Source organism: Chiloscyllium punctatum, chromosome 27 (genome assembly GCF_047496795.1).
Source record: "Chiloscyllium punctatum isolate Juve2018m chromosome 27, sChiPun1.3, whole genome shotgun sequence".
Taxonomy (NCBI): Eukaryota; Metazoa; Chordata; class Chondrichthyes; order Orectolobiformes; family Hemiscylliidae; genus Chiloscyllium; species Chiloscyllium punctatum.
Window position 1 is genome coordinate 76318912 of NC_092765.1, and position 72089 is coordinate 76391000.

Consider the following 72089-nt stretch of genomic DNA (forward strand, 5'->3'; position numbering starts at 1 on the left):
AATATGCAACATTTGGTTGTAAATTAGAGACCTCAGTCGTTTGACCACAATTTGAATTCAGCCAATCTGTTTAAATTATGCCCCAGTATACTAAAACCCAAAGACAGAGAGAGAGAGAGAGAGAGAGAGATACTGCCATCCAAAACACTCGATCAATGGGACTTTTTTGACCCTTGCAGCAGAAGTCCAAAGATGACCCAGGGAGATCTACAATCAGGTCTCCTCTCTTCCTCCTTCTCTCCAGAGAGAAAAGTCTGAGCTTCGTCAATCTCTCTTCATAAGGCAAGCCCTTCAGTCCAGGCAGCACCCCAGCAAACCTTCTTTGCACCCTCCCCAAAGCCTCTGTATCTTTCCTACTGTCGGGCAACCAGAACTGCACACAATATTTTAAGGGACTTGTAGAGTTGTAGCAAAACCTCTCAGCTCTTAAACTTGATCCCCCTGTTCATGAAAGTCAAAACGCCATATGCTTTCTTAATAACCCTATCCACTGAGGTGGAAAATCTGCGGGAACTATGTACTTGAACACCAAGATCCCTCTGTTCCTCCACATTGCCAACAATCCTGTCTTTAATCCTATATTCAGCATTCGAGTTCGACCTTTCAAATTGCATCATTTTGCATTTATCCAGGTTGAATTCCATCTGCCATTTCACAGCCCAGCTCTGCACCCTGCCTATGTTGCGCTGCAGCCTGCAATAGCCCTCGATACTATCAATGGTACCTCCAACCTTTGTGTCATCTGCAAATTTACTAACTCACCCCTCATCCAAGTCATTTATAAAAACTACAAAGAGCAGAGACCCAAGAACAGAGCCCTGTGGGACACCACTTAAGACAGATCTCCAGGCAGAACTTTCCATCTCGCCTTCTGTCAGCTAACCAATTCTGAATCCGAATAGCCAAATCTCCCTGTAACCCATACCTCCTGACTTTATGGATGAGACCACCTTATCAAATGCCTTGCTGAAGTCCTCATACACCACATCCTCTCGTTCGATCTGCATCGATCTGTTCTGTCACCTCCTCAAAGAACTCAATAAGATTTATGAGGCATGACCTTCCCCTTACAAAGCCTTGCTGACTGCCTTTAATCACACTATGCTTTTCCAAATAGTCATAAATCCTATCCCTCAGAATTCTTTCCAAAACCTTGCTGACCACAAACATAAGACTGACTGGTCTGTAATTGCCAGGGATTTTCCTATTACCCTTCTTGAAAAGGGGAACAACATTGGCCTCCTAGCAATCCTTCTGTCTGACTCCCATGGAGAATGAGGATGCAAAAATCTTCACCAGCGGCTGAGCAACCTCCTTTCTTGCTTCCCGGAGTATCCTAGGATAAATCTGGTCTGGTCCTGGGGACTTATTAATCTTAATGTTTGCCAAAATTTCCAGCACATCAACCTCATCAATCTTGATGTGTTCCAGCCTGTATCCCAGCTCCTCAAAGCTCTCATTCACAACAAGGTTCCTTTCCTTAGTGAAAACCAAAGCAAAAAAAACTCATTTAGGGCTTCCCCTATCTGCTCAGATTCCAAGCACAAGTTTCCTACGCTATCCCTGATTGGCCCTACCTTCTCCCTGATCATTCTCTATTCCTCACGTAGGAGTAAAATACCTTTGGATTCTCCCTAATCCTTCTTGCCAAGCCTTTTTCGTGTCCCCTCCTGGCTCTCCTCAGTCCATGTACTGAGCTCCTTTCTAACAAGGCTGTAATCCTCAAAAGCTGTGCTATATCCTTGCTTCCTCCACCTAACGTAAGCTGCCCTCTACCTTTTGCCGAGACATTCCTCTGGGCTCGTCATCCAAGATTCCTTAATCTTACCCCTTCTTACCTGTCTCACAGGAACAACTTCGTGCATCGCTTCCAACAATTGCTCCTTAAATAGTCTCCACATGTTTGCTGTGCCCTCGCTGTGGAACAATTGCTCTCAGTTTGTACTTCCCAACTCCTGTGATCGCATCATAATTTCATTTTCCCAATTAAAATGTTCATTTAAATGTGCATTTTTGTTTGATGTTTCATATTCACTTTTAGGGCTAGAGAATAAAATTGATAATTTTCTTGAAATAGTGGAATTTGGGAGTCCTATGTCTCTCATACTTTAACATATTACGAGGCAAGGTGAGTTTTTCTGTTTGTTTGGTTTAAATTGCAGAAGGGCTCAAGGATCTTATTCTGTTCTGTAGATCTTTGTAACTATGCTGTCCAGGTCCTGTCTACTCCGAGTGGTGCAAAGCTTTTTCTAGGCTGAGCATCTGGTTGTAACACTTCTGCTTCCAAGTTCAAAGACCGATAGCATTCAGTTCCTGATTAATTGTGTTGTATCAGATTTTGACTTTTTGGTTTGGTTTGAGTTTCCTTTCTCTAGCTCTCTCCTGATGCCCTGTAAAAGAAGTTTATAAAAGTGATCACTGTCAATACAGGAGAGAAGTTCAGACCATTCCAGTATTGGTAAATTATTTGTCCCTGTCTTGTTCCCCCACCCCCAGAGCTGTGAATGCCTGTCCCCCTCCCCCCAGAGCTGTGAATGCCTGTCCCCCCTCCCCCAGAGCTGTGAATGCCTGTCCCCCCCTCCCCAGAGCTGTGAATGCCTGTCCCCCCCCAGAGCTGTGAATGCCTGTTTCCCCCCCAGAGCGGTGAATGCCTGTCCCCCCCAGAGTTGTGAATGCCTGTCCCCCCCCAGAGCTGTGAATGCCTGTTCCCCCCCTCCACCAGAGCTGTGAATGCCTGTCCCCCCTCCCCCAGAGCTGTGAATGCCTGTCCCCCGCCCCCAGAGCTGTGAATGCCTGTTCCCCCCTCCACCAGAGCTGTGAATGCCTGTCCCCCCTACACCAGAGCTGTGAATGCCTGTCCCCCCCTCCCCCAGAGCTGTGAATGCCTGTCCACCCCCCTCACCCCCAGAGCTGTGAATGCCTGTTCCCCCCCCAGAGCTGTGAATGCCTGTCCCCCCCTCCACCAGAGCTGTGAATGCCTGTCCACCCCCCTCACCCCCAGAGCTGTGAATGCCTGCCCCCCCTCACCCCCAGAGCTGTGAATGCCTGCCCCCCTCCCTCCCTCCCTCACCCCCAGAGCTGTGAATGCCTGCCCCCCTCGCTCCCTCCCTCACCCCCAGAGCTATGAATGCCTGTCCCCCCCCTCTCCCAGAGCTGTGAATGCCGGTCCCCCCACCCCACCAGAGCTGTGAATGTTTGTCCCCCCACCCCACCAGAGCTGTGAATGCCGGTCCCCCCACCCCACCAGAGCTGTGAATGCCGGTCCCCCCACCCCACCAGAGCTGTGAATGCCGGTCCCCCCACCCCCCCAGAGCTGTGAATGCCGGTCCCCCCACCCCCCCAGAGCAGTGAATCCCTGTCCCCGCCCCCCCCGAGCAGTGAATCCCTGTCCCCACCCCCCCGAGCAGTGAATCCCTGTCCCCGCCCCCCCAAGAGCAGTGAATCCCTGTCCCTGTCCCCGCCCCCCCAGAGCAGTGAATCCCTGTCCCCGCTCCCCCCCAGAGCAGTGAATCCCTGTCCCCCCCCCCCCCCCCCAGAGCAGTGAATCCCTGTCCCCCCCCACCTTGCTCTCCCTCCTCCCTGGGTCAGTCCCACAGGCCCCTCCCAGTCTCCATTGTCTCCATTGTCTCCGTCACTGAGACCGTAGCCCCGCCCACTTGTTTGCGTCACCAGAATAACCGCGCATGCGCCTCGTACCAAACAAATTGGCGGCCACGGCCCAGGTCCCGGGAATTAAACTTTGGGCTGAAACCGCGGGACCCGCTAATTGTTATTCGGTTCGCGGGACCTTTATTGGGTATTACCAAGACGGATTGCACCACCGCTGGCTCTATTATTCCTCCGGATACCACCCCCTCCCCACCATGATCTGGAGACTGAAAAAGGGGCCTTCAGTCAATCTGCGCATGCTCCAACCGCTCAATTCGGCGCCTGCGCACCGGCGTCCTGTGGGGTAGACATCGCGCGCCCTCTTCAGGAAATTCCTAAAACTTCATCCTGCAGCCAGGTCTCAAGGATGACCATTCAGTCAGATTGTGGTCTTCTCACTCACTTTCCTTCTCTTTTGTTAGCTTCATAGATTATGTGAAGGGGACACTCTGTGGTCAGAAAACAGAACCAGGTATCATATTAGAATTGGAAAGATTGATTTTTATTTTATGATTGGAATATTGTTTAATTTTGAACTTGGAAGGAGAAAACACCAAGTGAGGAGACACTGTGCACCTGTCCTGTGTGTGGATGAAATCATCTGATCTGTCAAATATAATCACAGTCAAGCTGGGGTGAAAGTATGGAAATATGAGGACAGTGAAGGAGGATTCAAAGCCCCACCTCAACTGGAAATTCAGCAATGCACTCACACTGAGGAAAGGCCATTCATCTGCTTCAAGTGTGGGAAGGGATTCACTCAGTCTTCTCAACTGTAGGCAGACCATAGAGTTCACCCAGATAAAAGACCTTTTTAAATCATAAGACTGTGGAAAATGCCATAGAAATTCTGGGCAACTGATGCGCCATTGACGTATTCGAACAGAGGAGAGACCATTCAGGAGTTCTCATTGCGGCATTAAGTTAAGACAATCATTTCAATTTACTACACACCAGCGAGATCACACTGGGTAGAGGCTGAGAATCTGCTCTGACTGCGGCAAAGCGTTCATTCAGTCATCCAGCTGCAGATATATCAGCAAACTCAGACTGTTCCCCTGAGCCGAATGAGAAGGCATTCTGTACCATATCATATGTGCAAAAACACCGGTGAGTTCACACAATCGTGATACCATTTCGTTGCGCTGTGTTTAGGGAGGGATTTCACTCACTCCTCTGCCTGACTGGGAGGCCAGTGAGTTCATACTGAGACTAGGCCTTTTACATGTCCAGACTGTGGGAAGCGCTTTAAAGGTTCCAGGAAACTGATGTTCCATCAACATGTTCACAATTAGGAGAAACCTTTCTGGGGCTCTCACTGTAGGACCAGGTTCAGTCAAACATCTGACATCAAACATCAGTCAGTTCACAGCAGGGAGAGGGCATTCACCTGCTCTGTGTGTAAGAAGGGTTTGCTCGCTCATTCAACCTGCTGAGACACCGACGTGTTCATAAGGAACTGCAGCAATCAGATTGTGCTGTTAACCACATCCAGGCCCAAGCCATGTTCACTGAGTCTTTTTATGTTCCGGTTAATTAACCTGTGGGAGACAGGTTTAATATTTTGGATAAAATTCAAATATATTAGTTTTACATTACATATATTGAGCCATTTTAGCATCTCTGATGCAAGTTAGTTCATTTTTAAAGGGATCACCCCCACTGTGGCATTTCACCATTGGCCCTACTGAAGGTTGAAGGTTCATGGATTAAGAATTCCAGAAATGGACTGGAGGACAGTCAAATTCCAGTATCTTAAGGAAGAGCTGGTGAGAAACAAGAGAAAACCTGACTGAAGTCTGGGCTTTCCTTGTCAGTGTAAATGTGGGGTGAATGAGGCCTGACTCCCTGATCTGTCTGACATTCAACCAGTTTGGCACAAGATGGGCTGAGTTTCTACGAGAATAGGGACAAATATTCCTCACAACTGAAGGCAATAAATATAGCCATTAGAGAAGTGGAAAGGTCTTTAAAAAGAAGATAGTGAATTATTGTTATAGAACTGAACAAAACCAAAATGTTGCTAAAAGAAAAACAAAATTGAACATTTCTGTCCTACACTGGTCAGGATGAGAAGACAAGTAATCAAACTGAAACCGGGAGAACCAATTGATGAGTGATAAGGATTGACATGGAGATGGAGCAAAAGCTATCAGGATTTGGGTAATCCAAGATGGAGGATGGGAAAGGTTTTGGCTGTACGAACTGCTCGCTTTTGGAGTATTTTAGGTGTTGGAAGTGAGTCCCTCGAATTCCACAAGCAGTAATTACTGATTTTAAGCTGTTGCATTGTTTTGGAAGTTTGGGAGAAAAGATCAAAACAATGGCACTTTAAAAAGGAGGAAGTGAACAAAGGTAGTGACCACATGGTCAGGGAGAGAGACAGAGAGGGAGAGAGAGAGACAGGGACAGAGAGAAAGAAACCTAAACTGCTAACTGACACAGCAATGAATCTGCACAGTTACTGCCTTTGCAGTTTGAGTTCTAGTGTTTCCAGATATTGGAGTGCGTTGAAGAAAAATTGACAAACAGCGAAATGCACAGCTGACATTCGAGAAACCTATGTTGGAGAGCACACAGCACAGGAGCAGATAAGTGCATGGTTTTTAAGTGCAATATTCCTGTCATTTTTAACAGTGAGTGTTTTTTTTGAGATCTGTCCTTTGATTAAAATTTAAAAACATGAAACATAGATACTAAGTTAGACTGGATTAATGTTTTTTTAGTGCATAAGACTATGCTATTTTCTGTAGGTTGTTAAGGTACGAAGATGGCCTTGAGTGGAGTGATGTGCTCTTCCTGTCAGCTGTTGGAGATTAGGGAGAGTTTCCTTAATTCTGATGATTATGTCAGCAGTAAGTGTGTTTGGTTCTGAATCCTATCAGAACGCATCGATCAGTTGGAGCGGCAGTTTGAAGCAAGGAGGAATTTACAGGAACGAGGAGCATCTGACGGATGGTAGTATTAAGAAAGTGAGAAAAACCATGAAAAGTAGGAGAGGGAGGCAGGTAGTGCAGGAGTCTCCTGTGGTTAACCACATCTCAAACAAGTATGTTGTTTTGGAAAATGTAGGGGGTGATTGCCTTTCAGGAGAACGCAGCATGAACAGCCAAGTTTCTGGGACCGAGACAGGCTGTAATGTAACGAGGGGTATGTCAGGTACCAAGCGATCGGTTGTGAGAGGGGACTCTCTAGTCAGAGGCACAGACAGATGTTTCTGCGGCCGACAGCGAGAAATCAGAATGGTGTGTTGTCTCCCTGTTTCCAGGATCAAGGCAGAATACTCTCAAAGGGCAGTGGGACCAGCAGCAGGTCACTGTGCAAACTGGAACGAATGACACAGGAAGGAAAAAGGATGAGATGCTGAAGAGAGGAGAGAGAAAGTTAGGCAGGAATTTTAAAAGGAGGACCTCAAGGGTAGTAATATCTGGATTACTCCCGATGCTGTGAGCTAGTGAGGCTTGGAATAGGAGGATCAAGCAGATGAACGTCTAGGAAAAAGTGAAGACTGCAGATGTTGGAGATCAGAGTTGAGAACGTGGTGCTGGAAAAGCACAACAGGTCAGGCAGCATTTGAGCAGCAGGAGAATCGACATTTTAGGAAAAAAGCCCTTCATCAGGAATGAAGCTGTGAGCCAAGGGGGTGGAGAGATAAATGGGAGGGGGTGGGTCTGGGGAAAGGTAGATGAGAGTGCATTAGATGGATGGAGTTGGGGGTAAAGGTGAAAGGTTGGAGGGAGGGTGGAGTGGATAGGTGGGAAGGAAGATTGACAGACAGGACAGGTCATGAGGGTGGTGCTGGGATTGGGGGGGGGGTGATGGTGAGGGGGAGGAGAAATGAGGAAACTGGTGAAATCCACATTGATAGTGTGTCGTTGCAATGTCCCAAGGCAGAATATGAGGTATTCTTTCTCCAGGTGTCGAGTGGTTAGGGTTTAGTGATAGAGGAGGACCAGGAACTGCATGTCCTCAGCGGAGTTTGGGGGGGGGGGGGGGAGTGTGGGGGGTGGGGGTGTTGAGAGGTTTTCAGCCACAGTGGTGGGGTTGGTTGGTGCGTATGTCCCGGAGATGTTCTCTGAAGCGCTCAGCGAGGAGCCGACCTGTAGCCCCAATAGAGAGGAGACTGCATCGGGAGCAATGGATACAGTAAATGATGTGTGGAAGTGCAGCAAAAGCTCTGTTGGATGTGGAAGGCTGCTTTGGGGCATTTGGGAAGTGAGAGGGAGTTTGGGGCACAGGTTTTGCAATTCTTGTGGTGACAGAGGAAGATGCCAGGAGGGGAGGGTTGGTTTGTGGGTTGTGGACTTGACAAGGGCGTGGCGGAGGGAATGGTCTTTACAGAATGCAAATAAGTGTGTGGAGGGAAATATCTCTGTGGTGCTGGGGTCCATTTGTAGGTGGTGGAAATGGCGGAAATGATGAAATGTATCCGGAGGTTGGCTGGGTGGAACGTGAAGATCAGGGGGATTCTGTCCTTGTTCAGCTGTGGGAGCCGGTGGGTTTGTAGAAGATGACAGTGTTGAGTTGGTCATTGTTGATAGAGATGGAGTGGTCCAGGAAGGAGAGGGAAGGTGGTGTCCGAGATTAATGTGTAGCCAAGGAGCTTGTGTATGGGAGAAAGATTCACATTTTAGATCATTGGAAGCTCTTCTAGGGCTGAAGTGACCCATATAAGAGGGATAAATTGCACCTGAATTCGAAAGGGACTAATATTCTGGCAGGGAGATTGCTGCAACTGCTTGGGAGGAATTAAACTAACAAGGTGGGGAAGGGGATGGGACCCAGGGCGATAGTGAGGAAAGAGATCAATCTGACACTGGTACAGTTGGGACAAGGAGCAAGTCAAACAGTCAGGGCAGGCAGGAACAAAGCAGAGAACAACGTAGGACTGATAAATCAAACTGCATTTTCTTTAATGCAAGAGACCTAGCAGGGAAGGGAGATGAACTCAGGCATTGTGGGAACATGGGTCTGGGATATCAGAGCAATTGCAGAAATGTCGCTCAAGGATGGGCAGGACTGGCAGCTTCATGTTCCAAGATACAAATGCTACAGGAAGGATAGAAAGGGAGGCAGGAGAGGAGGAGGAGTGTCATTTTTGATAAGGGATAACTTTATGACTGTAATTAGGAAGGATATTCCTGGGAATACATCCGGGAAGTCATTTAGGTGGAAGTGAGAAATAAGAAAGGGACTATTACCTTTTTCGGATTGTACTATAGAGCTCCACATAATCAGTGGGGAATTGAGTAACAAATTTGTAAGGAGATCTCAGTTATCTATAAGAATAATAGGGTGTTATGGTAGGGAATGTTAACATTCTAAATGTAGACTGGAACTGGCATAGTGCTAAGGGTTTAGATTAGATTAGATAAGGTTAGATTAGATTAGATTAGATTACTTACACTGTGGAATACAGGACATTCAGCTCAACGAGTCCACACTGATCCTCCGAAGAGCAACCTACCCAGACCCATTCCCTTACATTTATCCCTTCACCTAACACTACAGGCAACTTAGCGTTGCCAATTCACCTAACCTGCACATCTTTGGACTGTGGGAGGAAACCAGAGCACCCAAGGAGAGGAATTTGTTAAGTGTGTACAAGAAGATTTTCTGATTCAGTATGTGGATGTACCTTCTAGAGAAGGTGCAAAGCTTGACCTAACCTTGGGAAATAAGGCAGGGTAGGTGTCAGTGGGGGAGCACTTTGGTGCCAGCGACCATAATTCTATTCGTTTTAAAATAGTACTGGCAAAGGATAGACAGGATCTAACTGTTAAAGTTCTAAATTGGATAAAGGACAATTTTGGCAGTATGAGGCAAGAACTTTGAAAATGTGATTATGTGCGGATATTTGCAGGTAAAGGGATGTTTGGAAAATGAGTAGCCTTCAAAAATGAGATAATGAGACAGTATGTTCCTATTGGGGTGAAAGGCAAGGGTGGGAGGTGTGGGGAATGCTGGATGACTCGAGAACTTGAAGGTTTGCTCAAGAAAGAGAAGGAAGCATACGTCAGGTATAGACAGTAGAGTTTGAGTGAATTCTTCAAGTATAAGGGCAGTAGGAGTATACTTAAGAGGGAAATCAGGAGGGCAAAAAGGGGGCATGAGATAGATTTGGCAAATGGGGTTAAGGAGAATCCAAAATGATTCTACAAAAAAAAGCATTACGGACAAAAGGGTAACTAGGGAGAGAATAGGGCCCTTCAAAGATCAGCAAGGCAGCCTATGTGTCAAACTGCAAGAGATGGGAGGGGGATATTAAAGGAGTATTTGCGTCAGTGTTTACTGTGGAGAAGAGCATGAAAGAAATAGAATGTGGGGAAATAAATAGTGACATCTTGAAAAATGTCCACATTACAGAGGAGAAGGTGCTGGATATCTTAAAACACATACATGTGGGTAAATCCCCAGGACCTGATCAGGTGTACGCTTGAACTCTGTGGGAAGCTAGAAGTGATTGCTGGACCCATTGCTGAGATATTTTTATCATCGATAGTCACGATGAGGTGCTGGAAGGCAGCAGGTTGGCTAACATGATGCCACTATTGAGGAAAGGTGGGATGGAAAGCCAGGGAGTTATAGCCCAGTGAGCCTGATATCACTGGGGGTGGGGCGGGGGGTGGGGGGGGGGTGTGCGTTGCAGTAGAAGGGAATCCTGAGGGACAGGATTTACATGAATTTGGAAAGGCAAGGACTGATTAGGGATAGTCAACATGGCTTTGTGCAAGGGAAATCATGTCTCTCAAACTTGATTGAGTTTTTTGAATAAGGAGCAAAGAGATTTGATTAGGGCAGAGCAGTAGGCATGATTTATATGAACCTCAGTAAGGCGTTCGACAAGGTTCCCCATGGGAGACTGGCTAGCAAGGTTAGATCTCATGGAATACAGTGAGAACTAGCTACTTGGACTCAGAACTGGCTTGAAGGTAGAAGACAGAGGATGGTGGTGGATGTTTGATTTTCAGACTGGAGGCCTGGGACCTGTGGTGTGCTACAAGGATCAGTGCTGGATCCACTGCTATAAGATTTGGATGTGAACATAGAAGGTATATGTAGTCTGTTTGCAGATGACACCAACATTGTAGGTGTAATGGACAGCGAAGAAGGTTACCTCAAAGTATAACGGGATCTTGATCAGATGGGCCAATGGGCCAATGGGCCAAAGATTGGTAGATGGAGTTTAATTTAGATAAATGAAAGGTGCTGCATTTTGGAAAGGCAAATCAGGGCCGGGCTTACACACTTCATGGTAATGTCCTGGGAATGTTGTTGATCAAAGAAACCTTGGAGTTCATAGTTCCGTGGAAGTGGAATCCCATGAAGACAGCATAGTGAAGAAGGCATTGAGTATGCTTCCCTTTGTTGGTCCGAGCATTGAGTATAGAAGTTGGGAGGTCATGTTGCGGCTATACAGGGCAATGGTTAGGCCACTATTAGAATATTGTGTACAATTCTAGTTTCCCTCCTAAAGGAAGGAAACTGTGAAACTTGAAAGGGTTCAGAAAGGATTGACAAGGATGTTGTCGGGGTTGGAGGGTTTAAGCGACAAGGAAAGGCTGAAGAAGCTGCAGCTGTTTTCCCTGGAGCATCGGGGGCTGAGGGGTGACCTTAAAGAGGTTTGTACAATCATGACGGGCATAGATAGGGTAAATGAGGTTTTCTTTGTTTAAAAGCAAATGTGACATTGATGTTCCAGGTGTGATGCAGCTGGTTAAACCACTCTGCATTAAGCCAAACGGAATTCACTTAAACACTACGGTTGAAACACAAACAAAAGAAAGTGGCATTAAGAATAACTAAACGATTGGAAAACATAACTGACTACTTGATACAGTAACTTACTCATTTCCTGATCCAATGCTGTAACATCTCATAAACACACCCCTTGGCAAAAAGGTAAATTCAAACTCATATTCTTACAGGCGGAGGGAACAACATCCAGAGAAATGTCCGAGTGCTCAGTGAGGAATCATTTACTGAAGCTTGCAACCTTCTGATACGCAAAACATCTTTGGATTGCTGCAGCTAAACTAAAACTAGAAGAACCTGTACTGGAGAACTGGCCACTCCTTTTCCATTGTTAAACTGTTTTTAAGAAAAACCTTCAGGCACCCTTTAGCACCTCTGCCTTTACAACCTATCTTCAAAAAAACCCAGGCCAAAGTAACTTTTTAAAGTGACAGCATACTCACACCACCACACACCCCACTCCCCTGACCCCCTGACACAGACAGACAGACACACACACACGCATGGTCTTTCTCTCTGTCATGCACAGACATGGACTTTGTCTGTCTGTCTCTCTCGCTCTTTCTCTCTCATACACAGGCATGATTTCTCTTTCTCTCTTTCTGACTCTCTCTCTCTCTCTCTCTCTCTCTCTCTCTCTCTCTCTCACACACACACACACACACACACACACACACACAAACACAGCGTCTTTGTCTGTCTCTCTCTCTCTCACACACACACAGAGGCATTGTCTTTCTCTCTCTTTCTCTCTCACTCGCTCACTCATTCACTCACTTACACTCTCTCGCACACACACTCTCAGTCATAGTGTTTCTCTCATACACACACACACACACACACAGATATGGTCTTTCTCTCTGTCTCTCTCTCTCTCTCGATCTTGATCTCTCTCACACACACACACAATGAACGATTATCATTTATTCATTTTATGGGTTATGGGTGTCACTGGCTGGCCAGCATTTTATGCCTGTCCCTCGTTGTCATTAAGAAGGTGGGGGTGAGCTGCCGCCTTGAACTACTGTGGTCCACCTGCTGTGGGTTAACCCCCAATGCCATGAGGGAGGGAATTCCCGGACTTTGACCCAGTGACAGTGAAGGAACGGTGTTATATTTTCAAGTCAGGATGGAGCTTGACCTGGAAGGGAACTTGAAGGTAGTGGAATTCCCACCTATCTGCTGCCCTTGTTCTTCTAGATTGAAGTGGTTGTGGGGTTGGAAGGTGCTGTCTAAGGATCTTCGGTGAATTTCTGAAGTGCATCATGTAGATAGTAGCAGCAGTGTGTACTGAGCATGTGTGGTGGAGGGAGTGGACACTTGTGGATGTGGTGCCAATCAAGTAGGCTGCTTTTCCTGGATGGTGTCAAACCTCTTGAGTGTTGATGGGGCTGCACCCGTCCAGGCAAGTTGGGGGAATTCCATCACACTTCCAACTTGTACATTGTAGATGGTGGACAGGCTGCAGAATTCCTAGCTTCAGTATTCCTAGCTTCTGACCTGCAGTTGTAGCTACTGTATTTGTGGTAAGTGCATTTGAGTGTCTGGTCAATGATAACTTACAGGATGTTGATACTATGGGATTTCGTGATGGTAAACCATTGAATGCCAAGGGGCAGTGGTTGGATTGTCTTTTATTTTTGATGGCAATGTTACTTGCCACTTGTCAGCCCACGCCTTGATATTGTCCAGATCTTGTAGCATTTGAACATGGACATCAGAATCTGAGGAGTTGTAAATGGTGCTGAACATAGTGTGATCATCGGCGAACATTCCCACTTCGGACCTTGTGATGGAGGGGAAGGTCGTTGACGAAGCAGCTGAAGATGGTCGGGCCAAGGGCACTACCCTGATGGACTCCTGCAGAGACGTCCTGGACCTGAGGTGACTGACCTCCAACAACCACGACCATCTTCCTATGTGTCAGGTATGACTCCACCCATCAGAGACTTTGCACCCATTGATTCCAGTTTTCCTCTGATTCCTTGAAGCCACATTCAATCGAGTGCAGCCTTGATGTCAAGGGCTGTCACTCTCACCTTCCCTCAAGCTTCCAGCTGTTTTGTCCATATTTGAAACAAGGCTGTAATGAAGTCGGGGGCTTACTGACCCTGGCAGGACCCAAACTGGGCATCACTGAGCAGCTTATTGCTGAGCAAGTGCTGCTTTATAGACCTGCTCATGATACTTGCCATTACTTTACTGATGATCGAGAATAGAGTGGTGGGGCATTAATTAGCTGGATGGAATTTGTCCTTTTTTATGCACAGGATATCCCTGGGCAAGTTTCCGCATTGTTGGTTAGGTACCAGGTCTGTAATTGTACTGCAGCATTAATAAGAGTCAAAGATGATTTCAATTTGAAGCCCTTAGTCTAACTCTATTATTACGTGACAATATACACACATTGCATTAACTGTAACCATGCATTCCTGCATCCTGTTTTAGTCCATTTGCTCCTGCAACCAAATCCCTCCATTTTACATTATTCAAGTTGTGACAACACATCAGCAATTACATTTTCTCGTCCTGCCGCGTGTATCATTTTCAAATTGAACAGCTGCAGTAATAAGCTCCATGTAAACCATCTGGAAGTTCAGCCCTTACATTTCTCCAAAAGCTTTAATGGATTATGATCAGGACGTACAATTGTCCAAGACCCATTAGTACCAATATAAATCTTGAAAGGTTGGAACACCAAGCTCTAGGTCTCCTTCTCAATCATGGAATATTTCTGATGAATATTCAATTTACTGAAGAAGTACATAATGGGGCTTCCTATCTTCTCATCGTTGTCTTGTAAGAATACAGCACCAACACCCACATCACTCATATTAATAGCCATCTCAAGTAGCTTTGTATAATTAGGCGTAGCTAACGTTGGGGCAATAGTTAACACAGCTTTCAGGTTGGCAAATGCCTTCTGACATTCTACTGTCCACTAAAATAACTGACACTTCTTCAGTTAGTCAGTCAGTGGAGCAACCACACTATTTCAATTTGGTACAAACTTCTGGTAAACCTGTTCACTGCCAGGAATCATAGTCCTGCTGTCTTTGTCAATGGCATGGTTGGGGCCATCGGCCCATGCCTGGCAACTTGGCCCAGGGACATGACTCGGATTTTGGCGAATTCACACTTAGCCAAGTTTATTACCAGCCTGAGTCCCGAAGTTCAATGGAGTAGTTACAATAAATGCTGGAAATATTCCTTCTGTGTGTGACTAAAAGATCACAAGGTTGTTGATGTACACCACACAATTGGATAACTCAAAAGTGACTTTATTGCTTAGTCTTTGAAATGTGGCTGGCACATTTTCCATACCAACTGGCATGACTTTAAGTTGGTAAAGTCCATTCAGTGTTATCAAAGCCGAAATACTCTTCATTCCTTCAGAAAAATGTACCTGCCGGTACCTTCTCAGCAAGTCCAAATTACAAATATAAGTTGCTTGTTCTACATTTTCAATACAGTCTTCTCAATGTGGAATCGTATGTGAATCAGACTCTGCAACTGCATTCACTTTGCAATAGTCTGCACACAATCATCTGGCTTTGGCACCATTACTTTGACTAAGGTCCAGTTGCTGCAACTCACTTTGATGCTGTTGTTCTTGGAACGTGCATTCAGCCTGTGTTTGAATATACGCCAACTTTCTTTGGCATAAGTCTAAAAGGATATTGCTTAATTGGAGCCAACTCCCCTGCTCAATTTAATCATTCCCTAAACTTTGACACACAGTTCAAATATGTGGTAGCTGAACTCTGACTCAGTAATTTCTCCTTATTTATTTTCGGTGGTTCTCTCAGCTCATGTCCCAACAGTCATTCAAATGGGCTGAATGTGGTAGGTTCATTTAGTTCATCCCCACTGGAAAGATGAACAAATGGAATTCCTTTATCTAGTCGTTTGGATTGTCTTGATGCTAAGCCCTATATATGGTCTTCTCTAAGCCCTCTAATGGTCTTTAAAGTTTAACGTAATCTTTCTCACATTCCCTTTCCATCATTTTTGGTAAGCAGTGGATAAGCTACCCATAACTTCCATGCATATATTCGAAGTAAAGGTTGACCCTTGATCTGATTGTATCTCTGTGGGTGGTCTTTATTGAGTTAAACGTTGGTGTACCTCTTCTACAATCCTTCTAGCAGTGGATTGCACAAATAGAATGGCCTCTGGATATCGAACGGACTCATCTATTACTGTTAACAAATACTGATTCCACTTTTTCTTTGTGTAGTGGTCCTACTCAATCAAGTAAGACCCTTGTGAAAGGTTCCTCAAATGCAGGGATGGGTATTCAAGTTCCTGGTTTTATTATTGCCTGAGGTTTTCCGGTTGCATGACACGTATGACATTTCTAGCAATTTTTAACTCCACCTAAATGCAGTTCAGGCCAGTAAAAATGTTTGTGTATTTTAGCGTGAGTTCTTCTCACTCCCACAATGACCCACAGGTGGCTGATATGCTACCTGCCACACCTCCTTTCTATAAGCTGTTGGTAGGGAATTTCTCCCACTTTCCCATCTGCCTGATTGTCTCACCAAGACATCATTTTAAAGTTAGTAACATTTGGGAATACACTCAGATTCTTCTTCTGTATATACTTTTCAATGCAATTGCTTCAGGTTTTCATCTTTCTGTTGTCGCACAGTCAATTTTTCTGAACTAAAAATATCAATTTGTTCTCCATCTGTTCTTGTTTTGTCTGAGCCATTCAATTAAATATGGTCTCTGATAATTCTGCTTTAACTTGCTTTTCTGTACTCTTTGATTTCTTCTTCTGTTTCAACTGGTGACTTTATGACCTTGTTATCTCTCCGTTAATGTTTTCCAATTCTTTCATGATTCACATAACAATGATATTCATTGTATTTATTTAGAACATGAGATAATCCATCCACATGTATGTCGAATTATTGCGCTCCATAGAATGATGACTAAGTTATTGATTTTTACTGCCCAATTCCAACAGCAGACCTTGTCCCAACAATAGTCTTCACTTCTGACCGAAAGGTCGGTGTTTCGGGCAGGACACGCCATGGAAGGCTTATACCCGAAACGTTGACTCTCCACTCCTTGGATATACTGCCTGACCTGCTGTGCTTTTCCAGCGCCACACTTTGCGACTCTGAGCTGCGGTCCTCACTTTCTCCTTTTCCCTCGGTTGTCTTGTCTGGTCTGAAGTAAGCTGAGAGGTACAGATGCACTTGCAAGGAGTTTTGTGGTCCTGGAACATGCAGAGGGAGGAGTGAAAAGGCTGTTGTATGGAGACTTGCAGGGGTTGTTGGGTTTAATTGAGATGTGGGCGAGGGTACCCCAGTTGGAATGCTCAGATTTGGAGGTGACATGACAAACTCTTGAATTCTGTGTCCTCCCAAATGGAGAATCCTTAAATCATCCAACAAGTGTGTCTTGGACATGTCAACAGAATGGAAGCATGTGACGTGTGAATTTACTTCATGCATGTTGAGATTCCTACAGCCAGGCAGCTAGTGGTGGACCAAAGGGTCCGCTTCAGGAATGCTGAAGAATGGTATGGCAGCCCTGAACATCGACTATACATGGTGGGAGTCCCTATTGGCTGAGAGAAATGAATGGGAAGGTTTCCATTGGTTTGACATGAGCTATCAGGGTGACCAGACATCACCTTAGACGCTAAAACTAAAGACATAAAATGACACTCTGTAAGTGTTAGTGAGAAATCGGTGATAAAAGCTGTCTGTTATGAATTAGACTTCGTCAAGCAGGAAAGTTACATCGCATGGAGGCACGCAATCTGAAATACATTACAGCACCTTCTAGCAACTGGAGCATGCTGGTGGCCTCCGACAAAGAAAGTAGTTTCAAGGAAATATGATGTGCTTCACATGGCCACAGACACAGAAATGTACATCCGCATGCGCGTGACACACACTCACACTCACACACCTACACAGAGACAGACACATAGCCATGGATATGCACAGACATACACACACACACACACGCACAAATACACATGCGCGCGCACACACACACACACACACACACACAGAAATACAGACACACAGAAGCAATCACAGAACAAAATGACATCTTGTGTTAAGGATGAACAACACTGCACCTCAACCATCACACCATGACTCTTGGGAGGAGCTGTGTCATTGAAATTTGAGAGGTTACATCTCCAAATTATTTTTCGGGTCGGGTGATGAGTGATATTTTGAGGTAAATGGGAAAGCACTAATAATGCCAAGGTTTTCTCAGGGCTATATACTCTTAAACATTGAAGGTAGGAGCAGGAGAAGTCCACTCAGCCCTTTGAGCCTGCTCTGCCATTCATCATAATCATGGCTCATCATCCAGCTCAATAGCCTCATCCTGTTTCCTCCCCATTACCTTTGAACCCATTTGCCCTAAATGCTACATGTAGCTGCGTCTTCAATACATTCAATGATTTGGCATTAACAAGTTCCTGTGGTAATGAATTCCACAGGCTCATCACTCTTTAGGTGAAGAAATGTCTCCTCGTCTCCATCCTGCATGATCCACCCCGAATCCTCAGTCTGTGTCCCCTGATTCTGGACACCCCCACCATCAGGAGCATCCTCCCTGTATCTACCCTGTCTCGTCCTGTTCGAATGAGATCCCCTCCCATTCGTTTAAACTCCAGCGAAAACAATCCTAAGCTAGACAACCTGTCCTCATATGTTAGTTCCACCAGCCTCGGAATCAGTCAGGTAAGTGATGCCCTCCAGAGCAAGGGAATCCTTCCTCAGAAAAGCAGACCAAAACTGCACAAAGCGTTTGAGGTGTGGCCTCACCAAGGCCCTGTATAACTGTAACAACACATCCCTGCTCCTGTACTCGAAACATCTCTCAATGAAGGTCAATATAGCATTTGCCTTCTTTACTGCCTGCTGCACCTGCATGCGTACCTTCAGCGACTGGTGCACAAGGACATGTGGGCCCTGCAGCAGACTCCCCTCTCCCAATTTGCAGCCAGTCAGGTAGTAATCCACCACCTTCCTTTTGTTTCCAAAGTGAATAACCTGACATTTATCTAAAATAAACTTCATCTGCTATTGATTGGCCCGCTCACCCAATCTGTCCAGATCATGCCATAGGATCTCTGCATCCTCGTCACAGTTCACCCTCCCACCCAACTTGGTATCATTGCAAACCTTGAGATGTTACATTTTATTCCTTCATCCAAATCATTAATATATATTGTTAATAGCTGGAGTCCCTGTGGCACCCCACTAGATACTGTCTGCCTATTTTACACGGGCCCCTTCAGCCCTCCTCTGTTTCTTCTCTGCCAATCAGCTTTCTATTTATCTCAGTCACTTACTCCAATCCCATGTGCTTTATTCCTGTACAGTGACCTCTTAAATGGGGCATTGTCAAACGCTTTCTGCAAGTACAAATACACCATATTGACCAGTTCCCCTTTATTGACTCTGATAGTTACATCTTCACAGAATTCCAATAGATTTGACAAGCATGATTTCCCTCCAAAAATCCATGCTGACTCTGTTTGATTTTGCCACGGCTTTCTCAATGCTCTGCCATAAAGGATGAAGGATTTGAGAATTTTCCCCACTACTGATCTGAAGCTCACTGGTCTATAATTCCATGGTTTCTCTGTATCTCTCTTTCTGAGTGTTGGAGTGGCAGTAGCTGCCCTCCAATCTGCAGGGACTGTACCAAAATCTAAAGAACCCTGACAACCAAAGCATCCACTATTTCTAGAACCATTTCCTTTAGTACTCTGGGATGCAGATTTATGAGGCCCTGAGGATTTGTCGGGTTCAATCCCCTCAATTTCCCAACACCATTTCTCTACTAATATTGACCTCCCTCAGTTCTCCTCTCTCACTAAATATTGCATTCTCCAGGATTTCAGGGACTTGATTTGTATCTTCAAGTCAGAGAGTCCGAAAGCACAGGGACAGGTTGTTTGGCCCAAACTGATCCATACTGACCAAAATGTCCACCCATGCTAACCCCATTTCCCTGCATTTGGTCCACATCCTTCTAACCCTTTCCTATCCAGATATTTGTCAAAATGCCGTTAAATGCTGTTAACGTACCCACCTCAACCACTTCTGCTGGCAGCTCATTGCATCCGCGTGCCAGCCTCTGTATAATCAAATTGTCCCTCAGTTTCCCTTTTGTACTTTTTCCCTCTAACCTTAAACTAATGCCATCTAATCGTCGATTCCCCAACCCTGGCAAAAAAGACTGAGTGTATGCCTCTCATAATTTTGTACAGTTCTGTAAGATCCCCTCTCAATCTCTTAGACTGCCAAGAAAAGAAGTTCTAGCTTGTTAAGCCTCTCCTTATAACTCAGACCACTGAGTGCGAGCAACATCCGTATAAATTTCTTCTGCACACTTTCCAGTTTAATAACATCCTTCCTCAAGCAAGGTGACCAAAACAGAACATATGCTCCAACTGCAGCCTCACCAACCTCCTGTACAACTGTCGTTTTTTGTGAAGACAGAACTAAAGTATGCATTCAGTTGCTCAGCTGTTCCGTTGTCCTTTGTTATACATTTCCCCATTTCTATCTGTAGGCACCTACATTTGTCTTCACCAATCTCTTTCTCTTCACGTACTGTAGAACCTTGTAGTCTCAGTCTCCATGTTCCCTGTAATCTTACTTCCTTTTGTACTGTGTTTTCCCATCTTCATCAATCCCTTGGTCTTTCTTTGCTGAATTTGAAACTGCTCTCAAACATCAGACCTATTATTTTTCGTGGCCAATCTCTATGCTTCTTCGTTCAAACGGATACTATCTAATTTCCTTTATAAGCTGTGGATTGGTCCTGTTACTCATTTTGCTTTTGTACCAGACAGGAATAAATAGTTGTTTCAGTTCCCCCATGATTTCCTTGAATATTTGCCAATGCATATCTACTGTCACACCTTTAAGCAACTTCCACTAATCTATCAATGCCAACTCATGCCTTATATATCTTCATAGTTTCCTTTATTAAAATTCAGCACCCTAGTCTCCAAATCACCTGGCTCACTTTCCATCTTGATAAAAAAGTTGTATCATGTCATGGTTACACTTCCCCAAGGAGTCTCAGGCAGCTGGATTGGCAATGATTCCCTTCTCATTACACAGTACCCAGTCTAAGATGGCCTGCTCTCTAGTTGGTTAATCCACATGTTGGTTAAGAAAACCATCCCATATGTAGGCCAGGAATTCCCCCTAGTAGACATTGTGGCTAATTTGATTTGTCCAATCTGGATGCAGATTAAAATCACCCATGATCTCAGATGTCTCCATATCATGAGCTTGGCTAATTTCCTGTTTAAGGAGAAAGTGAGGACTGCAGATGCTGGAGATCAGAGCTGAAAATGTGTTGCTGGAAAAGCGCAGCAGGTCGGGCAGCATCCAAGGAGCAGGAGAATCGACGTTTCGGGCATGAGCCCTTCTTCAGGAATGAGGAAATTGTGTCCAGCAGGCTAAGATAAAAGGTAGGGAGGAGGGACTCGGGGGAGAGTTGTTGGAAATGCGATAGGTGGAAGGAGGTCAAGGTGAGGCTGATAGGCCGGAGTGGGGGTGGAGAGGTCAGGAAGAAGATTGCAGGTTAGGAAGGCGTTGCTGATTTCGAGGGTTGGAACTGAGACAAGGTGGGGGGAGGGGAAATGAGGAAACTGGAGAAATCTGAGTTCATCCCTTGTCGTTGGAGGGTTCCTAGGCGGAAGATGAGGCGCTCTTCCTCCTGCTGTCGAGTTGCTATGGTCTGGTGATGGAGGAGTCCAAGGACCTGCATGTCCTTGGAGTGGGAGGGGGAGTTGAAGTGTTGAACTACGGGGTAGTTGGGTTGGTTGGTCCGGGTGTCCCAGAGGTGTTCTCTGAAACGTTCCGCAAGTAGGCGGCCAGTCTCCCCAATACAGAAGAAGCCACATCAGGTGCAGCGGATGCAGTAAATGATGTGTGCGGAGGTGCAGGTGAATTTGTGGCAGATATGGAAGGATCCCTTGGGGACTTGGAGGGAAGTAAGGGTGGAGGTGTGGGCGCAAGTTTTGCATTTCTTGCAGTTGCAGGGGAAGGTGCCAGGAGTGTAGGTTGGGTTGGTGGGGGGAGTGGACCTGACAAGGGAGTCACGGAGGGAGTCGCCTTTTCGGAACGCTGATAGGGGAGGGGAGGGAAATATATCCCTGGTGGTGGGGTCCGTTTGGAGGTGGCGGAAGTGACGACGGATGATACGATGTATATGGAGGTTGGTGGAGTGGTTGGTGAGGACCAGTGGGGTTCTGTCATGGTGGCAATTGGTGGGGTGGGGCTCAAGGGTGGAGGAGCGGGAAGTGGAGTAGATGCGATGGAGGGCGTCGTCGAATTTCATGTTTAATACTATTCCAACATGACCGCTGCAGTCTGGGGGTCTGTGTATGACACTCACTAATGTTTTTTGTCCCTTGGTATTTCACAGCTCCACCCACACAGACTCCACATTGTTGAAGCTAATGTCCTAAAAAGAGATGAACAAAAATACGTGACCAGGAATTGAGATATTTCTACTCAAATATTGATCTTGGTTTGATGCTAATTAGCCTTGTCGACTTTCAATGAAATTGCTTTGTAAAATCTGGGACCGCCAGAAGGTGATGAGCTGGAACATTTGTGGAATTGCTTTCTCAGTAAATGAACATAGATACATTTTGTTGAGTTTTTCACAGTAGATGACAGTGCTTCTCCAGCAGGTGGAAGTGAGGGCTGATAGTAGATCCTTCACCCAGCACCTTCACTCATAAAAAGTTAAGGCACACAAAAGATTGACTGAGGCTACTTAGTTTAACATCATTTATTGAAAAAAATTGTGGAGGGTTTAAAAAAGGATGTTACAGCAGAAAACTGAGAATGGCTTTACAAAATGGACATCTTGCCTGATAAAAGCATCGGAATTCTTGGAGAAAATGGAGGAAACCGTGATTGTAATATGTTTTGATTTTCTGAAGGTGTTTGATAGCACTCATGCATAAGATTACTGAATAAGAAAGGAGCCTTGCCTTTGGAGGTATTGTATTAACATGGAGAGAGGATTTTTGAAAATGACTCAAAAATTGGAGCAGAGACAAATGATGAGTATGACCCAAAAAGAAGCTTGCGGAGGGATACAGATAGGACAAGGGAGTGAACAAGGGGCTTTGTATAATAATGTAATGCGGAGGGATACAGATAGGACAAGAGAGTGAACAAGGGGCTTCGCATAATAATGTAATGTGGATGAAATAAATGAGAACACACATAAACAGTGAAGTTATGCATTTTAACAGGCAAGATAGAGATTGAATTCAGAAATCTACAGGAAGTACGCATCTCTGAACCACAAAAAGTTAGCTTTTAATTTCAACTGTCAATAAGGATGGCAAATGTCATGTTGGGGTTTGTTTAAAATCTAATGGAATATTGAGATTAGGAACAGTCAGATAGAGCAGCTAATGTGTGGCTGAGGAGCTGCTGCAGGGGTTAGGATTCCCATTTTCAATCATTGGGATCTCTTCAGGGAGAGAAATGACCTGTTCAAGAGGGACCTGAATTGGAAGGGGACCGATATTCTTGTGAAGAAATTTGCTCGCAGTATGCCGAAGGTTGTAAACTAGTAAGGGAGATAGTGGGAACCAACAAGATAGTGAGAAAAGAGAAATGTTTGAGGTGAGATGTGGTGAACAATTCTAGGGGTCAAGGCAGACAACAGTTTGGCAAGAGCAAGGTAAGACTGCGAAACTGCATTTACTTTGATGCAAGAGGCCTGACATGTGAGACAGATGAACATAGGGCATAGATGGGAATGTGGGACAAGGATATCATTATCATTACAGAAATGTGGCTCAGGGATGAACAGGACTGACAGCTTAATGTTCCAGGATATAGATGCTATAGAATGTATAGACAGAGGAGCAAGAGAGGAGATGGAGTAGTGTCTTTGGTTAGAAAGAACATTCCAGCTGGATGTAGAGAGGATATTTCTTGGAGACTGCCCAGTGAAGTTATATGGATGAAACTTAAAAATAAGAAAGAGGTGATGACCTTGCTGGGATTGTAAAATGGGCCTCTTTTTAGAGAGTGGGAGATTTACAAGCAATTATACTATCTGTAAGAAAAAAGGATAATGGTAGGGAATTTTAACTTTCCAAACAGTGTTAAGATCTTGGAATGTGGAGAAATTGGTGAAGTGTGGACAAGAAAACGTTGTTATTTAATATGTGGATGCACCTACTAGACAGTTCGCAATACTTGACCTTCTGTTGGGAACCAAGGCAGGGCAAGTGACAGAGGTGTCCATAGGGGCACGCTTCAGGGAAAGTGATCATAATTCTATTGGCTTAATAATAATGATGAGAAAGGATAAAATTGATTTAAAAATGAAAGTTTCAAATTAGAGTGTGGCCAGTTTCGATGGTATTAGACTTTGAGAAGTTGGTTGGGGGAGGTTATTCACAGGTAAAGGGACGGCTGACAAGTGGGAGGCCCTAAAGAATGAGACAATGAGAGTTCAGTGATGGTATGTTTCTGTTTGTGTGAAGGCCAAGGCATGGGAAAACCTCAATGATGAGGGAAATTGCAACTGCTGTCCAGAGAAAGAAGGGGCATTCATCAGACATAGACAGCTGGGATTGAGTGATCCTGAGAAGGGTATAAGGGCAGTAGGAGTATACTTAAACAGGAAATCATGAGGGAAAAAAGGGGACATGAAATTGCTTTGGCAAATAGAATTAAGGAGAATCCGAAAAGATTCTAAAATTATTTTAAGGTTAAAAGAATAACTATGGAGAGAATACAGCCCTTAAAGATCAACATGGCTTTCCTGTATGGAACCACAGGGGATGGCAGAGACACTAAGCAAATATTTTGCATCAATATTTACAGTAGACAGGCGCACGGAAGCTAAGAAACTTGGGAAATAAATAATGTGATCTTAAAATTAGTTCGTTTTACAGAAAAGGAGGTGTTGGAGGTCTTAAAGTAGAAAAATGGAAATAAATCCTGGAGACCTGATTAAGTATTTCCCAGAACTTTGTGGGAAGCTAGGGAAGAGATTCCTGGACCCCTTGCTGAGATATTTGTATCGTTGATACTCATAGATTAGATGCCAGAAGACTGGAGAGTGACTAATGGGGCATTTATCCCAATGTTTGCGTTTTGTTAGTTAACCATTCTTGTGTCCATGCTAATGCATTGCCTGTAACACTGTACATCTTTTATCTTATGCAGCAGCCTTTTGTGCAGCACCTTGCTGAATGCCTTTTGGAAATCCAGATACCACATTCACCAGTTCCCCATTGCCTACCACGCTCGTTATAACCTCAAAGAATTCCAATAAATCAGTTAAAGATGACTTGCCTTTCATGAACCCATGCTTCATTAAATAAATGTAGGTGTTGCATTTTTGTAAGGCAAACCAGGGCAGGACTTATACAATTAATGGCTGGGCCTTGGGGAGTGTTGCTGAGCAAAGAAACCAAAGGGTGCAGATGCATCATTCCTTGAAAGTGGAGTTGCACGGAGACAGGGTGGGGAAAAATGTGTTCGGCATGCTTTCATTCATTGGTCATAACATTAAGTGTAAGAGTTGAGATGTCATGTCTCAGCTGTACAGAACATTTGTGAGGCCACATTTAAAATTATTACAGGCAAATCTAGCTCCCGGTTCTATGAAGGATTTTGTGAAACTTGTGAGGATGTAGAAAAGATTTCCAAGAATGATGCTGGAACTGGAGTGTTTAAGGTAAAAGGTGAAGCTGAATAGGCTGGGGCTTTTCTTTTGCCTGCAGTGAGAGAAAAGGAGGCTGAGGCTGAACAGGACCTATAAAATCATGTGGGGCATTGATATGGTGAATAGCCAAGGCCTTTTTCCTCGAGTGAGAGAGTCCAAAACTAGAGGACAGCGGATTAAGGTGAGAGGAGAAACGTTTGAAAAGAACCTGAGGGGTAACCTTTTCACGTGTATGTATGGAAAAAGCTGCCAGCGGTAGTGGTGGAGGCGGGTTCAATTACTGCATTTAAAAGGCACCTGGATGGGTGTATGAACAGGTAACATTTAGAGGAAGATAGGCCAAATGTTTAGCAAATGGTACTCAGTCAGATTGGGATATCCGGTCAGTGCAGTTGGACCGAAGGGTCTGTTTCTGTGCTGGATATCTGTATGACTATAATGTTTGTTAAAACTGAAAAGAAGCTCTATTCTTACCACAGCTGGAATACTGTGATCTGTTCTTGGGACTCATATCACAAAGAAAGGGTACACTGGAATGTGAGACAATCCACATGATGTTTAGTCGACTGATCCTGAAGATGGAGGGACTGACTTGAGAGGAGAGATTGAGTCGTTTGGGCCTATACTCATTGCAACACAGAAGATTCAGTGGTAACATTCTGAAACATCTATTATTTTCAGGAAACTCGATGGTGTAAATGCAGAAATGTTGTTTCTCCTTGTGGGAGAGTTTTGGACCAGGGTGTAGAATCTCTGAATTAGAGGTCACAAATTTCGGGCAGAAGAGAATTTTGTCTCCCAGAATGTCGAGAATTTGTGGAATTCTGTACCACAGAAGACTGTCGAGGCTGGCTCATTCAGTATTTCGAAGGCTGAAATGGACAGATTTTGATTTGGTACTTGAATCAATGCTTACAGTTAAAACGCTGGAAAGTGGAGCTGTGGGTTATCAGTTCAGCCGTGATGTCATTGTTTGGAAGACCAAACTCCATTGGCTGAACAGGATGCTTCTGGTTCCCGATCATTGAACTTTGCTCTAAGTTAGTCTTTTCAGAATTATATAGGCCTCATTTAAATTAACCTCCATTTCATGTTTGAAGCCCAGCTGCTTCAATCCCTCCTCATCATGAAAAAAGACAGGAATCGCCTTTCTCCCTGTTTGATGGCATTACATTCTGCCTCTAATGCAGTGATTGCATTTATAGTCCTCCAGTTCTGTTGAATATTTGTCAAATACAACCACGGCTGTCACAGAAAAGATTAAAGACAGATGAAAACTACATTTAAACTACCATATCAAACTCACTGTCGGCATGTGTTGCATGGAATACACACATTGCATTTTAAAGCTCTCTCAGCACTCATCCATTAAACACTGCAAGGGTTGTTCATGAATGATTTGCTTATGTGTTTATGTACGTCTGTGCCTGTAGATGATAATCTACTTGTATATCTAAGTTTCGATGCATAGTGTGGTTCCCTTTTTATTCTGGTATGAAGTATTTCAAAATCAGAAAGACAGTGGGTAGGAGTTCAAGCCCCTTTACACGGGTACATCAAATGTTTCCCGTGATTGTACAGCTCATGTAATGTGCTAGGTAAATCTCCCTCTATGTTGTGCTGCCAATGCAAACATGTCAAATACATTTTGGTTTTGACACAGTGTAGAGCTGCGTTCAGGGTTCCCAAAAAAACCCCTCCCATAGCAGGTATAACACAGAGTCGACACAGAATAAATCACCCTCTACAATATTAAACATTCCATGAGATGTGAAGTAAAAGTTAATTATAGACTAAATATGCATTGCACTGAACCATTAAACATTCCTCAGCCAAGAATAATACTGCTGAGATGCAATGAAAACACTATCACAGTAAAGTCTTGCAGCCTCATTCCGATCAAGCATTTCCAGATTACTCAATACTCAGACAGATTTTTGAGAAAATCTGGCTGTGCTGATTCAAATCTCTCGAAAGAAATGAATGAATTTGGCTGAGAGCATATGTTGGTGAGGTTCATGTTATTAAGGAAAACATTGTCAGATTGTGGAGAGGCAAAACACGGCATCAGATGTAAAGAAAAATTGGGGGTAAGGCAGGAGGGGAAGAGAGAAAAAGAGAGACAGAAATATTAGCTGTGCCAATGTATCTCTTAATTATAGTTTTTTTTGACTAAACATGACAACTGATACCTCTGTCATTCAACAATCATACAACTTATGTATTAAAAAGTCCTAACATCAATTAGTATTGGAATCCATTGAGTTATTTGCATTTTTTCCACAATTCGTGCACTGTGCTTGGGGGGAAATATAAATTGGGGTTTTGTGGTTCTGTAATTGATTCTGAGAATTCTATTTCTGTGTTTATTTACATAAATGCTTAATTGGTTTCAAGGAAGTGATGGTGACAGCAAAGCCAGATGAAAGAAGTGATTTGTTGCTAAGATTCAAATCGAAACAAGTTTATTTTAAGACCGTTGACCATTTTCAGAAGTGAATATAAATTTATGAAGATGAATTGCAACAAATTTTATTTATTTCTGGACGATAAACACAATCTAAAACTTTTATTTAGGTTAAAAATTCAGTGCTGAAAATTCTGCAATTAAACTTCAATGTGGAACTGGATCTACTCTGAATGTCTCACTTATTTATATTGTAATCCGTTTAGACGGTGCAGCATCACTCAAAGTGCATTTTAGAATATTCACGTGAAATACTTGTAATGACATCAGGAACTGCCGCAACAATTACATTTAATTGATATAGTTGTTGTGAGGTTTTGTTACATGTATTACTTTCTGGTTAGAGTCATCAATGAGTCCCTATCCCCAATTGCCCATTGAATAGCTTGCTAAAGCCACTTCAGACACAGTCAATTACTTCCCAGTGAGTCTGGAATCTTATGTCGGCCAGACCATGAAAAGGTGACAGATGCCCTGTCATTTGTGAACTTGCTGTTTTTGTATTTTTTCCATTGACTCGGGTTACATGGTCACCATTTGGCTTTCTTTCCGATTCCAGGCTTTCTTCGAACTCAAATTTCACCCTGGGCAAACAATGGTATTCCAAACCGCGTCCATTCAGCATCAAACTGGAGTTTGGGAATACTGGTGTCATGATATCACCACTGTGATCCTAATATTGGAAATGCACAGAAAGCGGTCACAAACAGAAATGCAATAAATCTGACACTTTACATCATGAACAAATATTGGAGTGCAACACTGACAAGAACTCTCTTGCTGTTCACAGCAACATCACAGGAGACTTTGCATCCAATCATCAATCTTCAATGTGTACCGGACTCTGTCTGAAGAACCTGACTCACCGTCATTTGCATTTTTTGAATTCTTCACTGACTTATGAAAAAGTTAGTCACATATTCCAAGAAGGTGGTCATCAGCTACCTTTTTGAAGGCCTGCCATCTTGCTCGGCTAATTAGGGTTGATCTTTCTTAAGAAGCTTTATTACAACCAAATGGCTTCTCAGTCGAGACTGTAGTGCTGGTAAAGTACAGCATGTCAGGCAGCGTCCGAGGAGCAGGAGAATCGACGTTTCGGGCATGAGGCCTTCATTAGGATACCCGATGAAGGGGTTATGCCTGGAACGTTGATTTTCCAGCTCTTTGGATGCTGCCTAACCTGCTATGCTTTTCCAGCACTACACTCTCAACTCTGATCTCCAGCACCTGCAGTCCTCACTTTCTCCTGATGGGTTTTTTAGTCAGGTTCGGCACAGGAAAGGACCATCGCCTTATTGTTGAACGGGTAGGGCAGGCCAGGTAGGAAGGTCAGACGTCCTCCTATGAAGGAGAATACTGAACCATGTAACATGCTTCAAACCTTTGGTAGGTCTGCCCTTATCGTTCATTATTCCAGCATTTTCATTTCAGGCTCTTTTATTAATTGAAGCTACCATGGTAGGGACTGATTCTGGAACTTTACTCCAAAACTTTTGATTGCTTATGACATACTCATAATGCCTCCTCAACCACTTTATCAAACTCTCATGTTAGCTTCAACGATTTTTTTAATGATTCATGGAACATGGTGGTTGCTTTTAAATGTCCGTAGATGTCCTTTAGCAGATGGTAGTAAGCTGCCTTTCTGAAATAACATGTTCCAAAATGGCCTGAGGAAGGGAAATCCAGATTTTGACCCAATTACAGTAAAGGATCGGTGAATATTTCCACGTCAGGATGCCGAGTGTTGTAGAGAGGAGCTTACAGTGGAGCTGTTCCCATGTATCTGCTGCTCCTGTCCTCCGAGATGCAAGTGGTTAGTGGGAAGGTACTGTCTAAGGAAGTGGCTAAGTTACTGCAATGTAGTATTTTAGATAGAGCATATGGCAGATATGAAGAATCAGATTTGGAGGCAATGGACGCTTGTGGATGTGCTACTGATCAAGTGGGATGCTTTGTCCTGGACAATGCTAAGCTTCTTGAGTGCAGTTGAAGCTGCTCCTATCCAGTCAAGGGCGAGCTGTGCTATTAGCCTCCTGACCTCTATCTCTTAGACGGTCATTTGGCTTGGCGAGTCAGGGGGTTAGTTACTCGCTGTCATATTCCTAGCCTCTGGCCTGCTCATACAACCATTGTACTTATGTGGAGTGTCCAGCTCAATTTCTAATGAACAATAAAAGCTAGGGTGTCGATGGTGAGGGATTCAGTGAAGGTAACGCTATTGAATGTCAAGGGGTTTTGGTTAGTCTCTTATTGTCAATGGTCATTGTCTCGCAGTTTTGTGGTGTGAATGCTATGTGCCACTTGTCAGCTCATGTCTGGATACTTTCCAGATTTTGCTGCGTTTGAATGTGGACTGAGGAGTCACAAAAAAGTGCTAGATTAATGCAGATTTCACTTCTGACCTTCTGATGGAGGGAAGGTCATTGCTGAAACAGCTGAACATGATTGGGCCAAGGACACTTTCTTCAGGAACTCCAACAGAGATTTGCTTTGGCTGAGACCACTGCCCTCTAACAAGCAGAGCCATCTTCCAATGTGTGAGGTATGACTGCAGGCAGCAGGGAGGTTGTCACCTGATACCCATTGAATCCAGTTTTGCTGCGACTCCATAATATCACACTCTATCAAATGTGAACTTAATGTGAAGGGCTGTCACTCTCCCCTCATTTCTGGAATTCAGTTCTTTTTCCATGTTTAAATCAAGTCTGTAATTCAGTTATGAGCTGAGTAGGCCTTGCCTAACCTACATTGATGCAGGTTATTGCTGAGCTAGTGCTGCTTGATAGCACCTTCCTACATCTAACTCATGATTGAGCATGGACTGATGGGGCAGTAATTCGCCAGCTTTGACCTATTTTCTGAGCACAGGACGTGCCTGGCCTATTTTCCAACATTGTCCATGCCAGTGTTTTAGCTGTACCGGGATTGCTTGGCTGGCACAAGTCATCAGTATTATTGCCAGAATTTTGTCAGGCTCCATTGCATTTGCAATAACCCCTTCCCCCCGCCCAACAGTGTCTTGATTTCACATGGAGAGAAGCGAATTCCCTGCCGACAGATATCTGTAATATTGGTGATCTATGGAAGATACTGAGATGGATCAGACAATTGGCACATCTGGCTGAAGGTTGCTGTGAATGCTTCAGCCTTAACTTTTGCGCTGATGTGTTGTTCTCTCCAAAGCAGAGCAAGGGAATATCTGTGGAGCTTATTCCTTCAATGAGTTGTTTAATTATCAACTTTAATTCACGACTTGATGTGGCAGCACTGTGGGTTCAGACGCCAGCTTCCTGAATGAATGGTCTAGCCACATTATCCCCAGACTATAACTCCAACCCCCAGTCCATGATGTGGATATTCACAACAGAAGATCACTTATCCTTTGTATTGTGTAGATTCCAACAATTCGCTTAAATTGTAAGTCTCGAAAATACTTTACTTCACAGACTTTAGGATATAATGTTCTGTTTTCAATTCTTCTCTCCAACAGGCTAGGTCATCAATGTCACACTGGCTTTCCTCCTCATTAATTGCAAAACCAAATATTTTTCACCTCATCTTTGAACTTACTGATCAAAATTGCTACATTCTTGACTAGACCATTCATATCCCCTGCAAACAGCAAAGGATCCAGCACCAAGTCATATAGTAAGCCACTGAACACAAGATGTCTTCACAATGACTACCTTCGACCATTACCTTCTGCCAACAAATAAACCTTCGATGCATTTGCCAAACTGCACCAGATCCCATGAACCCTTACCATATTAAAGATGCAAGATCTGGTCAAAAACCTGATTGAAGTCAAGAAGCATTACATCCACTTTTTGCACCTGATGTCACATCTCATTTCCTCTCCGGAAAACAGAATCAACCACTTCCGATATGATATCATTTCCACCAAAGCCATGCTGAATTTTATTGCTTAAAACTTACAATTCCAACTTTTATGAATGCTGTCTCTTAGATTTATTTATTAACTTCCCTCAAGCTTTCTACTTTTAAACATAGGTTTATGAACGAAACTACATATTGTCATTTAGCTCCTTTCACCCAACGATAACTCTTCTTATCTCTGACCGATAATTTACTCTAGCTGAAATAATCTTGTATCTCTTCTGTTTCATTCTGGAAAATGGGAATGGAATTGAATACAATGTTGAGACCAACAGCAATCAGTCCGTTTGTTCTTGACCCTGTCAGTGTGTGTTCACCCTCAGAGGTAGGAAGACTGTTTGTGCTGATAATACGGAAAGTAGCGCCTGATATATCATTCTCAGCTGGCGTGCAACTACCTGTTTCTATGTGCCAGCAGCAAGCCACACATCTCACTTCTGATCAGAAAATAAACCCAGGGGATGCAATCTGGCGGAAACATCTGCCAATGTGGCCTATATCAGGACACAGAGTGTGAAGCGATCACATTGAAGTGACATTTGCAAATCGACCTTTCGATCTCTGTTTCACGGTCTGATTCCAGGACATCACTGGACGAGTCTCTCGACCATCTAACAAGCTCATTCGATTCACTAATGTCTGGAACACCTCGACATGCACCATTTCATGTCTTTGATCTTGTACTACTTGTTACTCTCTCTTAAGATTTAATATTCCCAGTTTTTGATTCTGTCTTCTGTATCCATTTCCTTCCCAGCCGAATTCATTCTGTTTGATCTGTTTCCTAAATTTTGATCAACTAAACAAATAATACAGTTTTGTAAAGACATGTATGTCGGTGTGTCAGATTAACAGAATCAATATATGGAGAGATCACCTTGGCTGTATCTAACTCTGACTGACATTGAATTCAAATAAACCACAGCACTGTATGGTTTCAAACTTTGCAAATACTCTCTCTTTGAAAGAACTTGTTCTAACGGTTAATTATTTTCTTGATTATTTCAGAAACTATGACTAAAAATCCCTATTTTTAGCAAAGTTTCAAATATTATTAAAAGTTGCAGCACTGGCATTTCCTACAGTGAGCTTTGTGGTGTTAAAATGTTCTGGTCAAAATTTGCTTCAAGCAGAAGACTTAAACATTGCTTTCTCCGAGTTCCCAGCCATTGCCCTTGCAGTTCCATAATAACTGCAAGCTATTGATAAGCACCAGAATGAACAGAATGTCCAGGCCCTGTACACATCCAAACGCCATGATGTAGGCCTCGAAGCCCTCTGTTTTTTCCTGTCACGCAAACCCAAGCAATACATGCTCAACCTCAACTATATTTCCTTTCAATCCTCCCACTTCCTCCAAACCAAACGGGTAGCCATGGACACCTGTATGGACCCCAGCTATGCCTGCCTCTTCGTCAGATATGTGGAACAGTCAATCTTCCACAGCTACACTGGTATCATTGCCCATCTTTACCTCCGCTACATTGATGACTGTATCAACGCAATCTCATGCTACCACTAGGAGGTTGAACAGTTCATCAACTTTAATAAGACCTCCCACAGTCCAAAGATGTGCAGGTCAGGTGAATTGGCCATGCTAAATTGCCCGTAGTGTTAGGTAAGGGGTAAATGTAGGAGTATGGGTGGGTTGCGCTTCGGTGTTGACTTGTTGGGCCGAAGGGCCTGTTTCCACACTGTAATCTATTCTAATATGTACAAAAAAAAGACCTTCCACTCTGACCTAAACATCACAGGGACCATCTCGGACACCTCCCTCCCTTTCCTAGACCTCTCCACCTCTATCTCCAGTGACCAACTAAACATTTACTACAAGCCCACTGACTCCCACAGCTACCTGGACTACACTCCTCCCAGCCGACCTCCTGTCAAAATGCCATCCCTTATTGTGAATTCCTCTGCCTCCACCGCACCTGTTCCCAGGAGGACCAGCTCCACCATAAAACATCCCAGATAACCTCCTTTTTCAAAGACTGCAATTTCCCCTCCCACGTGGTCAACGATGCCCTTGAACCCCATCCCTCCAATCGCAATAGGAAGCCCTCCTGGTCCTCAACTTCCAAAGCACCAACCTTGCATACATCATATCATCATCTGCTGCTTCCACCACCTGTAAACAGACCCCATCCCTCGGGGTATATTTCCCTCCGTATCCCTATCTGCATTCCAGAGACACCATTCCCTCCGCGGCTCCCTCGTCAGGTCCATGCCCCTCCACCAGCCCACTCCCCACCCCTGTCACCTTCCTCAGCCATCACAGGAAGTGCAAGACCTGCGCCCACACCTCCCCCCTCACCTCCGACAAGGCCCCAAATGATCTTTCCACATCCCAGAGAAATTTCTCTATACTTCCACAGATGTCATCCACTGTGTCTGTTCCACCTGATGTGGTCTCCTCTACATCAGGGAGACAGGACACTAACTTGCTGATCATTTCAGAGAACATCTCTGGGACACACATGCCAACCAACCCCACGGCCCCGTGGCTGAACACTTTAACTCCCTCTCTCACTTCACCAAGAACCGGCCGGTCATATTCTGTTAATTTCCAATGAATAAATACAAAATAACCGAGCCTGAGTTTGGGATGATATTAACAGGATTTATTTTGATCGAATCATATTTTGACATAACAGGTGGAGAGATTCACTTCCTGAAAAAGCAGCTCAAGTGATATAAGCTGGCACCAAACTGAGTTTGGTCAATACTGAGGCAAAAAAATACAGCATACAGTCTTGAGTGAAATAAATAAAGAAACTATCTTAACACCGGAACAAGATAGAGTGTATTAAATATGAACAAAGACACAAGTATTTTAGGATATAATAGAAAAGTAATTTATAGTATATTGAAATGCAAACAGTGATGTGAATTTGTGTCTCTACATTCTTCCTAGCTAAATTAATCATTTCAGAAATGCCTTTGTTAAATTTCATGAATCATTCGTTGGTCCATTCCATGAACTTTGCTAGGTCCTTGTTAAATTCTGAACCATCACCTTCCAGGTTCACAGTGGTTGCGAGTTTCATGTTACATAAAATTGTGAAGTTGTGCACTGTATGCCAAAATCTTAGTCAAAAATTTAAAGCAATCACAGCTCCAAACATTTACAAAATATCACTATGGATCTTCCTTGAATCCAAAAAAAATTGTCTTTTTGATCAATGTTTTCTAAAATTTACTCACATATCTGTTATGAAGGACGTTTTCAAATAACTTGAAGTGCAAATGGTTCACATCAGTCGGAATACAGTAACATTTCATGTGTTACTCCACACAAAAAGAAATCAAGCAATATTCACGAGTTGCTCTAAGCAAGTCTATGATGGACTGTTTTATCAAACAAAATCATTTCCAATGTTATGAGGGCTCGTCTATCTTCTGTGCAATGGTCTGAATTTTGTGTCTGACTGCAGATGAAACTGGCTGATCTGGGTAAAAGTAGTTTGTGCCTTTCATATTGTTAATGTTTTTTGCTGACTTTAGTTGAATAAAGTGATGTTGTCCCTGGCATTGTCTGGCACCATTAATTAGGCCATTAATTTCCACATCACTAGCCAGACTATCAGGTGGAGTGTATTGATCTCATTGAAACGAATGCTTGGAATATTTCCGGTGTGAATCATGTGAATTAGAGCCTCTGAATGAGACATAGAACAGAACAATACAGCACAGAACAGGCCCTTCGGCCAACTATGTTGTGCCGAACATTTGTCCTAGATTAAGCACCTATCCATGCAACTATCCAACTGCCGCTGAAAGGTCACCAATGATTCTGACTCTGCCACTCCCACAGGCAGCGCATTCCATGCCCCCACCACTCTCTGGGTAAAGAACCTACCCCTGACATCCCCCCCATAACTTCCACCCTTCACCTTAAATTTATGTCCCCTTGTAACACTCTGTTGTACCCGGGGAAAAAGTCTCTGACTGTCTCCTCTATCTATTCCCCTGATCATCTTACAAACCTCCATCAAGTCACCCCTCTTCCTTCGCCTTTCCAATGAGAAAAGGCCTAGCACTCTCAACCTACCCTCGTACGACCTATTCTCCATTCCAGGCAACATCCTGGAGACAAAGTAGGAAAGATGAATTTAGAGTAGTAGCAAGTTTTAACGACAGAGAGGGATCACTTCGCCCATCGCACCTGTATCATGTAAAGACAGAGCCTTCCAGCCAACACCCCATTTATAGCATTAGTGGTGCTGGAAGAGCACAGCAGTTCAGGCAGCATCCAACAAGCAGCTGCTGCTGTGCTCTTCCAGCACCACTAATCCAGTATTTGCTTTCCAGCATCTGCAGTCATTGTTTTTACCCCATTTATAGCATGTTGTCCATAACCCTGCAGGTGATAGCACTGTAAACATTCGGGAACATTGTGTAGGGTCTAATCCATTATCAACATAGATATGATCTCCAGTGCTGTAAATCCTGGCTTATGGGGAAAAACAGGGGCAGAACTGTATCAATATTGAAACAGTTGGTTCAGCCCTGAGGAGCTAATAGGCCCATTTCTAAACGTTCTCTCTCAGGACATTTTGACTATTCTTGACTTAATATCATTGTAAACTGACATGAAAAAAATGCAGATATATTCCCCAGAAATGCTGACAGCAACGTACCTTTATTCAGCCAAGATCAGCAACATGAATTAAGAAAGTTTTAAAAAAACTTTCTTTTTACTGATTAGTGACGACACGGATTTCACAAAGTGTAAAGTACAGAGGGGAAGGGTGGAGGGTTGGTGTGGGCGATGTTCACTATTCCCTGATGTCTGGTTGCATTTGTGAGCAACAGATGAACCTGCGAACAAGATTCAGGATGTTACTGCAGGTATTTCGGCAGATACTGTGTACACGGCAATCAGCAATGACATGAACATTTATTTTTGATGGTGTTTGAAGATAATTAAATTGAACAGTATGGTGGGACAAGTTCCTTTCATTTCTTTGAACTAGTAACAAGGGACACTGTCTGTGGACCTGGGGTGGCAGGAGGATCTTTCACAGCAGAATGTGAGGGAACAGAGTCACCGTTGGAAATCCAGATAGACTGGAACTTTTTCACTGGAGGGTGAGAGTTCGTGGGGTGACATCATATAAGTTTATAAAGCCATGAGTGGAAAGGTGAATGGCTCTAATTGACATGATTCATACTGGAAATGTATGAAGCTATCGTTTCAAAAATGTCACATATCAATAAATTCCACCTGACCCTCTGGCTAGCGATGTGGAAATTAATGGTCTAATTAATGGTGCCAGATGATGCCTGGGACAACATCTCTTTATTCAATTAAAGTCAGCAATATACATTCACAATGTGAAAGGCAGAAACTGTACTTTTACCCAGATCAGCCAGTTTCATCTGCAGTCAGACACAAAATTCAGACCATTGCACAGAAGATAAAAGAGCGCTCACAACATTGGAAATGATTTTGTTTGTTAAAAGAATCCATCGTAGACTTCCTCAGAGCAAATCATGTTAAGAAACTGTTTTTTTTTGTGTGTGGGGTAGCGCACGAAATGTTACTTTAATCCGATTGATGTGAACCATTTGCACTTTAGAAGTTATTTGAAAACGTCAATCACAGTAGATACACGAGTAAATTTTACAAATCATTGATCAAAGGGGACAATCTTTTTTGGACTCGAGGAAGATCCAGAGTGATATTTTGTAAATGTTTGGAGCTGGGATTGTTTTTAATTTTGACTAAGATATTGGCGAATTTTCCCTATGGTGGGGGATTTCAACAATCGGGAACATGTTTTTACAATGAGAGGAGAAAAATTTTTTAAAAGATATAATAGACAACGTTTTACACAGAGAATGGTTTGTGTGTGGGATGATCTGGTGTTGGATATTTACAACCTATAGAAGACATTTGGATAAGTAAATGAATATCAAATGTTTGGAAGGATATGGGCCAAGTACACACAGGTGGGATTAGTTTAGTTTGGGATTAGGACTGGCATGAACTGGTTGGACCGAAGGGTCTGTTTCCACGCTGTATCACTACATGACTCTATGTCTATTTATCAATTTTTCTCAATATTAAACAGTGCTGTAGTGATCCTTGAATGAACTGTTGATGTTAAGGTTGTGTCTGAGACTCTGCGAATATTTCCTTCAATGAGAGGAGTGACTAGTTCTCCAGGTTACTCAACTAAAAATAAACTTTTCTCCAGCATTGTTGCTGAGTAGATTTGTTTCTGCGGAGGCGGTGATTATGGTTTGCAGTTGGTTTTCCACCAACTAGCCAACAGTGAGACAAAATATCTTTGATCCACTGCAGAAACTCCACCTCCTTCCAGTAAATGAAACTGGGAACTCAAGGACCTTTTCTGCAGTCAGCTTAATTGCTGCCAACTATTGTATCTGGCCAATTAAAGGGAAAATGAATCAACTAAAGTAACATCCTACCAAACATGCTATATTTTCCCATTTATTCACAATGGACACATTTCACTTGGCATTTCTTCTTAAAAAAGGAAAGTCACTGAATACAGCATTCACTGTCTAACTATCAGAAAACAGGACATTGACGTTTCGGTTAGTTCAGCTTGTTTATTGAGTATCTTTAAAGCTCCTGAATATGAAGTTAATGGATCCAAAATCCCACCCTGCAGTAACATTTGTTATCATCTCAAAGTAAACTAATAAACTTGAATTGGTTCAAACTCACATCACTTGTTACACCATTCTCTGATTCATGCATCTCATTAAAACTGAGTGGGTTAATACTGTCGTGGAATGGCGAATTTTTGCTGGTTTTTATGAGTTAACTGCCTCTGTCAAAGCTATTAGTGAGCAGAGAAATGTACTGTTTATGACCTACATTTGTGGTAATGATTATTGTAATACTCTCTAATTTAACCAAACACTCCTGATCTTCCCAGACAGTTACCTGCAATGGTTTAGATGTTGAGGATTTTTAAAATAAACGTATGGACTGTCCTGTTCTAGTTCATTAGATGCTCTTTCAAAAGTTTACCTCGGTGTTATGTTTCACTGCCAACTCACTTTTTGTTTCTCAGGCACACAGCTTTCTTTTACTATGCATTTTAGGGTCGGAGCAATTTGAAAAAAAAAGCAAGGAGAGATATTCTGCAATGTAAGGAGGTGCTTCCAATCTCCGGGTCCAAACTGTTTAGTGACACACACTCACATTCTGAACGTAATCACTTTAGACATGCTCCATATTAGGTTGCCTAAATTGAATTTAGAAACGCAGATTAGAAATGATATGCTATTTTGTAATGTGAGAGAGACTTTGAGTGACAGCAAAAATAAAGTCACTAATATTATTGAAGCTCTTTTTAGCTTTATCTGCTTGTGGTTGAAGGTAGGACTAAAGGGAGTTAACTTCTAATTGAATATTCTAAATATAATCAACTTGGACACGCTCTGTATTCAGTTGCCTAAATTGAATGTTTAAATGTTTATTATGCATTACATGTTATTTTGTAGTGCGACAGAGACTTGCAATATCCAGGGGGAAAAAGCTGAACAGTAGAAATAAAGGGAGCTAACTTCCAATTGAATTCGTTTTGTTTTGTTTAACAAAATATTTGCAACTAGCATCTGAAACAGACCTGAAGCTACTCAAATTTACTTCCAAAGAAGCTATTCAGCAAAACAAATATCCCAAGATGTGTATGTGTCCATGTTTAAGCAGAACCTCATGTAAATACATGATCCCATGTGTTCGGGCTGTACAAACTGATACCAGGATCCAGTCTCAGCCTCCAGCAGGAAACCAACAGGCGGAAGCTGTCAGCCTGCCCCTTTCCGATGGCCATATAAATCCTGGGCACGAGACCGTAATTCAACACTCCTGGGTCGGCTCTGTTTAGAAAGATCTTGACAGAACCGTTTCCCACAAGTTATCAGAATGATTGTGTCGACACTTTTTCTCAGTTTGTTACTGACTTTCTTATCATGTAAGTGTTTTTTGTTCAAGTCTCTCTTTGTCACTGTCTCAATGTTAGTCTACCGCAGGAATGTAAAAGACACAGCCATCATTTAATATGCATTAATGCTCATGGTTTATTTGTTTTCTTTTTAAAGGTGTCCAGTCGGAGATTGTGTTGACCCAGCCAGAGGCAGAGACTGGCCGTCCCGCAGGCAGCCTGAAACTGACCTGTAAAACCAGCGGCTTCGATCTTAGCAGCAACTGGATGAGCTGGGTGCGACAGGTTCCCGGACAGGGTCTGGAGTGGCTGGTTCACTACGATAGTTCAAACAGCAATAACTATGCACCAGCGATTAAGGGTCGATTTACTGCGTCCAAAGACACTTCAAACAACATTTTCGCGTTGGACATGGAGAACCTGAAGATCGAAGACACCGCCATCTATTACTGTGCAAGAGACTACAGTGGGTCACAGTGTTGTGCACAGCGACATCCTCATACAATAACCACTGACAAGGATTTATCTCAAGTTGGTGATTTCTACAGTGGCAGGAGCGAGAAATAATGTGAGATGCAATTTAAATGCAATCCAGTAGTGCTAGTTTGTACAAATGTATAATTTATTTCTACCTTCTTCGTGTTGATTGTCAAGTTAAATGTAGACCAAACCTGGATAAGTATTCCAAGCTTTCAAAATACAATGAAGAGTAAAAGCTGAAATAATGCACCAAATCATTTTTAGAGGAGTCTGAATCACTGCTTTCTCGGAAGTGAACAAATTGTCTGCATTTTACAGTTTACAGTCTGACATAGTATTTGACACAACGTGTCTCACAGTGATATAACTGGGGTGACACTGCAATTATGATCAATACAAAAACCAATTCAGCCTCCATTGTTTGAAACTAGTCAGTGACTACTTCGACAAAGCGTTTTAACCTACAGTGCAGTGTTAGTTCTGTGGGGTTTAATGCCAGTATCACTATTTAATTTGTAAAAGTGTTGGGTAATTATCGATACACCAGTTGGGGATTTTGAGAATCAGCTTATGTGTTGCTCTGTGAAGTATAAAACAGTATTACAATTTATCAAGAATGATCAGCATTCACTAGCGCAATTATGTGATGAAGATTTATCGTGACTTTATTTTGCCTGTGGTTCTGAACATTTAAAATGATGGTAGTTTTTTTATTTGTTTTATTCAGAGCTGGTTATTGTGTGACCCAGTCCAGAGAATGTAACACTGTGACAATCTTGATTACTGGGGCCAAGGGACCATGGTGACAGTGACTTCAGGTAAGAACTTTAAACTTTCGTAGTGACTTTTTTAAAAACTTTCTATTCAGGTGACTAATTTCTGAATTAAATGAAACTCAGATTCTGTGCTGGGTTTGGTTTGGTTCGGATTAATTTTTATTCACACTGATTATAGACTTCAGTTAAGGCTCAGCAAATAGTGAAACTCAGCAAATGGTGATGATGGAGTCAGTTGCTCGGTGTTCTTTTTTTGATCAGATGGGCATTCTGTGTGGCTGGGTTACTTGAAACACCTAATGTCTCTTAATCAGTCAGCTATAAATAATGTTTAATGTCAGTGACACCCTGACTGTGAGTTTTATTATCAACAACAAATGCAAGAATTCAAAGATGTTTGAGATATTACCAAACATGATTAAAATATGCTAAAATATCATTATTCATTTCTTGAATACATGTTCTTACCATGATTATATTTTCACATTTATTTTGTTAATTAGTTGATGACAAGCAGGTTAGAAACTGTCATAGAATTTTCTTGCGGTGCTATATTTTATTCTGTTGATTAGATTCTGAGTTTGTTTTACTTGATTCTTTTGAATTGAGTTGATTGGAGTTTGGCTTGGTTTTAGTTGATTCGGTTGAACTGTGTTGATTGGATTCTGACTTTGTTTTTACTTGGTTTTGTTGAATTGCGTTGATTGGTTTTTGAATTTTTTTTAATTTGATTCTGTTGTATTGAATTGATTGGATTCTGATTATGTTTCATTCAAATCTGTTGTTTTGAGTTGATTGGATTCTGATTTTATTTTCCTTAATTCTGTTGAATTGAGTTGATTGAATTCTTATTCAGTTTGTGAAATTGATCAGCGTTTTCATGCTTTCTGTAATTGGTGTTTTCTTTCTGGTGAGGAGATTGACTCTCTGGATTACTGTTCATTACGAATATTTGTGAAGTTCTTTTGTTTTTCATGAATCATTTCTGCATTTGTTAAACTTATATGACATATTTTTCTCTGCTTGATTGAAAACATTACATCCATTTGTTACGGTCTGAAAACCAACTTAAGGCAGAAACCCGGAAGTGTGAGACATGAAAAAAATAAGTTTTTAGTGCATTGACTTTTTTTTAAAAAGAGCTCAGTTCTAATTGTAAACTAACTGAATTTTGTTTTGAGTAGCCTCATTCAAAATAAAATTTGGGACTAAAATCTGAAACTGCAGAATTGATCAGATTATGGAATTGAAACTAACTTAAAATTATAATATTTGTCCATTCAGTAATTTTGTTTTGACCATGAACTGATTAATCAATATATGCCTTCAACCGCTCTACTGTGTGCTGCACAGGATTGTCATGATCAAGAAGGGTGTGCAGGTTGGAAATAAGTTAAACTGTTGCCAGAAACGTTACAGCTTTAAGTGTTAAGTTCCCTCACAAACAAGGTTGCTGTTATGACTTGTTATTTCTATTAAATTTAATCATTAGTTTGCTTGATACTGAGTAGCTTTGTTAGACATCAATTTGTTTTTTTTTGTGAGGTTACATCATGTTCTTGGTTCTGTTGAAAATGTTTGCAGAGCTAGTTCTGCCGCAAACACAGTGTTGTGATCTGGTGATCGTTGATCTGTTGAAGAGGGACTGTGCTTGGGTAACATTAAATGTGTTATATTTGGGAAACCGTTTCTGGTTTCTACATTGTTTTTGCAATGTTAACACGGTTGGTGACAGTGAACCGCTCCAGGTTCCTCATTCAATGCAATCGGCATGCGAGTTGAAATTTCATAAAGCCTATTATTAAGTGAAAGGCAAATCGCAAAGGTTTTAGAAATGAAGGGAAAACAGATACCTTCGGGCGCCATTTTTACTTAAAATAAATAATGAAGGATTAATCTAATCCATGCTTTACAATCCAAATTCAGAAGTCCACTATCTAGTTCAATCACAAGGTCTGTCTTTAAACAGTTTACAAGTCATAGAGAAATAGAAATAGAATTTCAAAAGTCTAATGTTCCAATAGTTCTTGTTCTTGAGCAAAAATGTCATGACTGTGTTATAATTGATCAAGAAACACCTTTCAATTCCGCTGTACACTACATACATATTTTACTGGCTGGAAAAGATAATTGGCAAAGACCATTTGGAAATTCTGCACAATTCTATGAAGAACAGATCGGTTTCACTGCTTTGATCAGTTTCACGCATAACTTGAGTTAATTAATTGTTATTTCCCTGATTAAACTGGATTTGCAGGATAAAAATAAAACATTAACTGAATTATTTAATCTGCACAGTGTTTTAGGTGTTCCCAATCAGTGCATTTTAAATAAATAGTTACATTTTACAACAAAATATCAAGTGAAGTCATTCTTTCGGAAACAACTGCTATAGTGAATTATATGACCAAGGCCAAATTTCGAATTAATTAAAATAATCCACCCATGAACTCGCAGGGCAGCATGGTGGCTCAGTGGTTGTGCAATGTAGCACAGCCGTAGTGTTCAGGGATGTCTCGGTTAGAGTGCATTAGTCAGGGGTAAATATAAATTAGGTATAATGGGTCTGGGTGGGCTACGTACTGTTCAGAGGGTCAGTGTGGAATTGTTGGGCCAAATGGCCTGTTTACATACTGTAGGAACTGTACTCTTAAATCATGGGAATACTTGCTGCAAATGCAGAGAATTCATTTTACATCGATGTGTTCAGACGTATGCAGATTTCACAAATTTGCAGAAGACATGAACTCAAGGATAACAGAGCACATTGTTTATTCAGACACTGAAAATAGAGTAATATTTATTTTAATTAATATACTTGACAGATTTATTGCAATGTAGTGATCGGAAGGAATCTGCTCACATTAGTTAAGTGTGACAATCATTTAGATCAGATTTTCTGCAGTATGTATCAGGCCATTTGGCCCAACAAGTCCACACGGACCCTCTGAAGAGTAACACACCCAGACCCATTCCCCTACCCTATATTTACCCCTGACTAATGCACCTAACACTATGGACAATATAGCATGACGAGTTCACCTGACATGCACATCTTTGGATTGTGGGAGGAAATCCACACAGACACAGGGGAGATTGTGTAAACTCCACATAGTCAGTCACCCGAGGCTGGAACCGAGCCTGGGTACCTGGATCTGTGAGGCAGCAGTGCCCACATTTACTTAGACATCCGTTAAAGCGGCAACTCCAGACAGAAGCATGTTTTCAATTCATACCTTTTGAAACATTTTCGTTCATTAAAAGCAGTTAACAAGAAAATGACCTTGCCCTGATTCCTTCAACAGAAATGCTTTCCACACTGGAATGCAGTATTGACTTTATGCAGTGCATAAATCCTCTGGTTAGTTCCTCTGATGAATGTTCAATTACAGTGAATATATTTGATGTGAGGAGTTGAGCAATGTATCCTCTAGGATTAAGTCTGTTGTACAGTTTGTTTCAGTGCTATCTCTGACTAACTTTTCAACGGTCCTGACAATTTGTAAATTGTCCAGTTCTGATCCCTGAATCTCAGACAGTTCAATTTCATCTCGTGCTTCAAAACCACTTTTATCGGCCAGAAATACAATATTGGATTAGGTGCCTCAGAATTGAGAGCCCTGACTAAGTTGTTCCAATCAGAACGAACGTTTCACGAACAAAAGGCAGATAGCAAGAGTTTTGAAATTGGTTGTTGGCAACAAGATATATTTGATTGAGTGAGGCAGAGGGAAATATGCTGTACATTTTCTTTGTGCCTCAGTTATGCAGGACATGTTTCGTGGCACAATGTAGAATCAGAATTTTTTCGCATCTTATTATTTGAAAACCTATTATCAGCTTTTAATGTCACTGGCAAAGGTCATATTACACTACAAAACACTTTAATCTTTTTCAAACTAAGTAGACCATCTGGTGCAATAACATTCACAGGGGAAAGAGGAAGGGAGTTCGAGGTTGGAATCCAGTGACAGTGAATTGATGGCAATGCAATTCCTAGTTTATTCCTCTGTCGTTCCCACAGAGTTTGAACAATTTGGAGCTGCTGTCAAAGTATTCTTGGATAAATGTTGAAATGTTACTTTCATTGTACAAACATTCTGGAACAATCCCTGGTTTTTGGAAGGTGTTAATAAAGGTGTTTATGTACTGTCAAAACAGATGGGCTGTGTTCTCCGTGATAGTGTCAAGCTCATTGTGTTCAGGTCTGTTGTGATGTTGTAGTAGTGTCCCTGATTCTGTGCCAGGTGGCCTGTGTTCACTTACAACCTGTTAGAGAGGTATGTAACACCATCTCTTATCAGGTTACTTCAGTGCAGGAAAGCAGATTGAAATATTTGGGTGTTTGTTGGAATTCCACTCACAGAGGCCAGTGAAATCTATTCAATCGCTGTCCTGACTTGTGTCTCTTAGATATTAAACAGAATGTTGGTGGTTAGCAGCTTTTTCCAGATCAATATTTGTTCATAAGCTTTTGGGCATCGCTAGATGGGGTTCATGGAGTAAGTGTTCAAAGAAATCCCAGCTTTTGACTTGCTGTTCTAACAATATCATTTATAACTAAACCAGAATGAATCATTTTCGAAGCATATTTGATGAGATTATGCTTAGGCTGTTTTACTTTATATTAAACCAGTGCTGTAGCTGAATTTGATTGTTCAGTACGGTGGGGGTTCCGCTGAATCCAACACTTGCAGCAGATGGAGATAGCTTTTCAGTTGGTCTTCAATTGCTATCTCAGACCATCCAGTACCTCTGCTTAGAATCCTTTCTCCAACAGGAGTCAAGCCAACGTAATCACTGTTTATCTCAACAGGTGTGAGCTCTTGTGTCAAAAACATGAAAACAATTTGGTGAAGAGGGGATCTCTGGGTCTGAAAGGTTAACCTTGCCTTCTCTCCACAGGAGCTGCTAGACCTGCTGAGTTTCTTCAGAAATTTCTGTCTTTTGTTTTGGTTTTCTAGCATTTAAAATTTGTTGTTTCATTGAAAAAAGTTCTGTTCGATTAAACACGTTCTTCAGAGAGAAGATGCATTTGAACAAATTGCGAATGTTCAGAGATATTAAATATCAGAGAATCATTGAATTTGAGCACCCTGATCTCGAGCTGTAGTTTCACAATAAACTATTATGAAGTGACAACACACTCCAGAGTGCAGTGGCTGCTGTAATTGGGTGGAAGTTATTTTGATCACTCAAATAGAGAATGTCAATGATCCCGTTACAAATAATCAACAGAAGTTTTTTTAAAGCATGTGTGAAACAATTAATTTGTTGAAATACTTTAATAAAAAGTGTTCACCACCAGTGCTAGCTTAATGAATGATGCAATGATAGGAAGGTAGGGGCAAGAGGAGGCCACTCAGCCCCTCGAGCTGTACCACCACTGACTTAGATCATGGAGCATCTGTGAGCTAAATCCACGTGTCTCCCTTTGGCTAAAACTCTTTAACACCTTTGATTGACAAGCAAAAACTATCCCAGATTTATTGATTCGACTGCCCATAACAAAGGGAGACATTCCTGTGAGTACTGTGACACAATGAGGCTGGAATTAATTGCTCATGAAAGTAAACTTTAAATCTCTGACAATTTCCAATTGAAACATCCCAATTATCATATTTCATTCATTTAACACTATACTTCCCTGGAAGAAAGAAATATAATGTGTGATTGCCTTGCTAAAAAATGAGGGAAGCTTCATTCCTATTATATGATTAAGAAATAGCTCTGTTCATTCAGTGAAAACACAGTCAAATCACACAAAAGGAAACCATGTCATCTTGTGTAGACACACAAGTGCCTCAAATAATTTACAATTGTTCCAGTGGTTGTTTGAATCTCTAGACAGGTGTGGAAGTGTCAGACTTTTTCTATTGCCTTGAGAAACTAGTTATCATCAGTCTATTTGAATTGCTGAAGTTTGTGTGGTATTAGTTCCATTCCAGCCTCGGGTGACTGTCTGTGTGGAGTTGGCACTTTCTCCCCATGTCTGTGTGCGTTTCCTCCCACAGTCCAAAGATGTGCAAGCTGGGGGAATTGCAAATGTTGTGTTCAGTGATTTGGGAGGTTAGGTGCATTCGTCAGGGTTAACTGTAGCATAATAGGGGAGGGGAATAGGTCTGGATGGGTTACTTTTCAGAGGGTGGGTGTGGACTTGTTGGGCCAAATGGCCTGTTTGCACACACTGTAGAATTTCGATGAATCTGCATTTCCTTGGTTTGTATTTTGTGAAACTTCTCTGCTCTTCACAGCAATCCAGTGTAAGTTTCAGTTGGTGAGATCTTCAAACAGTTACTGGGGTGGGATCAGGATGTTCTTCTTTCGAAATTATATGGTAATGGTCAAGGTCAAGGGCATGTTTCTAAAGAGGGAACCAATGATCATGATCAGCAACTGGTAGGAAACAAAAATAAACTCCAGTTATGCTGTAGACTTCAGTGGGAGCATACTGGCAAACATTTACGGCTGAGGATATATTTGAGTAACTGATAAGGTCAAATGAACAGAAACTAACATGCTCAATTGGTCATTCTATTGTAGCGACACCATCTCCCCCCACGCTTTATGGCCTGGTCTCCTCCTGTCAGGAGCACGACACCGGTTCTGCGACCTTTGATTGTTTGGCGATGGACTATTCCCCTGACGTCTCCAAGGTAACCTGGAAGAAAGGTGGGGAGCTAATCACGACTGGATTTAAGACTTACCCATCAGTGAGAAACAAGAAGGGAACCTACACCCTGAGCAGCCAGTTAACCCTGCCCGGGTCAGCGGCAGATTGCCCCAGCAAAATCTACTGTGAGGTTCAACACAGCGGGTCACACAAGAGCAAAGAAATGCCATGTCCAGGTACGTGTTGTGGGAACTGAGATAAACAGAGCATCTGGGATTAATATGAAGAAGGCATTATTTATAACCGTTTTCACAGAATCACCTTATACAGCACAGGAAAAAGGCCCTTTGATCCATCCAGTTCACGCCTATCAATAACAGCCACCTAACTATTCCAGTCTCATGTTCCAGCACCTGATCCATTGCCTTGTGTGACTTGCCTTTGCAAGGATGCATCTCAATACTTCATACTTATTATGAGGGGCTCAGTCCCTACATGATTGATAGGTGCTGAGCTCCAGACTAACACCACCCTGTGTTTGATTTGGTTTTCCCCTGAGGTCCACTTGGAAACTCCTGGCCTTACCTTCACCCTGTGCCCCTGAGGCATTGATCAATCCATCAAGGGGAAAGGTTTCATCCAGTTTACCCTGTCTATGCCTAAAACAATTCTAGACATCATGATAATCTTCTCCCTAATTCTCCTCTGCTCCAGGGATAACCCTTGTCTATCTAAACTAGTTTCATAACTAAAACCCTCCAACCCAGGCAAGATCCTGGCAAATCTCATCAATACTGCCTTCAGTGTAATCACATTCCTTCGATAACATGCACACAATACTTCAGTATGGCCTAACCAGTATTCTATTAAGTTCCAGTAACATCTCCCTACTCTTCATTGTCAATGTCTCGGCTCATAAAAGCAAATATCCTCCCACTTTCTTAGCCTCTTTATCCAGACGACACAGGACTATAGGGGATCGGTGGGTACATGCACCAAAGATCCTCAGTCCTTTCCAGGGTTCCACCATTCAAAACGTCATACCTCACAGATTCTTCTGCCGAATTACATCACCTTACATTTATCCAGAATAATTTCCATTTGTAACTTCTCTTCACATACAACCAACCCTTTTATATCCTCCTGTAATCTAAAGCCATTATGCTCATGACTTACCAACATGACAGCTTTCATTTCATCTGTGAATTCACTGGTTAATCCTCCTAAATTTGAGTCTTAATTATTGGTATGTAAGAGAAATAGCAAGGAAATCAACACCAATCCCTACAGAACACCAGGAGACATAGATTTCCAGTCACGCAGACACCCGATGACTATTATCCCACAACTCAGCCAGTTCTAGATCCAATCTGTCAAATGAACTCCGATCCCATTGGCTCTGATTATTTCTATCATCTGGACATTGAGTTATCTCTTTGAAAACTACTATCAAATTCTTACACATGACTTCCTCTCAATAATACCGTGCTGAAAATTGTTGATTTATCTTCCAAATGAAGACTAATTTCACTTCTCAATAGTTTCCTTACCACTGAGACTAGCTTGACAGATCTGTGCTTTCATTATTTATCCCTTCCTTCGTCCTGCATAACAGTGAAACGTTGGCTGATCTATACTCACTTGGCACAACTGCTGTGGCCAGACAGGAATTCTAAATTATTGTCAGTGACCCAACTATTTCATCCTTTGCATTGCTCAACCGCTCGGTATACTTTTCATCTACCCTGGAAATATAACCACTTTTCATTCAGCAAGACAACACAGAACATCACGTCATGTGTCCTAATTTCTGAAAACTACATCACAACACCCCTCCATGTTTTCTGTCCCCACATTGTCCCTCTTACTAGTGAACACTGACACATTCGTTTTGGCCACAACCTAATCCTCCGGCTCCACTCCAATAATAACACTTAATGGGCATTACTGTTTCCCGAATAATTCTTTTATTATGAATGAGCCTGTAACTTTTAAAAATATATTCATTTTGACTGCTATTATTTTCTCATGGTCCCTTTTGCTCTTCTAATTCCTTTGTCTTTCAAACTCCCCCTTGCACGTTCTGTATTCCATACTAATTTCTATTGTTTTGAGATTTCAGTATAGACCGGAAGCCTCCCTTGTTTCACTTTATCTCACCCTCCATCCCCTTTGGTGTCCAGAGCCCGAAGCATTCTTGGTCCCACTCAGTGGCTTCCTGGGAAATGTCCTCCCTGTGATTTTCCTATCTCTTTCTTAAATGTGTCACACTGCTGTGACTCAGATTTACCAATAAGTGTCAGCTTCCAGTCCACTCTGGTCAAGTCATTCCCTGATCTTACTAAAATTGTCCTTCCCCTTTTCAGAACTTTGGGGCAATTTCTATTCATTTGCAGTACAATCTGAAATCCAACTGATTTACGATCACTGTCTGCAAAGTGCTCCACCATTGATGTTTTACCCACTGGCTCGACTTCATTCCCTAAAGTTAAGTCCAGGTTCACCCCTCTCTTTCAAGGTCTGGATTAAAATTCTCAGTATTAAACACATTCTTTGTTCAAATATTCTCCTGGGAACATTTACAGAATTCTGCTCCCTCTAAATTTTTGACAAAATGAATACCCAAGCATATGCTGAGGAAGTTAAAAACCTCTTTTCTCATTCCCCTATTTAATTTACATTTCTCTGAAATTTGCCCATGTATCTGCACTTGGTCTTTTGGACCTACAGTAAGGTCTATCGTGCTCTCCCAGTAGTTATGTTTGCTGTATTTTGGTTTTGAAGTACTGTCCATTTGTCTTTGTTCGAGGAGGTATCCATGGTTTCATTTCTCTTTACAGCCTAAAATACTCTTGTCAGAATTGCGACAGAAGCAACATTCTGTACCACACACCCCTGCCCCCATCCTTTTCCATCTTTCCCTGTCTCGCCTGAAGGCACGCAATCCTGGAATATTGAATAGCCCACTCCTGCCCCGCTCTCAATATGTCTCCGTGATAGCAACCGTGTCATTTCCTCATTTATGCCGGTAATTCACCTGCCTTGGTCATCAGACTCTGTCATTAAAACGAATACCATCCAACATTGCTATCTCCCTTCTGATGTTACTGGCCTATAGTTTCTATGCCTCCTTGACTCCCTTGCTGTGTCCTATAATTTTAGCCTTTCACATTGTCATGCTGATCTTCCTGTGTGGATCCCAGCTTCTCCAGCACTCGGCACAATTATGATTCTTGTATCCATTAACCACAAGAAACCTTGAAAAATGAGAACTGATTGTATTTGTTATGAAATTCGTCAGATAATTTATGCGATGTGTTTCCTAAAGGTCCAGATATTCTCCCACCAACTCTTCTCCTAACTGTGAGCTCCAGTGAAGAAATCGCAAGCAGCAAGTTTGCAACCGTCGTCTGTTCAATCATCGATTTCCATCCGAAGTCAATCTCCGTGATTTGGTTGAAAAATGGCCGACCCTTGGATTCTGGCTTCTTCACGTCTCCCGTGTGTGAGGCGAACGGCAACTTCTCGGTGACGAGTCGGCTGATGGTCCCTTATGGTGAATGGTACAACAGCGCAGTCTATACCTGCCAGGTCACTCATGGAGAGAACATTCAAAGTAAAAATATCACCGCATTCCAGGGTAAGAGACACACACTGAGAGAGCTACAAATCACTCTGATCTCTGATGTGAATCAAACATACTAATTTATCAGGCATAGTAAACAGCACGGGACAGCTTCTTGTTTCCCAACATGCCACGTATCTCATTTCAGTTTGAGTGTTACATTAGCATTGCTCATAATTCAACATTTTGGCAAGTCAGAAAAGCATGTTTCCTCTCTGTTGAAGATAGATAAATTGTCAGTGAGCTTTGTTAAATAGTTTGTTGCCTGACCATGCTGGGAGAGGCATTCAGAGTGCTGAATCCTTGCCTGGTAACCGCTTCAAGGATAAGTTTGGGGGTGGAGGGGGGATATTGGAGAGATATCTGATTGAAACATAGCAAATACTGAGAGACTGAGGTCGAGTGAACATGGGATAGATGTTTTGACTGGTAGGCCAGACTAGGACCCAAGGGCACAGTCTCAGGGTCAAAGGGGCACCGTTTAGAATTGAAATGGGGAGGAATTTCTTCAGCCAGCGGGTGATGAGGCTGTGGAACTTGTTGCTGCAGAGGGCTGTGGAGGCCAGGCCATTGTGTGTATTCAAGCCAGAGATAGATCGGCTCTTGTTTAGTATGGGGAGAAGACAGTAGAATGGCTTTAGCCCGAAATGTCGATTTTCCTGCTCGTCGGATGCTGCCTGACCTGCTGTGCTTTTCCAGCATCATTCTGATCTAAACTCTGGATTGGCCGAACAGCCTTATTCTGATCCTCTATCTTATGGTGTTGTGGTCTCAAAATGACGTGGTTAAAATATGCAGTGACCCTTACTTGAAAATAAATCAAAATACGTTCAGTATTTTTCAGTATTCAGTTTTCAGTATTCAGTATTCAGTTCAATACGTTCATTCCCTGTTCAGGAATGAACTGTTGGCCTTGGACACTGTACGACATCGATCTTTATCAGGTACTGAGTTCTTTAACTTCATTTATGGAATCAGATCACAGACCAAGTGGGTATCACATTTGATGAACTGGGATAAACGTGATCTCACTGAGCTTCTTTAAGATGCTCTCTGTAATTAGTGGATGAGGCAGGAGCATAAATTCTGGTAAGAACACTTCAATAGGGATGAGTGAACGAGGAACTCGAGACAGGCTGATTTAGCCTGGTTTGGGGTGGCAATGTTTACACAGTGAGTAGCGGATGTCTATAAAACTAATGTACATTTCCATCGCGTTTGTAGATTAATTTAAGACATTTTTGTTTGTTTTTTTCTCCCCTGCTCTATGAAGAAATTAAAAAATGCAGCTTGGTAAATAAAGTGAAAGTACAGACCAGTCATGAACTAACTGAATGGAGGGAAAGACTTAAGGAGATGGGTGTCCTTCTCGATATCGAATGCTGTACTCAATGTCTTGTTTTCTGATCTACTCCAAACACAGCTCACAATGTGAGGAACAATGACATAAATTAGAGAATGACATCACACCAATAACGCAAAGTTATTTTTGATCACGTTAAATATAATGAACAGAATTTCCATGGCTGTTCACCGCTCCTGTAACACTTTAGAACTCTGCAAAGAGAATAGTTATTATTTATTATAATTTGTCCAAATTTTGGGATGTGATTTGGCAGTCAGCGTGACCAGCAGCATTTGCACCTAAGGGTTATGAACATGGAAATGAACTCATTATATTCAGATTACTATTGTCACAAGTATCAATAGATTGTCTTAAGTGAGAGACAAACTCTGAAAGAAAGGTAATTCCATGGGTTACATGATGGTATCTTCGATGAGTTGACTTTTTTGACAGGTTTCACTTGTTACAAAGCCAGTGTTCTTTCGGAATAATTACACAGCGTATGTTATAGATAATCACAAATGCTTTCACAAATCAAAATACATCAACAATAGTAAGCATCGTTTCAGCAATAGTTGGAGTTGCCATTTTGAAGGTGGTGTCTTCACCCTGTGAAGAAGGAATCTGAAGATTGGCTGTTTGTATCATAAAGGGGCATTTTTCATTGACTTTGATTTTTGTTTCATAGAAGATACCGAGTGCCACCCTAACACCGTTAAAATCCTCCCACCGCCAGTAGAACAAGTCTTACTGGAGGCGACGGTGACGTTAACCTGCGTTGTGTCCAATCTTCCTTCTGGAGTCAACGTGACCTGGAAACAAGAAAAGAAGCCTCTGAAATCAGAGATTTCTGACCATCCTGGACAGAATCCCGACAGCGTGATCAGCAAATTAGACATTTCTACTGAAGCCTGGCTGAGTGGCATTACTTTTGAATGTGTGGTATACCATCAGAATCTACCGACTCCGCTGAGAGATTCCATCCACAAGGAGAAAGGTGAGCAGTGAGATTAAAGCACAAAGGATCCCATGTGTAATCCAGATCCAGTTACATCAATGGTAGGCTTTGATTGGTAACGACCAAACACCGTTGGGAGGATTAATGATGCATCTGAAGGCAGGATAGCTAGGTAGCTGATTAAGAAAAAGATGGACCAAAGGATATTGTATTCTGATGAAGTCAGATAAAGTGGGAAGAAGCCAGGGTTTTGATGTCACCAACAGCATGACAGCTGGAGAGAATGCCCTTGTTGTGGGCTGGAAACATGGAGGCAACTTTCACATTAAACACTACTTTTTTTACTGGACAGAATGTGTACCATTCTGCTCCTTTAGTAAACGGAAGTGAATAAATCCCAAATTAAACATGGCATATTTTAATATATAGTGAAATTGTGATATTGGTTCAGGATTTTTTGATTGATTTATATTTGTCTCAAATATTCTGCAGTGATTAATCCGCTGGAGCCATCAGTGTCGGTCCTCCTGCCACCAACAGAAGAAATTTCCGCTCAGAGGTTTCTCTCCCTCACCTGTTTAGTGAGAGGTTTCTCCCCCCGAGAGATCTTCGTCAAGTGGACAAACAATGACAAGCCGGTGAATCCCAGTAACTACAAGAACACAGAGGTGATGGCGGAGAGCGACAACATCTCCTTCTTCATGTACAGCCTGTTATCCATTACAGCGGAGGAGTGGGCCAGCGGTGCTTCTTACTCCTGTGTGGTGGGACATGAAGCGATTCCACTAAAGATCATCAACAGAACAGTCGATAAATCCAGCGGTAAACCGAGTTTTGTAAACATTTCACTTGCACTAATGGACACTGTTAATTCATGTCAATAAAAATCTCAAAGTTGCATTTAATAATTCAACAGAAGTAATAAAGTTTTTTTTCTTCCAGTTGTGAGTTAAATACTGAATTAATTGTTTATCACTCTGACTTACATTGCATCTGTGTAGTTAAAGTGAATTATTAACAGGTCTAGGATGAGTGTCTTGTGCAGTTAATGTTCTCTGCTCAGATATACCCTGGGTCAGAGACAGAGTAAAGCTCACTCATTGCAGGATTCCACCAAGTACATTATCCATCCTAAATCCCTCTGTGACAAAATCTGACAATGTCCATTTTATGTCAAGGGTAGAGCATGAGTTTTGAACTTGGTGTTCTTGATTCCCCCGATTGGACATTCTTACAAAATTCAGGTCAGTTTTAAACTGCCACATTGCACCAATTGGAAATGTAAATTTAAGACACTTTAAAATTAAACTTGATTGGAACATACCAATTGTAAAGAGTGCAGAACAGTTTGAATGTCACCTTTGTTTCTGGGGAACTTCCAGGGATCTTGCACCAGCGCATGACAGAATGTATCTTCACTTTCACACCAAAGAGACTCGACAGATAATTTGTAGTGGAGCAGAGGGGAGGGGAACGTTGAATGGTCTGTCCTCTTGCTCCCTGTGCAGAGTTTTCATGGTAGATGTCCTCTGTAATGTAACCCAGTTACTAACAGAACAGTCAGCTTCTTGCTTACTGTCCAAAGATTTAACATTTCCTTGCAAAATAATACCTTTGAAGCATGTTGGACACGCTGGGCTCTGTTAACAAATGATTAACATTGATTCCCATGATCCAAAACTGGTGTTTGCATCGTCCCGGTTTGAATTCCATAGTTTTGTCTCAGTTTTCTGGAGCATATGGGATGAATTCTGGTATTTGAATACCCGATAGCATTTTGTTTCACATACAGAACACAAGTAGACATTTTCTAATAAACATATTCAGAAATGTTATCAGTGGGGATTTGAACTCACGCCTTTTATCTCAGAGACAGAAATTCTATCACTGCAACAGAAGAGTTGCTCATAAAACGCTTATCTCGCCACGACGATGGGAAATGTTTCCTACAACACCAAGGTCAAATCTAATTATGGGCAATCCATTAAAATTAGAAAAATAAATTAGAATAATAAAAATTGCAGTCTGGTATAAGAACAAATACAGAGAGATGATCGCAAATACACACGTAATGACACATATACGGGCTCTCACCTAAAGACACATATTTATGTGCACACTGAAATGTGCATATAGATAAGATGTCACACACGCATACTCGCACAGAGCCACACATGCAAGTAGTACTTGAACACTCACCTAAGCTCATACAAAAACTCACATACACGGAATGAAAATCATTTGCACAAATGAACAGGGGTACTCACACATAACCATGAGAAACATAGACACACCGTAACACACAAATGGGCATGAATACATATACGTTCATACAGCACAATGCATACAGACATACACGCATGAACACACAGATACAAATTTTGAAAAATGTCCTCCCACATGTCAACTCACACTGGTATGTAAATGCACAGAGATAATTATTAATATCATTATTTTTCCCATTTTCAGAATCACAAACATACGATGACAGAGGCAGCTAAATTAGTTATTTTTAAATCACATTGATCAGCATATAGACATTATCATACGTACACACAAACTCAGAGTCTCACATGCAGACACACAAGTGCATAGGTTAACAAATAGAGGGGTGTTTATTGAATAAGGATAATGGGCACAAGCATCAGCAAGCATCCACAAACAATAACACAAACAAGCTTCTCAGGAGATGGTTTGGGAAAGATTGCCACACAACCAAACATCATCATATAAATATAAACATCCATCAAAACATAACATTGTATGATAACATTTATTCAGCATAAACATGAAAATAACCCAGTGTAGGTAGGATATGAAACAGACACATAAGAACACATTTTAGACAGCACTAATGAAAAGTGAACACTCACAAAGACATTACAAGATAAGCATAAGCAGCAATGAAGTGGCATATTAGCGTGATGATGCTTACACAATGTGAAAAGACCAAAATTTAGGTACACAAACACATGAGCACACCAGCAGTAAAGGAACAGGAATATGTTTATTCATGCACAGACTCCAACATGGGCAAGAGTGAAGTAAGAGACTCTCATAACCATATGCACAAACATTAAAGGAAAACCAAACGCACCAAGCAGTGGATCAAATAAATTAAGGGACACATGTACAAAAACTTATTCCTAAATATACAGATCCTACAAACAAAAATATGAAGCAATGTCCTGACTGTGGTGTCACTTATATTCACGATTTGCCAAGCAATTGGTCACCAATACATAACGATGAGAATTATATTTGAACTTTTATTCAGTGATGGCCACAATTTTCAATTAAAGTGCTGTCACAGCCTATATTTAAAATATAATGATATAATTAAAATAATCATTCATAATAAGCATTCCTCAAATAATAATATCCTTAAATAATAGATTAAAAGAAAAATAATTTAAAACATTCTGACATGGACAATGAAGAAAGAACATGTGCAGTTAGTATTTGTAATTTCTTGCTGAGAGTTAATAATGCACTAATAGATACAGATAAAAGTCACATTTGAGAAATATCTGACTGCTTTATAAAGATGTAATGGTCTCTAATTACATGACTTAGATGCAGATAGATCGATCTGGATCAATAAACAATCTAAATGTGTTCTCTCGGCTTTATATTCATAGATTCAATAGATCGCAATTGGATTGAAGACTATGAGGATGATAACAGCAACATCTGGACAACTGCTTCCACGTTCATCACCTTGTTCTTCCTGAGTATCTTCTACAGTGCTGCCGTCACTCTGGTGAAGGTGAGAATAATCACATCTTTCTCACGACAAGCAGCACAATATGTTTAGTGAAATCTCTAAGTGTGCCATTGAATAAACATTAAATCTGAAAGACCCTGATCATAAATGTCTGCGTCATTGCTTTATCTCTCTTTTCCAGGTTAAGTGAATGAATTGTGGACCCCTTTGTTTTTCCTGATCTGCTTATCAAGATCTCTGAATCCCCAAACTACAATCTGTCCTGTTGTTGACTCTAGCAGTGAGATGACTTCAGTTTATCAGCATGTAACTGAGACAATTATTGATGGATTTTCCTTTTTACTTTGATATCTTTGATATGGTTGTGGTTGGAAAAAGTTGTAGCTTCCCAGTTGTTTGAAGCCCATTTTTTTTGTTTTTATTTGTTCCTTACTCAGAATGGTTGTCTACCCTTTCTGATGAGCCTTTGTATTCCCTTTCTTGTGACTGTTACTGATGTAACCCTTTCTGATGAGCCTTTGTATTCCCTTTCTTGTGACTGTTACTGATGTACAGAAAATTCCCAACTCACAGCGCATGTGTTCTCATCTCAATGTGGCATCCAGCCATTATATTCACTTCTGTTAGCTTTTACATCAACTTTTTGCATAAAAATGCTTTCTGAAATGGTTAATAAATCTCGAATGAATATGCACTAACCTTGAGTTTGCTTAATTCTTTTTTCAAGGCCAGTCAGTAATAATACATTTTCCCACATCCTACTCCTTTCCCAGCCAAATACTTGCACTTGTTCTGTTTGGTTGTGTTTCATCCAGTCATTTAGTTTAATGCTGCGCTACCATGCAGCCCACTAATGTAAACACATCTTTCACACGATATGCCTAAATGAACACTCCAGAGGCATAATGATAAGAGATCATTTCCTCTTATGCACAAAGGGTCACAAGCTCGGGTCACCTCATGATACAAATGAGGAGCTTTGTTCCACCAGAAGCCTATAAAAGGTAGGCAAAGGAGTTCGAAAATTTACTCTACACTATCTAAACTAAAAGTACTCCCAATGTGGGGACAGCCTGGGTTAGTAATGCAGAAATCGCCACCTAAAGCGCCCAACGAAACATTCATCAGCCAAAAATGTCACCGTTCAGTCAGGTATTCAGACACAGCACACATAAATCTCATGGAGCACAATTCCTGGGATCTATTTGACACACCACACCGGTCAAATCACAGGGAATGAGACTGAGATCTATCTGATAAAGGGATATTACTGAACAGCAACCCTCAAAAATAATAAATCAGAGGTCGATGTTGATCAGGCAAGGCAGGGTCATGAGTATTTGAAATATTCAGCCATTGTGATCTATATGACGCAAGATGGAATTGAGAACCAATCATAGCAACTGGAAACAATCAGCAGAGGAGAACATTCTCAATTTCTCAGAGTCGGTGAGGTATATCATTCCGGGAGTAGTGCTGTGAAGCAGTCATGCACCCAATCTCATAACTTCGCATTTTTTCAAAAACATGGCACCTGAAACTAGATGCAACATTCCAGCTGAGACAAGAGACTGTTTTATTTTAGTTTAACATAATTGCTTTGTGTTTGTTCTCTACAGCGTTATTGATGAAGTAGGGTTTATTTGCTCTTCTGTCCACGTGTCATGGTACATTCCCTGATTTGAGCACATACACACAGAGGATCCTCTGCTCCTTCAACCCTTTGGGTTTACACTATTACTATTGTATGTTCCTCTGAGTTCATCACTAAACAAAGAAGCACGTTACACCTCCCTGAGACTGAGATCTATCTGACACACCGATATGAATGAACAACAATCCTCAAAAATTATAAATCATAGGTTGATTTCAATCAGGGAAGGCTGAGATCAGAAGTTCTGGAAACCCTGCTGCTTTCCATGTCCTGTCCCACAAACCCTCTGTCAAACTTCATGCTCTTAGCTGTTCTTCCAATATCCTAACCTTAAATTGCTATAAATATTTTTCTGTAATTTTGCATTATATACCAAAGCACAGGGTGAAACAACAAAGACTACAAACACTGAACTCTGAGAACGTACACAATAAGGTAACCTACATTCTGAAACGGCAAACACCCGTTAACAAATGGTTGACAAGTACAAAACAGCGGCTGAGATTAACTTGAACTCATCAAAATAAAAGGAAAGTCCTCTGGAGGTACAGCGGTGTAGGCAAGACCTGGGCAGACAGAATGGAGTTCGTTTTTTAAAATTCTTGTTTATATCCAGAATTTTCCTTCCACACAATGTAACCTTTTATTTCCCATCACCAAGTCACCCATAGTATCTTTATTTTCAGCTACTAACCATCACTGGTAAATTGAATAATTTATGTTCAAAGCCCCTCCCACCATCAAAGTAGGAAGTAGGAAGAGCTAGAAGGAGATTGGAGTCAATTTTTCTTGTGGTGAAACATTTTGAGTGTGAGCAGCGGCCGAGGAAAAACGAACCCGGGAGACTACAGCTAAGGTAAGACAGTTTGTTTCAAAATTACTTACCTGTAGCGGGCAGCGGAAGTGAGGTTGGAGCGCATAGCTGGGCAGGAAGGCAAGTGATTAGTATTTGAGTGGGTGTGTTCTAGACCCCAGGTCCTACTTCCGTAGGGCCTCCTCTAACCTAATTTTAAAGTCCACAGGTTATTGACTCAGTGTTCTTGTTTTTGGAGACAGTGTACAGTCATGGCAGCACAGGCGGTGGAATGTTCCTCCTGCAGGATGTTTGAGGTAGGTGTGACCACCGATACTCCTGCCGACTTCGTGTGCAGGAAATGCAGTCAGATCCTGATCCTCACCGAACGAGTTAGGGAACTGGAACTGGAACTGGATGAGCTGAGGATTATTCGAGAGGCTGAGAGGGTGATCGATAGAAGCTACAGGGACATAGTTACGCCAGAGAACAGAGATAGCTGGGTAACAGTTAGAGGTGGGAAGGGGAAGAAACAGGCAGTGCAGGGTTCCCCTGTAGTCGTTCCCCTAAAAAATAAGTATGCAGCTTTGGAAACTGTTGGGGGGGACAGCCTTGCAGGTGTAAGCTGCAGTGAAGGGGTCTGTGGCTCTGAGATTCAGAAGGGAAAGGGGGAGAAGAAGAGAGCGCTAGTTATAGGGGACTCTCTAGTTAGAGGGACGGACAGGCGGTTCTGTGGACATGGGCGAGACTCTCGGATGGTTTGTTGCCTCCCGGGTGCTAGGGTCCGAGACGTCTCGGACCGTGTCTTCAGAATCCTTAAGGGGGAGGGTGTGCAGCCAGAAGTCGTGGTACACATTGGCACCAACGACATAGGTAGGAAGAGGGGTGGGGAGGTCATTCAAGAGCTCAAGGAGTTAGGCTGGAAGCTAAAAGCTAGGACAGACAGAGTCGTCATCTCTGGGTTGTTGCCGGTGCCACGTGACAGAGAGGCAAAGAATAGGGAGAGAGTGCAGTTGAACACGTGGCTGCAAGGATGGTGTAGGAGGGAGGGCTTCAGATATTTGGACAATTGGACTGCATTCTGGGGAAGGTGGGACCTGTATAAACAGGACGGGTTGCACCTGAACCAGAAGGGCACCAATATACTGGGGGGTAGGTTTGCTAGCACTCTTCGGGGGGGTTTAAACTAATTTGGCAGGGGGATGGGATCCGGACTTGTAGTCCAGCAAGTAAGCTAGCTGTGTGTCAGGATGTCCAAGACTGTAGGGAGGCTGTGGAGAAGGTAGCACTGACATGGACTACTTGCAGACACAGAGATGGGCTCAAGTGCGTATACTTCAATGCAAGGAGTATCAGAAATAAGATGGGTGAACTTAAGGCGTGGATCGGTACCTGGGACTACGATGTTGTGGCCATCACGGAAACATGGATAGATGAGGGACAGGAATGGCTGTTGGAGGTTCCTGGGTACAGATGTTTCAGTAAGATTAGGGAGGGTGGTAAAAAAGGAGGGGTGGTGGCATTGCTAATTAGAAATGGTATAACGGCTGCAGAAAGGAAGTTTGAGGGGGATCTGCCTCTGGAGGTAGTATGGGCTGAAGTCAGAAATAGGAAAGGTGCAGTCACCTTGTTGGGTGTTTATTATAGGCCCCCCAATAGCAGCAGAGATGTGGAGAAACAGATTGGGAAACAGATTTTGGAAAGGTCCAGAAGCCACAGGGTCGTAGTCATGGGCGACTTCAACTTCCCAAATATTGATTGGAAGCTCTTTAGATCAAGTAGATTGGATGGGGCGGTGTTTGTGCAGTGTGTCCAGGAAGCTTTTCTAACGCAGTATGTAGATTGTCCAACCAGAGGGGAGGCAATATTGGATTTGGTACTCGGTAACGAACCGGGACAAGTGGTGGGCTTGTTAGTGGGTGAACATTTTGGTGATGGCGACCACAATTCTGTGACTTTCACCTTGGTTATGGAGAGAGATAGGTGCGCACAACAAGGAAGTTTCTACAATTGGGGGAAGGGAAATTACGATGCTGTAAGACAGGATTTGAGGAGCATACGTTGGGAGCATATGCTGTCAGGGAAGGATGTGGTGGAAATGTGGGACTTTTTCAAGGAGCAGATACGACGTGTCCTTGATATGTATGTACCGATCAGGCAGGAAAGAAATGGTCGTGTGAGGGAGCCTTGGTTGACGAGGGAGGTTGAATGTCTAGTAAAGAGGAAGAACGAGGCTTACATAAGGTTGAGGAAACAAGGTTCAGACAGAGCAGTGGAGGGATACAGGATAGCCAGAAGGGACCTGAAGAAAGGGATTAGGAGAGCTAAGAGAGGGCATGAAAAATCCCTGGCGGATAGGATCAAGGATAACCCCAAGGCATTCTATGCGTATGTGAGAAACCTGAGAATGACGAGAACGAGGGTAGGTCCGATCAAGGACAGTGGTGGGAGACTGTGTATTGAGTCGGAAGAGATAGGAGAGGTCTTGAACAAGTACTTCTCTTCAGTATTTACGAACGAGAGGGACTGTATTGTTGAAGAGGAGAGTGTGAAACGGACTGATAAGCTAGAAGAGATATCTGTTAGGAAGGAAGATGTGTTGGACATTTTGAACAACTTGAGGATAGACAAGTCCCCCAGGCCTGACGGGATATATCCTAGGATTATGTGGGAAGCAAGAGAGGAAATTGCAGTACCGTTGGCAATGATCTTCTCGTCTTCACTGGCAACGGGGGTGGTACCAGGGGACTGGAGAGTAGCGAATGTTGTGCCCCTGTTCAAAAAAGGGAATAGGGATAACCCCGGGAATTACAGGCCAGTTAGTCTTACTTCTGTGGTAGGCAAAGTAATGGAAAGGGTACTGAGGGATAGGATTTACGAGTATCTGGAACGGCACAGCTTGATTAAGGACAGCCAGCACGGATTTGTGAAGGGTAGGTCTTGCCTTACAAGTCTTATTGAATTCTTCGAGGAGGTGACCAAGCATGTGGATGAGGGTAGAGCAGTGGATGTAGTGTACATGGATTTTAGTAAGGCATTTGATAAGGTTCCCCATGGTAGGCTTATGCGGAAAGTCAGGAGGCATGGGATAGAGGGAAATTTGGCCAATTGGATAGAAAACTGGCGAACCGGTCGAAGTCAGAGAGTGGTAGTAGATGGTAAATATTCAGCATGGAGTCCAGTTACAAGTGGAGTTCCGCAGGGATCAGTTCTGGGTCCTCTGCTGTTTGTAATTTTTATTAATGACTTAGATGAGGGAGTCGAAGGGTGGGTCAGTAAATTTGCAGATGATACAAAGATAGGTGGAGTTGTGGACCGTGAGGAGGGCTGTTGTCGGCTGCAGAGGGACTTAGATATGATGCAGAGCTGGGCTGAGGAGTGGCAGATGGAGTTCAACCCTGCCAAGTGTGAAGTTGTCCATTTTGGAAGAACAAATAAGAATGCGGAATACAAAGTTAATGGTAGGGTTCTTGGTCAGGTGGAGGAACAGAGGGATCTTGGGGTCTATGTACATAGATCTTTGAAGGTTGCCACTCAGGTGGATAGAGTTTGTATGAAGGCCTATGGAGTATTATCGTTCATTAGCAGAGGGATTGAATTCAAGAGTCGTGAGGTGATGTTGCAGCTGTACAGGACTTTGTTTAGGCCACATTTGGAGTACTGTGTGCAGTTCTGGTCGCCTCACTTTAGGAAAGATGTGGAAGCTTTGGAGAGGGTGCAGAGAAGATTTACCAGGATGTTGCCTGGAATGGAGAGTAGGTCGTACGAGGATAGGTTGAGAGTTCTCGGTCTTTTCTCGTTGGAACGGCGAAGGATGAGGGGTGACTTGATAGAGGTTTATAAGATGATCAGAGGAATAGATAGAGTAGACAGTCAGAAACTTTTTCCCCGGGTACAACCGAGTGTTACAAGGGGACATAAATTTAAGGTGAAGGGTGGAAGGTATAGGGGAGATGTCAGGGGTGGGTTCTTCACCCAGAGAGTGGTGGGGGCATGGAATGCGCTGCCCGTGGGAGTGGTAGAGTCAGATTCATTGGCGACCTTTAAGCGGCATTTGGATAGGTACATGGATGGGTGCTTAATCTAGGATAGAAGTTCGGCACAACATCGTGGGCCGAAGGGCCTGTTCTGTGCTGTATTGTTCTATGTCTATGTTCTATGTTTACTGCTGTTCTAACACAAGGGATTTCTGAGGGATGGTCCAGTGAAGCTATGTGGATGGAACTCAGAAATAAGAAGGGCATGATAACTTTGATGTGATTGTAATAGTCCCCCCAGTAGTTAGAATGAAATTGAGTAACAAATATGTTGAGAGATCTTATTTATATTTAAGAATAATAGGATTGTAATAATCGCAAATTCTAACCTTCCAAACATAAAGTGGGACAGCCATGGTCTTAAGAGCTTGGATGGTGAGGAATTTGGTAGGTGTTAAAATCAATTTTCTTCATTAATATGCAGATGTAAGTACCACAGAAGAAGCAAACCTGACCTACTCTTGGGATAGAAGGCATGGCAAGTGACTGGTTAGTAGGGGAGCTTTTTGGGGCCAGGGGTCATAATTCGATTAGTTGTAAAATATCTATGGAAAGGATTGGCATTATATATAAGTTAAAGTTCTTAATTAGACGAGGGCAAATTTTGATAGTATGAGACAAAAACTTTCAAGGGTTGGTTGGAGTAGACTGTTTACAGCTCAAGGGCTGGCCGGCAAGAGTGAAGCTTTCAGAAGTGAGATAACGAGAGTTCGGAGGCCTGATGTTCCTGTTAGTGTGAAGATAAGGCTGGTAAGAGGAGGGAACACTAGAGAAATAAAAGTATTGAGGCTCTGGTTCAGATTAAGAATGAATCATACATTAGATATAGATAAATGAGATCAAGTGAATCTCGAAAAGTAAAAGAGGTGCAGGGACATTCGAAAGAGGGAAATGAGGAGGGCAAGAAAGGAAAATGAGATAGCCTTGGGAGATAATGTTAAAGATAATCCAAAGAGATTCGACTAGTACATTAAGTGCAAAGGGGGAGATCATAGAATCATAGAGATGTACAATTTGGAAACAGATCTTTCAGTCTCACTTACCCATGCTGACCAGATATCCTAAACTAATTTAGTCCCATTTGCCAATACTTGGCCCATATCCCTCTAAACCCTTCCTATTCGTATACACCTTTTAAATGTTGAAATTTCACCAGCCTCCACCACTTTCTTTGGCAGTTCATTCCATACACACCATCCTCTGCATGAAAAAGTTATTCCTTCGGTACTTTCAACTTTTTCCCCTATCACTCTCAACCTATACTCACGAGTATAGGTTTAGATGAGACTCCACCCATCCCAGGGAGCAGACCTTGTCTAATTAGCAAGTCAATGACACCAAATTGGAATGGAATGTTGAAATGTAGACAATTCTGAGGAGTACAAGAAGTGCAAGAGATTATTAATTAATTTACGGTATGTTCAAATAATTAGCAAATGAAGAATCACACAGATAAACATCTTGGTAGGAATAATGTGCAGGTCACTTATTCGAAGATGCTCGTCTAAGTGAGGGAGACACACAAAGGGATTTCAGACAATTCCATCAGTCACTAACAATTTCACCACAGGTTCCAAAGGCCATAAAAATGCAAACAAAGCTCTAAGCTTTATCTTTAAAGGGATAGATTTGAAAGTAGGGTCACTATAAAAAATTGGTTGACTTTCATTTAGAGTATTGCCTGCAGTTCGAGTTGACATATTATAGAATGTATGAGAGAGAGTGAAGAGAAGATTTATAAGAATTATACACAATTTTCTGGCTGTGGAAATCAAGGAAAATTGTTGCGCTGTTCACTTCTCTCTTGAAAAGAAGGCTGACAGTTTGAAAACGACGAAAGGTTTTGAAAGGAGAAGGTACAGAGAAAACATTTCACTTTGGGATAGAACATAACTAGCGGCAGTCAATATAAGACGGTAACTCAAGAAATCCAAAAGGGAATTCAGAGGAAACCTCTTCACTGAAAGAATGATGAGAATGGGGGCGGGGGGGGGGGGGAGTTGGGGGGGGGGGGGGCGAATATGTGACCAGACGGAATACTTGAAATCAATTGTTTAGATGTATTTCAAGGAAACTAGGCGAGCACTTGGAAGGGATGGGAATAGAGAATTACAATGGGCGATTTAGATGAGGAAAAATGTGAAACACCTTGAGTGGAACATAAGCACTGGCATGGACTGATTGTGCCAAATGGTCTGTTTTTCCTCTGTAACCCTATGTAGAAAATCACCATTGTATGAAACAAAAAATGTATTAAGAACATCGAGAAGAATTATAAAGTTTCTCAAAAATTTGTCTCAACTATTCAGCACTGCATGTAAATGATTTTATCACTTGGCCACACTTCACTATTTGCTTGATAGCACTGAAACAGCAGTAATCACAATACTCTTACTAGGAGTAGGAGAAACCCAGTGTCCATGCTCCAATTGGGGGATCTTAATGCCTTATTAATGGTCTCAGCAGGACCTGACAATCTGCTCCTGGGAACGTTGTGAACACTCTAGCCCTCACGGCTTCTTTCACTCACTTACTCTGATTTCCATTTCCCGTAATGATCGCCACCATGTACAGGAGACTGTTCCAGTATGCAGATGGGATACCCTGTTGTGAGCCATAAGGTACTTCATTAGGAGGGACATCCTGCAGGCGTGTCTCTAGGATGCAGGAGGAGGTCTCCCACCCAATGGAGGACCCACCTACTTCTAATAAACTGCCAGCATTAGCGGGAACAGACTCTACATTGACCACCTGAATGGTCATCCTTTCCCTAATTTGGGATCAATAAAATACTATGGAGGAGGAAACATGAGACCCACTGAAACTCCTTCCTTCTCTTGTTATCTTCCACCCTATTATCCACCTAATGACCTTGCTGCCTGTCCCGAGAGGGCTGATCGAACCCAGTCCCATTCCAATATTCAAGAACATGAAGAGCTGGCAAACTGGTCAACGTTGATAAAGTTTAACGCAAACAGTCTTGACCTGACTGTCAAATTCTGAAGTGCAACTTGAGATGAGTTCAATAAAAGTGGCAGAAGTACAGAAACAACCACTTCCATCCATCAGAAACCAATTTCTCTGAATGGGAACGGGGTGGGTCGCTATTTGGAACGGAGCAGTCCATTTGAAATGTTAATGAGGAGCAGCAATGTGATGTGATGGATGTGCACACAGTTTGAAGCTGTTTGCTGAGTCAGTTTTGCTAAAGCTTTGGCAGACACATTCCAATTATAATCAATTAAATCTGCCAAAGTGGTCGTTAAATACTCACGTTTATGAGATGCTTTAACATAGAACATAGAAAAGCACAGCACAGAACAGGCCCTTTGGCCCACGACAGTGTGACGAGGTTTAATCCTCATGTCAAATATAATAACAACCTACGCACCCCTCAACTCACTGCTATCCATCTGCATGTCCAGCAGTCGCTTAAATGTCCCCAATGACTCTGCTTCCACTACCACCTCTGGCAATGCATTCCATGTAATCACAACTGTCTGTATAACGAACCTACCTCTAACGTCTCCTCTATACCTTTCTCCTAATATCTTAAAACTATGACCCCCTCGTACCAGTCAATCCTGCCCTGGGGTGAATTCTCTAGCTATTGACTTTATCTATTCTTCTCATTATTTTGTTCACCTCGATCATGTCTCCTCTCTTTCTCATTCTCTCCAGAGAGAAAAGTCTGAGCTTATTCAACCTCTCTTCATAAGGCAAGCCCGCCAGTCCAGACAGCATCCTGGTAAACCTTCTTTGTACCCTCTCCAAAGCCTCTGTATCTTTCTTATAGCAGGGCGACCAAAACTGGACACAATATTCCAGGTGTGGTCTCACCAGGGACTTGTAGAGCTGTAGCAAAACCTCGCTGCTCCCAAACTCGATTCCCCTGTAAATGAAAGCCTAAACATCATATGCTTTCTTAACAACCCTATCCATTTGTGTGGCAATTTTGAGGGATCTATGTACATGCACACCCAGATGACCCTGTTCCTCCACACTGCCAAAAATCCTGCTTTTAGCCCTACATTCAACATTTGAGATCGACATTCCAAACTGGAAAAGGATTCACCCAATGCCAAACAGGAGAAGGTTGTTGGCATGTATCAGAAGAGTTAGGACCAATGACCAGAAACATGAAACCAGCTTTCAAGCAAGGTTTCAAAGTGAGAATAAGGAGCAGAGGGCATCTAAGGAAGTTTATCAGTAAAGTACATCTAATTCAGGGGACTTGACCATACTCATGGACAAAAAGATATAAAGCAACCAGAGAACCAAAGAACAGAGTGTGTATATAAGGGGTACAAGAGACAGCGTGGATCAAGGCCTTGAAGAATTTACAGATTGACATAAGTTTAAATTCAATACATTAGATGCTAATGAGCCAGTTAAGATCTCAGACCTTTCTCTATAAGTACCAGTTTAAGGTTACCAATCTTGTCCAGGCCAGCATTAAATGGGATATTTATTTGCACTGTGCACATCTCCTGGAGACACAAGATATCTTAGTTTTGCAAATGTAATAGAATGTACTTTCCACCATTTCAGCAATTCATTAAATAGAAGTTGACAGAAATAAACAACTTTCCAAAGCTGTCATTCAACAGCCAGACTGATACAATATTCAAAGAGGATCTACATGAACAAAGTGGACTCATCAGGGGGTTAAATCACTTCAAATTCGAAAACTAGATTCCATTTTAATCAGATCAGCTGGATGTTGGATACTCCATTAACAAACGTTTCCCATATTCAAACAGTTATTTGCAAATACAGAAATTGGGTATTGCTGCAAAATAGGACATGTTCTTCTCTCTATTTTTTTGACTTGCATTCATCAGGATCGCTGCAAGAATTTTGGCATAAAGGGAAACAACATTTTATACTGAACGAGAAAAGAGTTCTGCTGCTTTGGAAAGTGCACAATGATTGATCGAGATGTCCCCAATGGAAATGGGCTGGTCAGATGGTGACGGACAGTTAACAGCTAAACTTTGTTAAGTTTTCAATTGGCAGGTTGCCTGAGTGATCACGGTTTTTTCCTGCCAAATGAATCAGAGAATGGCCATCACCAATTTAGTCGAATCACAACAAGCATTGGCAGTTAACTGCCAACCATCACCTGGTCCATTCTCCATGCCTTTACCAATCAGCACTCATTACCCAGACAGATTAAATGCTTTCTCCCTTCCCATTGGTATTCTTGAGGGTGTCCTGATAAGTACAATACTAAAGACTTAAATTAAAAAAAACTTTATTTTCATCAATACTCAAATTTCCATGTTGTACCAACTGGCAGAGGTGAAACGTAACTATAATGTATCAGGCCTACAATGAACTGGTAAAGTTCTGCCCTGGTCTCAGAGGAAACACAGAAACAATGTCCTTGTGGAGACATTACTTTGCCTTTGATCCTATACAGCAGCAATTTCAGAGCCATTGAGGAATAGAATTAAATAGAAACAAACCACATGTACATACACACAGCACACTATTATTTAAAGTAATAGAGAGAAATTCTACACGAGCAGAAAGACTAATTGTTATTTTGAATAGTGAACATGGCACCAAAAGCACCCTTGTGATAATGACAGTTGGAAAATCTAGCCCACATTGGTTTGTAGCAGTTGAAGAGTTGCCCATTCTGTTATGGGCCCCGCTCAGTTCCTACACCAGTATGTGACCATAGATTCAGATTGTTTTTAAAGGCAGATATCAATATGCAGTTGCACAATGGCAGGAGCACGGCTCTCCTATGGACAGCACGAAAGAGATCTCACACACATTGGCTCTTTAATAAAGAAATGGGGCAAACCTCAGAGATAGGGAAATGTAAATAAATGAAACACTAACAAGATTTCATCCAATTCGATAGTAACTGATACCTGATCACCAAATTCAGCTGCCACTTGAAAGGATGCAAGAAGCCCCAAAAGGAGATACTCCAAATTTCACTTGATTCTGCATCACATTATCGCAAGACAGCGTTGTAGTTGCCTTCTAGCAGACATTATTTTTATCCATAAACCACATAGGTTTGACAGAGAAGCATTGGTTCCGATCACAGATCAGAACCAAATAGTGCAGAACCACATCATAACTCATCTCGAGAAGCTGTGTCAATGGGTGCTTGTGTTTACAGTGCCTCTGTGCTCTGAGCTTCGGCCCCAATCTCTTGCTGTTCCCTAGTTTTTCTGATAAGTTGCAGTTCCAGTCAGTGTGTATTTCATCAATGTCCCAGATTATAGAGGTTTCACTATCAGTGAGTTCACCAGTATAGCGTGTTGGGTAAATCAGCAGTGGCTCCACTGAAAAGGCTTTTAAATCCTGAGGGTCATAGAACAGCACATAGTTATCCCTGTTAATTGACCTAATAACAATTAACAACATTATACTTGATCTGCTATATTTTCCATTACTGGCTGCAATGAATCTACCTCATGGGATACAGAAACTAACTAATGTGAGTAAAAACCTCTTAAACTTTGGGCAAAACCAAGGCTATTGTCTTAAGAGAATAAACTCCATACAATAATGCAACAAAGAAAAGCAGATTGAAGTCAAATGAGGCACAGGTTTGATGAAGAGCAAAACCCCCTCTAGCCGAGCAGGAAGGCAAGTAGAAAAGTTGCGCATTTATAGAACATCTTAATGCAATCTCAGAGTATTCTAAACATCTCTTTCCAGACCTCTGGACCAAGTGCAGAACCCCTGGGACCACTGTCAACTACAAGCTGTCAAACCCAGGGAATCATAGACGGAAATATCAGCATGTGCCCATGTAACAGATTAAAATGTGTGTTTAATACCTCCGCTCGAGTAATTAGCAAAATTGTTTCGCAGTATGAACAATAAATGAGAATAGGTCACTTGGCCCTTCGAGCCTGCTCCACCATTCAATAAGATCCTGACTGACCCAATTTTAACAAGTGTATAAAACATTCAGCTGACAATATCCCACTTTAGCTTTTCTTATTTTATCATTTTAGTATATTCCACTACATATCTAATCTAATCTGGAGAATAATTCTCCTGCTATTAATCACTGATCCACACTGTACTGCTCTCCTCGTGCACTGTTCTTTTCCTCAGCCTATTCTTTAGACAAGGTAAAATAGATTGGAACAGACTCCACTGTTTGCTGGTACTTGACACAATGAGAAATATTGAAATATCTCAATACACTCCTTTGGTGAAAAATATAATTTGCTTTAATCCTTTAAAACTGGTTCAATTTTATTTAATATTTGCATTGAATAGTATTTTAGTTTGATCCAGATGTTAGTTCAAAGTGAAATATTACAGCACTGAGCTTTGTCTTATTCTCATTTGATGGAAGTTGGAAAGGAGTGTTTTCTTTCAGCGGAGAGTTAAACATGAACAACCAAGTTGAGTAATAATACATGCAGGTTCTGACAAAGTCAATTTTCAATCAGAGATGTTCTATCCAACAACTGAAGTTCTTTCGATCATGTAGTCACATGTCAGAAATGTGATATCTAATTTGTGTACCATGAGAAAAGCAGGAAGGAGATGATGACCAGATCATCACTGGACGGGACACCAGGTATGATCTCCTCACTTTAATTCAAAATAATAAGGGTCCCTTTAGAGGGCAGAATGGCTTTGGTTTAATGCCTCATATACATCTGATGTGCAGGATTATCTCAGGACTGCACTGCTGTGGCAGTATCAATTAGCCTATTCTAAACCCGATGGTAGATCTCGACCCCTCCGACTCAAAGATCAGCATACTACTCAGTGATACCTGAGCAATCCACAATACTCTGACAAGTGGCTTATTATTTACATCCCCAGGGATTAATGAAGCAATTAAGGGAAATTGCATCAATTCTATATGAGATGCAAAACAGGCCTCTTATGGTAGAATGATAGCCTCCCTACCCCTAGATCAGTAGGCTTTAGTTCCTAGGTTAGACTTAGTAGGCTTAAATCCCTGTCCCAACTACTCCAGAGGTGTGTCATACATCGCTGAACATTTTAATTTCAATAAAAAGGAAAACTGCTTCAACCAATGGGCTGCTGTCATTTGGAAAGTGCAACATGTGTAATTCGGAACCAGCACTTTGGGTCACCTTTGCTGATTCCCTGTGTGTTATACGGCAGTCAGTAATTTCTATCAATGTCCACCGTTACAGGTACAAAAAGTCCTCTAATATCTCTCCTCAATAGGTCATTCTTCCCTTTTGTTTATGGGCAGTGAGCACTCAGTCCTATCTCTTTTTTTTAGCAACAAATGGCTACCTTGCTTCCAGCCTGCTCTCAGCAAGAGGTTAACTTGCACTGTCAAAGTGTGGCAATACTGAGAACAACCCTCCCCATATTGACCCAGGCTAAAATCACAAGACGCAGCACAAGCCAGTGTTTATGTCCAGAATTAGATTACCAGGAAGGATGTTCTCCACGGCAAGGGAGTCTAGAACCAGGGCTCACGGTCTAAGGATACTGGCGTGGGCATTTTGGACTGAGATGAGGAAACCTTTCTTCACCCTGACTGTGGTGACTCTTTAGAATTCACTGTCATAGAAATTGATTGAGTCCAAAACATAATAGATTTTTTTTCTGGCTAAAGGGATCAAAGTTTATAAAAAGAATGATGGAACAGGGTACTGAGTTAGATAATCAGCCAAAATCATT

General features: G+C 42.2%; 2 gene segments (V, D, J or C); both read left to right on the forward strand.

Moving 5' to 3' along the window:
* Positions 1–39339: 39339 nt before the first annotated feature.
* Positions 39340–40002, forward strand: LOC140453321 (Ig heavy chain V region-like). The segment is given in 2 exon segments: positions 39340–39450; positions 39578–40002. Coding segments are annotated over 2 exon segments (459 nt in total).
* A 644-nt stretch (positions 40003–40646) lies between these two features.
* On the forward strand, positions 40647–58572 carry LOC140453337 (Ig heavy chain C region-like). The segment is given in 7 exon segments: positions 40647–40718; positions 47220–47525; positions 50618–50929; positions 52948–53256; positions 53710–54039; positions 56859–56986; positions 58564–58572. Coding segments are annotated over 7 exon segments (1413 nt in total).
* Positions 58573–72089: the final 13517 nt, after the last annotated feature.